The 54,447-nt window shown below is 36.3% G+C and overlaps 3 protein-coding genes and 1 non-coding gene across 9 annotated transcripts; 2 read left to right on the top strand and 2 right to left on the bottom strand.

The window, feature by feature from the left end:
• Nucleotides 1-17,940: 17,940 nt before the first annotated feature.
• On the bottom strand, nt 17,941-18,047 carry LOC125589407. The gene has a single exon (XR_007325600.1). It is a non-coding gene; the product is annotated as a small nucleolar RNA R71 (small nucleolar RNA).
• A 15,624-nt stretch (nt 18,048-33,671) lies between these two features.
• Nucleotides 33,672-37,375, bottom strand: LOC106405843. The gene is made up of 15 exons (XM_013846393.3): nt 37,229-37,375; nt 37,024-37,093; nt 36,838-36,919; nt 35,767-36,705; nt 35,594-35,694; nt 35,376-35,490; nt 35,224-35,301; nt 35,040-35,132; nt 34,840-34,923; nt 34,659-34,757; nt 34,533-34,595; nt 34,424-34,454; nt 34,298-34,344; nt 34,160-34,218; nt 33,672-34,068 (listed from the first exon to the last, which is right to left on the bottom strand). Exons 3-15 carry the CDS (start codon nt 36,880-36,882, stop codon nt 33,825-33,827), a joined length of 1,998 nt encoding a protein of 665 aa, XP_013701847.2. The 5' UTR covers nt 36,883-36,919; nt 37,024-37,093; nt 37,229-37,375; the 3' UTR covers nt 33,672-33,824.
• A 141-nt stretch (nt 37,376-37,516) lies between these two features.
• LOC106405940 (probable phosphoinositide phosphatase SAC9) lies at nt 37,517-44,749 on the top strand. 5 transcript variants are annotated; one of them, XM_048760972.1, is made up of 14 exons: nt 37,517-37,638; nt 37,940-37,998; nt 38,084-38,670; nt 38,792-38,924; nt 39,106-40,325; nt 40,408-40,515; nt 40,604-40,774; nt 40,896-41,138; nt 41,285-41,725; nt 41,922-42,725; nt 43,108-43,305; nt 43,424-43,879; nt 43,965-44,198; nt 44,286-44,749. In XM_048760972.1, exons 2-14 carry the CDS (start codon nt 37,980-37,982, stop codon nt 44,565-44,567), a joined length of 4,896 nt encoding a protein of 1,631 aa, XP_048616929.1. In that variant the 5' UTR covers nt 37,517-37,638; nt 37,940-37,979; the 3' UTR covers nt 44,568-44,749. The 5 variants fall into 5 exon arrangements, with proteins under 5 accessions (XP_048616929.1, XP_048616932.1, XP_048616931.1 ...); XM_048760975.1 differs by having other exon boundaries at nt 37,565-37,638; nt 38,087-38,670; XM_048760974.1 differs by having other exon boundaries at nt 37,628-37,642.
• Nucleotides 44,750-47,772: 3,023 nt separating this feature from the next.
• On the top strand, nt 47,773-49,517 carry LOC106402350 (U5 small nuclear ribonucleoprotein 40 kDa protein-like). 2 transcript variants are annotated; one of them, XM_048760970.1, is made up of 2 exons: nt 47,773-47,937; nt 48,297-49,517. In XM_048760970.1, the coding sequence occupies exon 2, from the start codon at nt 48,302-48,304 to the stop codon at nt 49,310-49,312; it is 1,011 nt and encodes a 336-aa protein (XP_048616927.1). In that variant the 5' UTR covers nt 47,773-47,937; nt 48,297-48,301; the 3' UTR covers nt 49,313-49,517. The 2 variants fall into 2 exon arrangements, with proteins under 2 accessions (XP_048616927.1, XP_048616928.1); XM_048760971.1 differs by having other exon boundaries at nt 47,808-47,906.
• The last annotated feature ends 4,930 nt before the right edge of the window (nt 49,518-54,447 follow it).

Genomic DNA, 54,447 nt, shown 5'->3' with positions numbered 1-54,447 from the left:
AATATATATAAACAGTTATTTGCTAACAATAGCTATGTTTACCGGCTATTGGGACACTTGAAGAATATTTTATTTTATAAAAATATATAATTTAATATAGTCCATGAACGATCGGTGAATGGTTAAACTTTTTGAGAACCTCAATCATAAGTTAGCAAGGTTATCCTCCGAGATAACCGGACACGCAATGTTTTTAGCTTTTTTTTTAAATGTTTTTGTTATATGGCTATTTGAACAATTGACTGTCTTTAGTTTGAAATGGCAAAACTCATGTTCCAAAAGATGCATGTTTTACTTCCGAAGATCTTCACATATATCACAGGAAGCCAAACATCCTTGGCAACAAAAAAACATGAAACCACCTCTTGGTGGCCTAGTGGTAGGCGGATACCGGCGAGTTAAGCGACCCGGATTCGAAGGCACCCCACTACGGCTAAATCACTAGGTGGCCACGCGGATATGGGCTTGCTTTAGGGCCCATTTGAAAACCCGGAGAGAGGGTCCATCTGTGGGCTGCACCTCCCTTTGGGGATTAGTCTGGGCCTCGGCCTGGGATACCCCAGGTTAATCAAAAAAAAAAAAAAAAAAAAACATGATAAGAAGAAGCTCGTTGAAACTCCTCTGCTCCAAAATTGAAAAGCAATGAAACCCTTCAGAGATAGAACCATCACATGCTCAATATTTTGATATGGACAAGAAAAGAAAGAATCTTAATCACAAAAGTTATTAAAGCGATGTTGAAGAGCACAGTGAGAAGGGAAGGTTAATAGTTACCTTGTTATGTTATCATTACAAGGTGTAGTAGAACCTTGATACTTAAAAAGCATACGCGGACATAAAAAATTATTATGTTCATGTATCTTTGAATTTTTTTGTCACAGATGGAACATAATTCAATACTCCAAAAGAGTATGTCAAGAATTAATGCCAAGACATACTAACAATGTTATATGTTACTAGATAAGTTGACATGTTAACAATGTCACAAAACATGCTAACAAATGCCACAATATTATTCAAAGATACATGAACATAATAAATTTTTATATGCTATTAAAATTGTTAGCAGTCTAATGAATTGTTAGGATATTAAATATATTAACCGTCTAGCAGTTAAGTATATCTATTGGGTTTGCTCGTAAGCAATCACCAAGAACAAGCATTATTTTTGCGGCACAGCTCTTGCCCACTGTCCGGAGAAGTCCACACACGATGTTCCTCGGATTCTCGAAGAGATTGTGAGAAAAAGGAAACGACGCTACGGAGAAACCAAATGGATTGATAGAGATGAGATAAATATTTCTGCCATTAGAGTTTATCGATTGTAGTGATGAAGCATCGTGTCTCTCATCACGCACAATCATTAAAGAGAATATAAGGTTTTCGCAAATGTTATTACATATTAGGCTTTGATATAGTATGATAGGGGTAGTAAGGCCATTAAAAAAGAGTGATTTGCAAGAAAAATATACAATAAGTACAAAATTTGCAAGAATGGAAAAACACAAAAAAATATGGTTGTCAGTAGTCTCTCTCTGGAGTATTTTACCATTTGCCCCTTATTATAACTAGCTAGTCTAAATTAATATAAGAACCAATTATATTGTAAAGTATATATATATATATATATATATATATATATACATGTAATGATCGATCCAACGCAAGCTTGAAAATCAGGGATGTAAGGTTCACCTTAGCGTAAAACAACTTCTTTGCAACCAAAGTCACGAAAAAAAGAATCTGCTCGGAACCAATGTATCGAAGAAATGTCTGAACCCTAGACAACCGGATTCAGCAAGAACGAACAAGCATAAACACAACAAAATCTTGATCAAAATCTAAAGAGAGGAGATTAGAGCCCGGGAAAAAAGACAGAGGAGCTATTGCCCCAGCCCCGATGAACGCAAATGGGTATTGGATCCGATGACCTCACAGCTTCTCGGCAGCCGGTGTGTTTGAAACCGTACATCGATCCATCCAGGATTAGTCTTCACCGAAAGAGCCATCCCTAGAGTTGCCTCGCGCCCCGACCGCCGTAATCTACAAGAGACCCAACTCTCAAACTTCCTCCGCCAAGTTCAGATGCTGCCTTGCCGTCACACGCATCCTACAGCACCGCGCACAAGCTCGTCGACACAAGAATCTTCACAGGGATGGCGCAACAAGAAGACCTTAGTCCCCATAGAGACCGTTTCATCGAACAAAGATAATATAATAATTAGCCAGCTAACATGAATTATTAATCCCAAGAATACGTGGAGTGCCGTGGGCCTCGTGGGAATAGTCGGTTGACCTCGGTCGCCGGAAACCCACGGTTTATCAAAAAAAAAAAAAAAAAAAAATGTTTTTAGCTGGTTTTAAATGTTTTTGTTATATGGCTATTTGAACAATTGACTGTCTTTAGTTTGAAATGGCAAAACTCATGTTCCAAAAGATGCATGTTTTACTTCCGAAGATCTTCACATATATCACAGGAAGCCAAACATCCTTGGCAACAAAAAAACATGATAAGAAGAAGCTCGTTGAAACTCCTCTGCTCCAAAATTGAAAAGCAATGAAACCCTTCAGAGATAGAACCATCACATGCTCAATATTTTGATATGGACAAGAAAAGAAAGAATCTTGATCACAAAAGTTATTAAAGGGATGTTGAAGAGCACAGTGAGAAGGGAAGGTTAATCGTTACCTTGTTATGTTATCATTACAAGGTGTAGTAGAACCTTGATACTTAAAGCGCATACGCAGACATAAAAAATTATTATGTTCATGTATCTTTGAATTTTTTTGTCACAGATGGAACATAATTCAATACTCCAAAAGAGTATGTCAAGAATCAATGCCAAGACATACTAACAATGTTATATGTTACTAGATAAGTTGACATGTTAACAATGTCACAAAACACGCTAACAAATGCCACAATATTATTCAAAGATACATGAACATAATAAATTTTTATATGCTATTAAAATTGTTAGCAGTCTAATGAATTGTTAGGATATTAAATATATTAACCGTCTAGCAGTTAAGTATATCTATTGGGTTTGCTCGTAAGCAATCACCAAGAACAAGCATTATTTTTGCGGCACAGCTCTTGCCCACTGTCCGGAGAAGTCCACACACGATGTTCCTCGGATTCTCGAAGAGATTGTGAGAAAAAGGAAACGACGCTACGGAGAAACCAAATGATTGTCTTGCTACCTATCATTTTTGGCATTTAAGAGGATGCAGTAGACTGAAAAATAATTCCCTTATTATTATGTATTTTGATATATCAAACGTTTGAGAGAAAACATTATGTATTGGAAAGACTGAAGTAATATATAAACATGTAACTGCTAATATATACCTTTGTTGATTTTATCTCCCACCATTCCGTGGCAGCATTGATTTTGCAATCTTCGAGTCTTCACGTTCATCTTCAACGCTAAAAAGTTTAACCCTTTACAGTTTAAGGATACGCCTTAAGGATTTCTGTGCGGGTGCCCTTCGGGGTGGGGCCAGTCACTATAAAAATTTTAATCTTCTACAGTTTTTGAGAACTCTTTGGTGGCCTAGTGGCAGTACAAGAATGTTTCTCACACATGACTACCCGAGGTCACATGTTCGATACTCGGGGACAGCAGGGTGGTATTCTGCCTTACAAAAATTTTGTACTCGCAGATGGTCTAGGCCTAAGGCCTACTAAGATTTCTCGGGTACGCCTTAAGGATTTTTGTGCGGGTGCCCTTCGGGGTGAGGCCAGTCACTATAAAAAGTTTAACCCTCTACAGTTTTTACACTAAACAGTCCTCGCGACTCTTTCTCTCCCAAAACAAAAGAGCGCCGTCTTTAATAAAAAAATTTGATATCTCTCCGGCGTCCGGCCGAGCGTGCGAGCGCGTTCTGGCGCCGGAGGAGTCATCCCTCTCCCTTTTCTTTTGTTTTCTCTTTGCTTCACCACCACCTCCATCTTGCTTGAGTTCTCTATCTCTATCTCTGGAGAGTTCATCGGCTTAGACTTCGCTCGCGGGGAGGTTCGAATCCGGTTCGTTTTCTGATGGTTTTGGAGGCTCTGCACGGAGGTGGAGTGGTTCGCGGTTGGTGGAGTCAGCGTTTAGGGTTTGCTAGGGGGTGTTTTGTCTTTGACCCGTTAGAAGAGACCAGACTCTTGGTTCAGATCCGGGCAGTGGATTCACAAATCTACGTCGTCGGTGTACCGTGGAGTGGAGTAGAGTGGTGGTTGGTGGGTTTTTCTTGGTGTCTCGGCGAATAGCCTCCTCCTTCTCGAAATCAGGAGAGTCTCGGAATTATTTGCTTGCTCGAGTTCGTTCTTAGCCGTCGACGCCAGCGTGTGTTGGGTCTTTCGGTGGTGGCGCGTGGAGGCTTGTGATGTTGCGGATCGAAGCTGTCGTCTATGGCAGCTCGTGCAATGTCATGGGTTCCCTTTCGTCTGGTTTTAGCTTCCTAGTATCTGTTCGGACATCGCTTCCGGAGCTTTTTCGACAAGCTTCAGGGGTTTCGAGCTCGTGTTTATTGGTGTAGCTGTCTCCGGTACCACAAGTCTCAGCTTTTGAACAGTCTTCGATTACCCTTCTTCGGTTCTCGCAGAGGGCGCGCGGCATTGGAGGTTTCGGGTTCGTGTGGTCTGTGAACTTGGCGCCTTCGTGGTGGTACTGTGCGGAAGGTTAGCATTTCCCAGGAGCCGTGTCTGTCCCTTGACAGCGGCGGCTGTGCTGCCTCTCTTATCGCTTTTGTAGGTCCTTTGAGCTCAGTCCGAGTTGGTTTTTGCGGTTTTCTCTGGCCCGATTTCTTGTTGCTGGTTTATAGAGTAAGCTTGGATAGTTCTTCTTTGGATGCGTTTGGTCCAAGCCGGTTAGGTCCGCTGCGGGTTCTCCGTTGTGGGTGTGCGAGAGAAGGTTAGGAGTTGGTCTTGTCAACCACGCCTCTCCTTCTTGGTGGCGTCGCGTGCTGAGCTGGTTGGTTTAAGAGGCGAGTTCTTGGGCTACCTCATCCCTGCCTATGCTAGATGGTGCCTTCTATCTCTGTCTTCTTGGTGTAGGTCCTTCGCGTGTGGCGATCCAGGGAGGCTATCGGGTCTGAATAACGCTCGTCTTGTTGATGCGGGTGTGCTAGTCCTCTGGCGTGATTGTCTGTTCTTGTGGGTGGATGCTTAATATGTCATCAACGAGCTGTTCTTGGTTGAGTTAATTCTTAAAGAGTGGATTATCGGGGAAGTTAATATTTCCCGGTTCCAGCTCTCGTTATAACTTTAACTCTTTCTTTTGCGGCAAGCGATTTGCGGATTGGTAGAAGCCTCTTGATAGCGTTTATTGCTTGTTGTGTATGTCCCTGCTTAGATTAGATTGAGTTGCTGTCTAGTTTTTTTTTTTTTTTTTGCTTCTTGTTCTTATTGTATTTCTGTCAAAAATCTAAAACTGGTAATAATATCTTTACAAAAAAAAAAACTCTACATTTTTTATATGAATATTTAAAACGTTAAAACTTTAAAGAAAAAGTATCAAATTGCTTATTATAGTATATTGGGTAATGTTTTTAATCTATTTTTTGATGTAAAACCTATCGTACAATAGAAAAACAGTTCAACAGTGTAATCATTTCATAGTGAAATAGTGAAAAAACGTTTAGCTTTTATCAAAAACTCTGTTTTTCTAGGAAGGAAATGCTTTTCTTCCATGTCTTTATTTTCTTTTGATTTAACTCACAGTGCTGCTACCCATGTATTAAAGAGAAAACTAACAGTTTCAGACGTGAGATGATGATAGGCATAGTGAGAGAAATATTAGGGTTTTTGTATCACTACTATTAAATTAGGAACACGACTAGTTGATAAAAGTTATGTCCAACTGATTTTTTTTATTATAATTGTATATACTTTAATTAAATCAATAACACATTCTCTTTGTATAATAAACAGTTACGTTTTCTTCCAACACAAAAAGACAACACAAAGGAGTTTTTGTCGGTTTATGATTTTAAAATTGGGCCATGGGCCTCGATTTTGTGTTTAAAATCAACTGATTTGTTACATTTGGTCTGATTGCAATGGGCCATATAAATTTATATTGCTTTATTTACCACATTTAGGTTTATGGCTAATTGAATTTTAATAGAAGAAGACTAATAGTATTGATTATTAAACAAAATTGCAACTATACTCGATTATTTTCTACTCTATTAAAACAGACCGATTGATAAAAAAAAGTTATGTCCAACTGAAAAAACTAATTTTTATATAACTGCCCAAGTTATATAAATGCATCTAAATAAATATATTTTAAAGTCCTATTTTAAAAGAATAACCACTTTAAGTCATTAAGGAACTATGCATATAGCAACAAAAAATTATAAAAATATATTGTTGTTATTTTTGTTATTGGGTGTTTAAATAAAAATATAAACCCTTATATGTGGCAACAAATGTGTAATACGAAAAAACCCTTATACAATTGGTCATGTAACATAAAAATATAACCCTTATAAAGGTTAAAACTAATGCTCGACATTAAAAATACATTTTTTTATTTTTGTATTTTTTTTGTTATTGGATGTTTAAATAAAAATTATATTTAGAATTTTAACCTTGGGGTTTTTGCCAAAACTAACCCACAACTTGATTTTAACCCCAAACCTATACCCAAACTTGAATCAAATGCAAAACTAACGTAAAAGCCTAGTGAAATTACAGCTCAGCCCCTTGTGACCAAACAAAAAAACAGAAGCCATTTTTACGAATATAGCCCTAGTAAATCGTCTGAGTCGTCTGAGATGTTGGAAGTCGTCTGGACGACTGAAGTGTAAGTCGTCTGGTACCGGTTTATTTTAAAAATAATTTATAAATCTTGTAAAAAAATATTTTGATGCGTGAAAAATAAAAATCAAGTAATTATAAACAGTTTTAAGTGATATAAATTAAGATATGATAAAATTGATTAGTTTTGAAGATAGATGAGTGGAAGTAGTGAATCATGAAATACTTTGGTTTAGGAGTTTGGCAAACATATGTTGTAGTATTGTATGTATTGTTAGGGTTAGATTTTGGAAAACTAAAATGTTTTTTTTCAAAAATTAGTTTTCACCTATATGTGTTTATTTATGTGTATAGTAAACACTTTTCAAGTTTGATTTGATTTTATGAAGTTTTTAATTAGATAATTAAGTTTAGGGGTTATGTTTAGGGTGTGGACGACTTATATTTCAGTCGTCTGTTGAATAATTTACTCGGACGACGTATATTTCAGTCGTCCACATCGTACCGAACCTTTAATTTTACCAATGTACGTTTTAACCTAACCGGATCATTTTACTCGACGACTTATATTTCAGTCGTCTGGTGAAGAAATTAAAACAGACAACTTACATGTAAGTCGTCCAAATATTCCCGCCTAAAATTTTTTTAAAAAATTATTTTTCCGCTTAAATATTTTAAACCAGACGACTTACTTGTAAGTCGTCTGGAAAGTCTTCTATTTTAGTTTCCCGCTAAAAATATTTAATTCCCGCTAAAAATATTAAACTCTTCTGGACGACTTACATGTAAGTCGTCTGTTTTAATTTCTTCACCAGACGACTGAAATGTAAGTCGTCTAGGAAGTCGTCTGAGTCAAAAATATTTAACCTAATTGGATTTTTTGTCTCCCTATATAAAGAAAAATTTACACATTCTCTCTCCTTCTCTCAAATTGCTGCAACAAAAATGTAATGTTCATCATTCTAAAACTCTCCAACCTCTCTCTAATCTTCTTGACTTGAAAACACCAAACTTTATATGAATTTTTCAGTTTTGTCTCATGTATTTCTTACTAATCTATCTCTTTTGCAGGTTTTTAATCAAATGGTACTCATCTTCCACTAATTTAAAGGTAAATCTATTAATTTTAGATATGTATTTTTGTGTGTTCTATAAATGTATATTTATCTAATTTTCCACTCATTTTCTCTATTTTTAAGTCATTTGAACGTTTTTGGATATGCAGGTTTTTCAGATCTGGATTTGATATGCAGGTTTTTCAGATCTGGAAGACTTCTTGGACGACTTACCTGTTAGTCGTCTGGACTTCTTGGAAGTCTTCTGACAAAGTCGTCTGGACTTCCAGGAAGTTGTCTGGACTTCCAGGAAGTCGTCTGGACTTCCAGGAAGTCGTCTGGACTTCCAGGAAGTCGTCTGGACTTCCAGGAAGTCGTCTGGACTTCATGGAAGTCTTCTGACGAAGTCTCCCTTTCATAATAGATCTGAGCGTTTTGGTAAGTTCTTATGTCTGATTTTTCTTCATTTGGTAACTTCTTGTTGTATAAAGTTCTTACTTTTTTCCCAAACTAAAACTCTCCAAACCCACTCTAATCTCTTTGACTTGAAAACACCAAACTTTATATGAATTTTCCAGTTTTGTCTCATGTCTTTTTTACTAATCTATTTTTTTTTGTGGGTTTTTAATTAGATGGTACTCATCTTCCACTAATTTAAAGGTAGATATATTATTTTTAGATATGTATTTTTGTGTGTTCTGTAAAAGTAGATTTATCTAATCTTTCACTCATTTTTTCTGTTTTTAAGCCATTTGAACGTTTTTGGATATGCAGGTTTTTCAGATCTGGATTTAATATGCAGGTTTTTCAGATCTGGAAGACTTCTGGGATGACTTACCTGTTAGTCGTCTGGAAGTCGTCTGGAAGTCATATGGACTTCTTGGAAGTCTTCTGGACTTCTTGGAAGTCTTCTGGACTTCTTGGAAGTCTTCTGACAAAGTCATCTGGACTTCCTGTAAAGTCGTCTGGACTTCCTGTAAAGTCGTCTGGAAGTCGTCTGGACTTCCTAAAAGTCTTCTGAAAAAGTCGTCTGAACTTTCTGGAAGTCGTATGGACTTCTTAGAAGTCGTCTGGACTTCTTAAAAGTCGTGTGGTCTTGTCTACTCAAGTGGAATCCAAGCTTGTCTTTGTAGAGGAATGATCTATAATAGTTTTGTTTGTGGTCTGTTTTGTGAATTGCATGTCTACTCTTTTAGTTGTGAATTTTTTGTAAAATCAGTAATAATATTTTCCAAGATGTATTAAATGTGCTAACAATGTGTTTACACATTTACAAATCAATGAAATAATAGATTTCAGTAGCCTTTTTCTTATCTTTGGATCTCTCATATGCAATAATAAACTCCAATGGCCTTTTTCTCATCTTAATAAACAAGAATGTTGGTAGCTTTATATTGATACAACATTTTAAGAAGCATTTTAACCCTTCTTCCAACTCATAACAATAGTCACCATTATTGTCTATAACAATAATACTTAAGAGATGGAAACAAAAAATAGTAACTAGTCAAAACATATCATATTTTATTGTAAGTTTGCGTTGAAAAACTTAGTCAAATTTAGTAAAACTAAGGGAGAAAACATATTTTGTAAATATGAGTTTTACATATCTTGAAGTTACTTATCACTCTTAAAAATACAAGTTATTCAAAAACTAACGTAGAAGACTTAAAAACTAGCGGAGAAGACGCGGACGACTTCAATCTAAGTTGTCCAGACGACTAAACTATACGTCGTTTGGTCAACGCAGAGGTTATTTTTGCAATTGACTTTGAAATCTGTAATTTCGTACGACTGAAAAATAAGTCGTCTACTATTGTTTGGCTAAAAAAAACTCCAAAAAGCTAGACGACTTACATTTCAGTCGTCATAGGTTAGTTTTGCATTTGACTGGATTATTTCAGAAGTTTGACTTTTCTGGACGACTTACATTTCAGTCGTCTAGTGAAAATTAAAATAATAATATTTTTTTAAAAGTAGACGACTTACAGTTAAGTCGTCATAGGTTAGTTTTGCAGTTGAAAAAAAAACTTCAAGATTTAATTATACAGACGACTTATAATTCAGTCGTCCACGAGACGACTGAAATGTAAGTCGTCCAGGATTTACGAGGTTTGACCAGAATCTCGGAAAAAAATCCTGGACGACTTACAAGTAAGCCGTCTCGTGGACGACTGAATTATAAGTCGTCTGTGTATAATTAAATTTTGAAGTTTTTTTTTTCAATTGCAAAACTAACCTATGACGACTTAACTGTTAGTCGTCTACTTTTAAAAAAATATTATTATTTTAATTTTCGCCAGACGACTGAAATGTAAGTCGTCTGGGGAAGTCAAACTTCTGAAATTATCCAGTCAAATGCAAAACTAACCTATGACGACTGGAATGTAAGTCGTCTAGGTTAACCAAACAAAAACAGACGACTTAACTTTCAGTCGTCTCAGGTTACAGATTTCAAAGTCAATTGCAAAAATAACCTCTGCGTTGACCAGACGACTTCCAGGTAAGTTGCCTACAGCCAGACGACTTCCCAAGTAAGTCGTCTGACGAACAGATCTGGAAAAAAACTCGATGTCATACCTTAAATTGGTGAGATAAGTTCCTTAGCATACATAAGGCTTCTCCAAGCACACATAATCACAAACGAAAGTAACCCACCCAGAATCGTTAGCTTATATGACTCTATGAACCATAAAAAATTTAGAATCAAAATCTTGGGTTTTTTTAGCTCATTGTGGAGAGAAAGTGAGAGATATGTTGTGTTTAGTTCACAAGAATAGAAAAAGAAGAAGGGTAAATCGATTTTGGGAGCATTAAGAGCTTCAAATTGGTTGTTCATGGTGGTTGTGGTATTGATGACAATGGCAATCTTGTAATTACTTGAAGATGATGAGGGTGTGAGAGTAAAAATGTCATTTTTGAAAAAAAAGAAAAAAAAATTGATGGCATTTTCGTAAATTATATGAACTTGTGGGGTGAATAAGGCAAAACCAATTTTCAAAAAAAAAAGAGGTTAGTTTTGTGTTTGACTTTAAGTTATAGGTCAATTCTGCAAAAAACCCTTTAACCTTTTATTAGATTAATATAACACATTATTTTATATAATTATGTATACAGTTACGTTATTGACATATCTTTCTATAATGATATGATAATTATTCCTCATAATTATAATAAACTTTGATATATTTTTTTCAAAAATTATTATCACACTACAACAACATAGCTTACATCCCAGCCAAAAAAATTAGGATTTATTCAACTAGACATTAATTTTTTTTCAAATTTTAAATATTTTACGCAGACATTAAGTTTATCAATAATTAACAAAGCATATGATGTTAAAAATAGGGTTTAATAGGGTTTAAGCGAAATTTTAATAGAAATAAATATTCATATAAACTCATTTAGTATAACGGGTTTTAAATAGGTTATTCGATTAAAAAATATTTATTAAATGTGATTTTACTTAAAGTTAGCAACCATATTAACTCATTTACATATATATATATATATATATATATATATACATATTTAACATAATATAATAAAAATTAAAATTTTCAAACATTTTTCAAAAACTTTGTTCGGCTAACGATGCGGGTTGGGTCTGATATTGGTTTTTGGATATAACATTTTAAGAACTATTCAAATATATAAGTCATGGCTAATAGAGTATGAAATTTTGATTTTTGAGTCGATTTCGAATCGTTTTTTTTTTATACAAATATTCTTGAGTAATTATGTTAGATAACTACTAAACAAAATATGTTGTAATATTTATGAATAAAGTTTAAAATAATTTCTGAAATGCATATATTATAAGTTTATAGTTATGCAACTTGACATACTTAATATAATTACCAAAAATTTTAGTATAGTAAATTAATATTAAACACAAATATGATTACAAAAAAAACATAAAACTAAAATTAAAATTTTCAAAAATAATTAAAATAAAAAATATACCCGCCCGGAGGTTAAAAATCTAGTTAAACATATAAAAAATCATAGAAATCAGTTCACAAACGAAGCTGTTTTTATTTTTACAGATTTTTGCATTTGTGATTTTTCTTTATATTGTAAAATACATATGCTATGTGTTAGAATTTTATTCGCCAATGACCTGTGATTTAGTATACACTGAAACCTCTATAAATTAATAATGTTGGGAATACACCAAAACTATAATTTTTTATTAATTTATAGAGATATTAATTTATCGATATACTAATTGAACCAAAAAATCAATTTGAGACTATAAAATTATATTATTTTATAGAGATTTTTAGTGTATATTAATTTATAGAGTATTAATTTAAAGAGGTTATACTGTATAAAGGATATCAAAAGGAATTTATTGGGTGAATCTAGCATAAAATTTTTAGTATATGAAAAAAAATCTTAGGAGAGATTCTTCAGTCTACGGCCAAACCGAAGGAAATGAAAAAGAAGTAAACTGAAAAATAAAAGACAAAAGAAAGAGATGAGAAGACAAGATGATGACTGTTTCATGAATCATGATGAGTTCTTCCTAGGCAAAGTCACTGTTCCTCTCAAATGTTCCCGGTTAAGGGTTGAAAGCTAATGCTTCCTGGTAGATTAACTCCTTAATCTGCTGAACTGGGAGTATATATTTGTTCCTCTAAATCGACCTCAAAGGGCTTCATGCACACTGGTTCATTGGTAATGTCGTGCAAGTTTGTAAGATATGGATGAGCAAGCGCATCCTCAACTGCAAAAGAGAGTAGAAAAATAAAAGGAGATGAGAGTCCAAATAAAACTGCAAAAAAGACTTAAAGGGAGACAGAACCTGTGATTCGCCGTCTAGGGTCAAACTTTAACATCTTCTCCATCAAGTCAATAGCTAAATGAGGCACATTTAGGAATTTAACTAAGAAAGATTGGGGATCAAGACAAGGAAGCTGCCGTAAGTATTGTTTAGCACTTTCATTCAACGATCCAATGTCTTCTTCTGTTGGAGAGCCTATATCTCAACTGCAAAAACAAAATGAAAAAATCAAATGTCTCACTAAAAGGGTGGGTATGTTGCTTGAATTGTGACTTCAAAACATTATTACCTCCATAATCAGACGAAGCTGATGAACATGATCTTTTCCAGGGAAGAGCAGTGTGCCAGTCATCAGTTCCAAGAAAATACAGCCCACAGACCACATATCTATAGCGGAGGTATAAGTAGGAGAGTTCAACAGAAGCTCAGGTGCATGGTACCATCTTGTGGCTGCAACGTACTCAGTCACTGCATGAGTTTCTAAAGGCGCACGTGCAAGCCCGAAACCACAGATCTTTAGGTCACACTTCATACTCATGAGAAGATTGCTCGGTTTTAAATCTCAATGTAACACACTGGCTGAATGAATGTACTTTAGTCCACGCAAGATTTGACACAAGAGATACTGCCAAAACACTGAACACGTTCAATCTCTGATCTCAACAATCTGTGGAAAATGGTACTACTTAAATATTAGCTTTGAATGATTCTTTTTGAGTAAGAGAAGAGTGATGAAATCAAACGGACATATTCATGCTCTAAGTGACGAAGAAGCTTGATTTCACGGAGAGTTCTCCTTGCGCAGATTGGGTTTTCACATGCATGCATGATTTTCTTTATTGCTACCGTCTCGTTGGTCTCGGTAGTTCACCAGCCAAATTGTTAAAAACAGTAAAAAATAAATACATTAATGTGTTAATACTAATATTAAGATCAACCAGAATGAAGTGATTTTATTTTCAGTAAGTTTCTCTATGATTTTAGATGAATTGAAAATTTACTATAATTTTAATTAAACCATCCTAAAATCTCATACAAAACTATGCGATTAAATATATTTTTGTTTTTTAAACAAATGAGTATCATCTTTATCCTGCTATTGAGTCTCTTGTAGCTTTGATCAAACGATCTGGACAGGAAGAGGCATAATGACCCATTTTATCGCAACGGAAACAGATTATTCTCGACGTGTCTCTACCTCCATAGTAACGTCCTCGACCTCTAGCTCCGTAGAACCGTCCGCCTCGTCCTCTGTTTCCTATATTGATGTGTGTCTGTATTGCTATACATGAGTTTAATTTCCTTGATCTTCGAGAACTTCATCTTCGTTGGTTACCCGTTCTTTATAAGCTTTTAACCGACCAACAATGTCCTCAAAGCTAGTGGTTTTAAGGTCTAGCACCTGTTCAAGTGATGCTACAATATGAGTATTTCTTTCGAGGGAGACTGTTAAGAATTTTTTTAACTAGCTTCGATTCTTCAATCTCTTTTCCTAGGGCAACAAATTTGGATGAAATCTCGAATTACTTGTTGACGAAATCATCTATTTTCTTTGTGTCTTTCATCGTCAAGCGATCGAATTCTGACATTAACGTCTGTAGTCCGGCTTCTTTAACGCGTTCTGCACCAACATGTCTTGTTTTAATGGCATCCCACACCTTCTTTGCCGTATCTAGCTCTCCAACTTGTAACACCAAAGTTTCGGGTATCGCTTGGAACAACAAAGCAATTGCCACATCGTTTTTGTCGTCTTCATCGCTTGCTGTTTCAATGATACTCAAAACTTTGTGTACCTTAAGTAGATTTCTTCATTCTAATGGCCCACATGGTGTAATTTGTTGAGGTTAACATTGGACACTTCACTGAAGAAGGTTTTCCTTTTTTTTGCTTTCGATGCTGTCACAATTGAAAGGTCTCCTATTGATTGCAAACATTGAGCTTCGAAAAGATTTGTTCTTTTGTAGGATCTGATACCAAATATAGAATTCAAAGATCAAATAAGAATAGCTCTCTTATTATTAAATTAAGAAAATAACTCAAAACTTAAGTTCTCGGATCTTTAAACTCTTGTATGCTATGTCACATCTTGACATCTTCTTATATAGAGCTTATTAACTTCTAATCCTATTAGGTAAAATATCTAGATAACTCTTAGGATATTATGATTCATATTTCCATAATTCCGTAGGATTATTAGGTCTATAAGTTATATATCAAGTTTCTTTTTTCTCCGAGCTTAATCCAATAGGAAACATTAAAGAATGTGTAGCAGAAATTGGTAAACTATTGTTTCTGACCCTCCAAAACCATGGTTCGTTCACTGCAAACACATGCTTTTCTATTAAACACTATTTTATCCTGAGACGTCAGGGTCCTCTAGCGATGATGATGATGCATTGTGGAGACCTTCCAAAGTTTTATCAGGCAGCTGAGATTCATGTTTAGAAACCCTGCTTCGAACATCTTTGGAAGAAGGTGAACTTGGGAGGCCAGTCGTCTCAAGTTTTTCTGCAGTCCATGAGAAAGTCTGAGCTCCAAATTTTACTGAGATTTTGTTTGGAACAACTAAGACGTCTTGCTTGTAGTCTCCATAACATTGGAGACTTAAGAAACAAAACCAAAAAAGAAAGAAAAAAGTTTAGGTTGATTCTTGGTTTAAGAGCACTTTCAATGGGAGATTCTCGAAGCTTATTACATCATTAGAAAAAAAAATGAAAAATAGGAAAGAGACTGAAGAAGAGTTCTCAAAAGAGAACTTATTAGATACTCAGGAGATACTATATAAACACTTGTCATATTTTAAACTAGGGTATGCCGGCGCTACGCGCCGGTTTTGTACGTTGGGTTGTCTAATAAGCTGAAAAAGCCATCTCTGATTGAATTTGTAATTCATGTTAAGTTGATGTATGTATAAGTTGCTTGGAAACGCAATAGATGATTGTTTTTGGAGGTTGCTGGTTTTTTTGGATGAGAAAGGGTGAGGAATTGAAATATATATAAGAGGACAAATAGTTTATCAGATTTTAAATTAAAAACAAAAAAAGATTACAAAGTAAAGAAGATTACTTTATATTTTTATTTTTAAGGCATGAGAGCATCATAGATTACTTTCTCTACAGACTGGACAACTTATTTTTGTACGAAGTCACTGATCAATACAATCAAAATGAAAATTATGGCCGCAAGTAAGAGAGAAAATTTTGTTTTAATCGCCGTAATATCCGAAGCATACAATGCATACATCGTTTCTCTCTTCTATAGTTGGAAGCCTGATATTCCGTATTTTTAACGGTTTTAAACTCGTTTTGGAGCAATTAAATGGTCGGTTTTAATTAATGTTTTGGTCTATTTGATGCGTTTTGGTGTTCTTAAGTGTAATATGCAGGTTACTAGATAGCTTGAAAGAAAAGAACGCATTCGGGATTTATTCAGAAGCAAGATGGACCGAACGAGAAGTATTGATCGCACAGAGCCACAGATCGACCGATCCGGACAACGTGGATCGACCGATCCCACGCTTTCATGCACTAGATCGACCGATCCGGTCCATGTGGATCGACCGATCTCAGGCGCTACGGGCTCCACACGCACAAACGAGCTTTTCAACTCCTTTTTACCCACTCCCCTCAATAATTCACAGAAGATCTCGATCTTGGAGACTCAGAAAAGACCAGGGGCGACCAAGGAAGAGATTTACAAGTTCTAGAGAGAAGATTTGAGTGTTTTGTACTTGTTTTGGTGTGATTTGTGAAGATTTGTAAAGGAGTTCATCTCAAAACCATTTGGAGAAGATCTTCTGAACCTTTACTCTGTTTTAATACAATCTTATCATGTTTTCTTCATCAAAATCGTTTTGTTCTTGCTTAGTTATGTGTGAGTAGTCATCTAGTTGGGTTTAGGGGTTCTCATAGGGGATTTCTTGATGTTTTGATCCATAAAACGTGTGTAGACTAAGGGATTACGTTTTGGTTCTTCATCTAATGGTTTTCTTACTGCTTGAACTGAATTAATCACTTAGTTCATGATTTCAGATTGTTTGATGCACCGAAAGTGATTGTTTGAACTTCCGAAAATACTTTAGATGAGCAAAGTGTCCTTAACCCTCGGAAGTTGATGTTATTGCGCTTTGTGAACATATTGAACCTGTTCTTAATGCTTGTTTAGAAATTGAAACTCAGCGGAAGTTAGTGTGGAGATTTCTATAACATAGAGAATTAGCGCTACGGAAGTAGGTTAATTCTAATATCGTGTTTGAGTTCTAGACGGTTCTTAATATATCCCTGTGTCTTCCATTAATTGTATCTTGATTAAAAAGAAATCCCTGAGAATTCCCAATGCCCAACGTTTGTTTTAAAATAGTTTTCAAATCGTTTAAATCATCTTTTTACAGCTTGTTTATGTTTTGTGACACTAAGAAAATTAAATAAAAACCATCAAAAATATATCTTGATTCGCTGTAGCTATTAACTTGTCTGCAACTCTACGTGTGATCATCGGTCCCTGTGGATTCGATCCCGCATTACTACTGCGTACTTTACTGTGCACTTGCAGTTAGATAATCGGGTTAAAACTCGAGACATCAAGTTTTTGGCGCCGTTGCCGGGGACCATTTGGTCACCCTAGAGTTAATGATCAGTTTAAGACTATAGCATTTTCTTTATTTTGTCTAATGTTTCTGTCTTTCTCTTTTTGTTTGTGTTTTCAGGTGAATGAGCGGATTTCATACTAGAAGCAAAGGATCATCGAATTTAATACCTTTGGAGTTAGAGCTCGGCCGCCTAGAGAGACAAGTGAAAAAGAAAAGACTTGAGTCCGCTGAAGAGGTTGAAATGGCTGAACACCAAGAAGACCAATTTCAGGACAACCCGCAAAATCCAATTCCTGTAAATGAACGAGAAGGCAACAATGCTGGTGATAATCAGCAGGCTGGTGTAGCTGCAAGACAACAGGCTGGAGACTATGGCATGCCTAGGATGACGCTTGCACATTATGATACACCAGATGCATTCTATGCCGATCGTTCTGGGATTCGCCCACCTCCCATTGAGAGAAGAGACTTTGAGATCAAGACTGGTCTCATTAATTTGGTGGAGAAAAATCCGTTTCATGGAAACCCGTCTGAGGACCCGATGTATCACTTGGAGCATTTTGAGCGAGTCTGTGACACCAGCAGACATAATGGAGTTCCTCAAGGCGCTTTGAAATGCAGGTTGTTCCCGTTTTCCTTAGCTGATAAAGCTATCAGATGGTTAAAGTCCATCCCTCCAGGATCTCTTACTACATGGGAAGAGACAAGAGCTGCTTTTCTACAGCATTTCTTCACCAAGTCAAGGTCCACATATCTGAGAAGCAGAATTGGAAGCTTTCAGCAACTTGATTCAGAAAGCTTTCATGAGGCTTGGGAGCGTTTCAAGGAGTACACACAGGACTGCCCTCACCATGGCTACACTGATGTGAGTTTGCTGAACATTTTCTATAATGGAGTTCATGAAGAGAGTCAAGATGCCATGGACACAGCAAGTAATGGTGATTTCATGACCAAGACTGTTGAAGAAGCTTACACCTTGTTGAACAACCTGTCATCCAGCAAAGCAAACCGCAAGTCAAGGTTTGATACCAGCCAGAAGGGTGTTGGTTATGAATCCAAGAAGATAGATGAGTTGAATGCCAAGATTGAGATGCTTCTCAAGAGAGATCAGAAATCTGTGAAATTTGTGGAGGAGCAAGGCTATCGTTCCTCACAAGAAGCTGTTGGTGATGATTCAAGTGATATGCAGGCTGATGTGAACTACATTGGTGGTCAAGGAAACTACAACAGAGGCTACAATCAGAACCTTGGGTGGAATCAAAATCAGCAAAATAATCTGTCTTACCGGAGCAACAATGTGGAGAATCCACAACATCAGTCCTACCCTCAGGCAGGAAACAGGCAGAACCAGAATCAGAACCAGAGTGTGTTCAACCAAGGATTTCAGAACAGAAATCAATATCAGGGGAACAACTCGGGCAACTCAGGATTTCAGCAAAGGCAGCAGTACAACAACTATCAGAATCAAGGAAATGCCTCTTCGTCACAGCCTTCTCAGGATAACGAAATTAAGAAGATGCTGCAAATGGTGCTAGAAGGTCAGAAGAATAGCACTGCAGAGATAAACACCAAGGTGGATAACATGTATGGAGAGCTTAATGGGAAGTTCGAAGCTTTGAACACCCATTTGAAAGTTTTGGAAAAGCAAGTTGCTCAAACCGCCTCCAGCAGCAGAACAGCACCTGGATTTCTACCAGGGAAGTCAGAGACGAATCCCAAGGAGTTTGTGAATGCTATAACACTTAGGAGTGGAAAAACGATTGAGGAATCGAAAGAGAAAGAGATCGACCGATCTCAAGAACAGATCGACCGATCCAAGGGGAAGGAGATCGACCGATCCGGTCCATCTGGATCGACCGATCCCGTGTCGACGAAGCCAAATTCCTCTGAACCTGAAGAGGTGTATGTGGCGCCTCCTGCTTATGTTCCTAAGGCTCCATACCCATCCAGACCAAGGCAGAAGATCAAAGAACGTGAGTACGAGAAGCTAAAGAACCTTGTTGGGGAGTTACATGTGAGATTGCCATTTGTTGAAGCGGTGAAGATGGTACCTTCTCTTAAAAGGTACATGAAGGAGATTCTTACCGATAAGATGAGCCTAGAGCGGGGTGTGTTGATGCTCAATGAGGAGTGTAGCGCAGTTCTACAAAATGTCATGCCTAAAAAGCGTGAAGATCCCGGAGCATTTGTTCTACCATGCCGCATTGGATCACTTACTTTTGAGAAGAGTCTCTGCGATCTGGGTTCAGGAGTGAGCCTAATGCCTTTCTCTGTCTCTGAGAGGCTAGGCATGACGAACTACAAACCTACAAGGATCTCCTTGGTCCTTGCTGACCGATCAGTGCGAAGACCAGTCGGTGTACTAGAAAACATCCCTGTTGGTGTTGGAAAGGGATATGTGCTTACCGATTTTGTAGTTCTGGAGCTGGAAGAGGAACCTAAAGATCCTCTCATTTTGGGCAGACCATTTTTAGCTACTGCTGGAGCCATGATTGATGTACAGAATGGGCATATAGACTTACGTCTAGGAGACATGGCGATGAGATACAATGTGGAGAAGGTGCTGAAAAATCCGACTATTGATGGACAGACTTTCTGGGTTGATACATTGACTGAACTGGTGGAGGAAATGGATGAAGAGTTGCACACTGATGATCCTCTACAAGTCGCATTGACCCAAAGGGAGAGTGAGTTCGGGTTCATGAACCAAGAAGTGGTTGGATTTTCTGAGATTTTGGATTCAGCCCCACCGATTGAGAAGCATGTCGCCTATGTCAGCCTTGAAGACTCAGGCACCGATAAAACCGTCAAACCGTCATCCTCCCAACCAGATTGGAGTGAGGAGAATGCTCCAAAGGTGGAACTTAAAGCCCTCCCAGCTGGGCTGAGGTATGCATTCTTGGGACCGAATTCCACATATCCTGTTATTATTTGTGCTAACCTGAATAATGTGGAGACCGCTTTGCTTCTTTCAAAATTGCGAAAGTATAGAAAAGCATTGGGGTACTCTTTGGATGATATTACAGGTATTTCTCCAGATCTTTGCATGCACAAGATTCACTTGGAGGATGAGTCAAAGACGTCCATAGAGCACCAGCGAAGACTGAATCCCAAACTGATGGAAGTTGTGAAAAAGGAGATTCTAAAGCTGTTGAGTGCAGGGGTGATCTACCCAATTTCAGACAGCACTTGGGTGAGCCCGGTTCATGTGGTTCCTAAGAAGGGTGGCATCACTGTCATCACAAATGAGAAGGATGAGCTGATTCCTACCAGAACAGTCACAGGGCATAGGATGTGCATTGACTACAGGAAGCTAAACTCAGCCACAAGGAAGGACCACTTCCCACTTCCTTTCATTGACCAGATGCTGGAAAGACTAGCCAACCACCCCTACTACTGTTTTCTCGATGGCTACTCCGGGTTCTTTCAGATACCCATTCATCCAGACGACCAAGAGAAGACAACATTCACCTGCCCATACGGTACTTTTGCCTACAGGAGAATGCCTTTCGGATTGTGCAATGCTCCTGCCACTTTCCAGAGATGCATGATGTCGATCTTTACTGATCTTATTGAGGACATTATGGAGGTTTTTATGGACGATTTCTCAGTCTACGGTTCTTCATTTAGCGACTGCCTTGCTAATCTGTGCAAGGTGCTGGAAAGATGTGAGGAGAAGAACTTGGTGTTAAATTGGGAGAAGTGTCATTTCATGGTGAAAGATGGCATTGTTTTGGGTCACAGGATATCAGAGCAGGGTATCGAGGTTGACAAAGCAAAGATTGAAGTTATGACCAGCCTACAGCCTCCCAGGACAGTGAGGGATATTCGGAGTTTTCTGGGACATGCCGGTTTCTACAGGAGGTTTATCAAAGACTTCTCTATGATAGCGAGGCCACTCACCCGTCTGCTGTGCAAAGAAGCGAAGTTTGTTTTTGATGCTGACTGCCTCGCTGCGTTTCAGATTCTCAAGAAGTCTCTAGTCAGTGCTCCCATTGTGCAGCCACCAGATTGGGACTTGCCATTTGAAATAATGTGTGACGCAAGTGATTACGCGATTGGAGCTGTTTTGGGGCAGAGAAAAGACAAGAAACTCCATGTGATCTATTATGCCAGCCGAACGCTTGATGATGCTCAAATCAAGTATGCTACCACTGAGAAGGAGTTGCTGGCAGTAGTTTATGCTTTCGAGAAGTTCAGGTCCTATTTGGTGGGCTCGAAAGTAATTGTGCACACAGATCATGCAGCCTTGAAGTACCTGATGACGAAAAAAGATGCTAAACCGAGACTCTTAAGGTGGATCTTACTCCTACAGGAGTTTGATATTGAGATCAGAGACAAGAGAGGAGCAGAAAATGGAGTGGCAGATCATCTTTCCCGAATGAGAGTGGAAGCTGAAACACCACTGGATGATACATTACCCGAGGAGAATGTCTATGTGATCACCTTGCTGGAGGATGAGTATTTGGATCAGGCTGATTGCTGTGCCATGAGACAAATTCAGGATGATCTCCCATGGTTTGCAGACTTTGCAAACTACCTATGTGCTGGAATTGAACCACCGAACCTGAAGGGATATGAGAGGAAGAAGTTCATGAGAGATGTGAACCACTATTACTGGGATGATCCCTTCCTCTACAAGAGATGCTCAGATGGTTTATTCAGGAGATGCGTTCTGGAGAATGAGATGCAAGGGATTCTTTTCCACTGCCACAGCTCAGAATACGCAGGCCATTTTGCAACATTCAAGACGGTTTCTAAGGTCCTGCAGGCTGGTTACTGGTGGCCTACACTTTTCAGAGACGCCCATGAGTTTGTCTCAAAGTGTGATGCATGTCAGCGGAAGGGTAACATCAGTAAGAGAAATGAGATGCCCCAAAATTTCATCCTTGAAGTTGAAGTTTTTGATGTATGGGGAATTGATTTTATGGGCCCTTTCCCATCTTCTTATGGAAATGAGTACATCTTGGTTGCGGTTGATTATGTCTCCAAGTGGGTGGAAGCAGTAGCCAGCAAGACAAATGACTCTAGTGTTGTCAAGAAAATGTTCAAGACAGTCATTTTTCCAAGATTCGGGATCCCGAGAGTGGTTATTAGTGATGGAGGCTCTCACTTCATCAACAAGACGTTCGATAAACTGCTGAAGAAACATGGAGTAAAGCATAAGGTAGCTACACCTTATCATCCTCAGACAAGTGGGCAGGTTGAAATATCGAACCGAGAAATCAAAGGGATTTTGGAGAAGGCTGTAGGCAAAACAAGGAAAGACTGGGCTGTGAAGCTTGATGACGCCTTATGGGCGTATAGAACCGCCTACAAGACTCCCTTGGGCACCACTCCTTTTAATCTGGTCTATGGAAAGTCTTGTCACCTACCTGTGGAATTGGAGTACAGTGGTTTTTGGGCAACGAAGTTGATGAACTTCGACATTAAAACCGCAGCAGAAAGGAGGATGGTTCAGTTGAACGAGCTGGACGAGATTCGGTTGAACGCCTATGAGAACACCAAAATCTACAAGGAAAGAACTAAGGCATGGCATGACAGAAAGATAATCCCGAGAGACTTCGCTGCTGGAGACAAAGTCCTTCTGTTCAACTCTAGACTCAAGCTATTTCCTGGAAAGCTTAAGTCTCGTTGGTCCGGACCTTTCGCCATCACAGAGGTTAGACCTTATGGAGCTGTTGTCTTGGAAGACAATGGGAGGAAATTCACCGTCAATGGGCAGAGGCTAAAACCTTACTTCACAGATGCAAAACCCGAAGAAGGAACCAACATTCCTTTAACGGAACCCAATCTCGCCTAAGGACAACAAAATAGTCAGGCTCGCGACTTTAAACAAGCGCTGACTGGGAGGCAACCCACATGGTTTGATTTTCTTTCTCTTTTGTGATTATGTTTTCTTGTGTGAATTGATTTTTGGTTGTGTTTTTAGATGATTTTCAGGCATGTATCACGATCAGGCAGAGATCGATCGATCCTAAAGAAACAGAACGGGCGATCCCTGTAAGAGATCGGTCGATCCTACACGTATGGATCGGTCGATCTAAGGTGCTCACGACACATGACGACTCGGGCGCTCACGACACCGCTGCTGGACCTGAGGCAGCGGAGGACTCTGACGATGATGGAGCCTTGGAGAGGCGCTCCAAGAGGCGCACTGACCGCAACGCCTGATCGGTAATCTCTCTTGGAATTATTTTCACACCGAGACGGTGTGAAGTAAGTCTGGGGGAGGATGCTACTTATGTATCATATTGCTTTTATTTCTTTTATTTTCTTAGTTTATCGGATTTGATTGTGTTTTTAAAAAAAAAAAAAAAAAAAAAAAAAACTCTCTACGTATTTTTCTCAGACCCTGTGATGATTATTAGACTATTTCCTTGTGTGTTGTGCATTACATTTCATATTGACCATTTTTCAGGACTGTTAGTGCAGACAAACCGAGGAACCACTTGACCAAGCAACCTCTCCTTAAATCTTTTATCAAGTCTCGGTGAATTGTAATCGACTCAAATATTTTTGACCATTAATGAATTTAATTTCTTTTGACCAGGAATCAACATCAGGAAACGGTACACCATATACACATTCAGGATTTTCTTTACCACATTTTACCACTCTTTAATAATCCTGAATGGCCAGACTCATCAATAGTTTGGTACCACACCTACACCTTACCCTTTTATTTCATCTCCATGCATTCTTACACACTGATTATATGTGCATACATGTGCAAAAACAATGGAGAGATTAGGGTCGACATGGTTCATCCGACTGCTTAGGTAGGATCGGAACATTTAGGTGGTTAGACACGGACCTGTGTGTCTAGAGGTGTAAATGGAAAAATTGGGTGTTGTAAGTGTGTGATTGCATCGCAGTGTATATATTCAATTTCGGTTTGTATATGTTTTCTTCAAAAAAAAAAAAAAAAAATATGATTCGATCGATTACCACAAAACATTTGCAAGTAATCGGTCCCAAAAAAAAAAAAAAAAAAAAAAAAAAAAGAGTTCATGTTTATATCTCATTCAGTATATTTGATTTAGACATTTTATTTTTATTTTATGTACTAGAGATGATGCTTTGTTTTAATTTGGGGTTAGAGTTTGAGATTTGTTGGGTTTTGATCATTTGAGACTTGAGCAGTTCGAAAACATGGTTATCAATATACTCGGTCTCTCCAGCGATTTTGCATAATGTTTTGCATTTTTCTTTGTTATCGCTGATACCCACAAACACTTGAGCCTCACCTAATTAAACACTAAAACAGCCTCCCATACACCGAGCCCGTTATACCTGATGGAGATATCTTTGGTGGAAAGGTCACGCCCTTTTTAATGAATGTAAAGAGTTGATTACTTGAAACTGAGACTTGCAGGTCTGAAATATGGAAAGGTTTGCGCGGTCTTGGTGGGGATTTGGAATGAATGCCTTGACAGTCTCTGATTTAAGTGGTTAGCGAAATCACAAGGTAAGGTCTACTGAGGGTTAGTGAGCTCCCAAATTTTAATCCTCTTTACTTGAGGACAAGCAAAGATTCAAGTCTGGGGGAGTTGATATTCCGTATTTTTAACGGTTTTAAACTCGTTTTGGAGCAATTAAATGGTCGGTTTTAATTAATGTTTTGGTCTATTTGATGCGTTTTGGTGTTCTTAAGTGTAATATGCAGGTTACTAGATAGCTTGAAAGAAAAGAACGCATTCGGGATTTATTCAGAAGCAAGATGGACCGAACGAGAAGTATTGATCGCACAGAGCCACAGATCGACCGATCCGGACAACGTGGATCGACCGATCCCACGCTTTCATGCACTAGATCGACCGATCCGGTCCATGTGGATCGACCGATCTCAGGCGCTACGGGCTCCACACGCACAAACGAGCTTTTCAACTCCTTTTTACCCACTCCCCTCAATAATTCACAGAAGATCTCGATCTTGGAGACTCAGAAAAGACCAGGGGCGACCAAGGAAGAGATTTACAAGTTCTAGAGAGAAGATTTGAGTGTTTTGTACTTGTTTTGGTGTGATTTGTGAAGATTTGTAAAGGAGTTCATCTCAAAACCATTTGGAGAAGATCTTCTAAACCTTTACTCTGTTTTAATACAATCTTATCATGTTTTCTTCATCAAAATCGTTTTGTTCTTGCTTAGTTATGTGTGAGTAGTCATCTAGTTGGGTTTAGGGGTTCTCATAGGGGATTTCTTGATGTTTTGATCCATAAAACGTGTGTAGACTAAGGGATTACGTTTTGGTTCTTCATCTAATGGATTTCTTACTGCTTGAACTGAATTGATCACTTAGTTCATGATTTCAGATTGTTTGATGCACCGAAAGTGATTGTTTGAACTTCCGAAAATACTTTAGATGAGCAAAGTGTCCTTAACCCTCGGAAGTTGATGTTATTGCGCTTTGTGAACATATTGAACCTGTTCTTAATGCTTGTTTAGAAATTGAAACTCAGCGGAAGTTAGTGTGGAGATTTCTATAACATAGAGAATTAGCGCTACGGAAGTAGGTTAATTCTAATATCGTGTTTGAGTTCTAGACGGTTCTTAATATATCCCTGTGTCTTTCATTAATTGTATTTTGATTAAAAAGAAATCCCTGAGAATTCTCAATGCCCAACGTTTGTTTTAAAATAGTTTTCAAATCGTTTAAATCATCTTTTTACAGCTTGTTTATGTTTTGTGACACCTAAGAAAACTAGATAAAAATCATCAAAAATATATCTTGATTCGCTGTAGCTATTAACTTGTCTGCAACTCTACGTGTGATCATCGGTCCCTGTGGATTCGATCCCGCATTACTACTGCGTACTTTACTGTGCACTTGCAGTTAGATAATCGGGTTAAAACTCGAGACATCAAAGCCTATTAGTACTCTCTAGGTCAGTGATGATGAAATCAACGTCGAGTCTTGATGTTGCGTTTTGGTTGTAGTCTTTGATAGTAAGAGTAACTTGAAGATCATTCGCTAAGATATTATGGTCGTCTCTTATAAAAAAGAAATAGTCATATAGTGATAGTTCCAGGTTCTATTATATGTAGTTAATAAAAAGATAGTAAAATACAGTGCTTTCTATAGCATACAAATAAGTCCACGGAAAATAATTTATGTTTTTTAATAATTGATTACTAATCTTACCAAGTTTTAACAGATTTGACAGATCCAGTTGCATCTCATCTATAATTCAGTTCTAAATTTCATAGTGTATATGTAATTATACTACAATATGATTGAATTCTATTTTATTACTTTAGTAAAACTGTATCTGAGTTTTGAATTTAAAAATATTTTCGCCATTAATAGTTTTTTTTTCTCATTAATATGGTTTTAATAGAACCATCTAATAATACTCCCCAAATTCTCCAAGCTCTTTAGATTTTTTTAACAGTTTAGAAAACATTTATTTGTTTTAGAAAAAAAAAACAATTATCAAGCTTACCAATGTTAGGTTTTTTATTTAATGGCAGTTTTGTAGTAAGATTTCTGGGGCATGATTTGAGTCACATAATTGATAAGTTTGGAGTTTTGATTACTCGGAGGATCTAGTCTTAGTTTGAAAGTTTTCTTCATCCTTTTGTAATCTTGATTTTAGAAAAGCTCCGATTGTATGTTAGAGATCTAGATTATACGTACGTAGGAGAGCTTAGAAGAAGGTTCTGATATTGTAGTTTGAGTCTTGATTTTGAAGATGGGAGAGATGAAGTTGGGTTTTTTATTTAATCGTATATGCCTCAATGATTCTCTGAGCAGTATCACAATAATGGAAAATGATTAAGCTTAGCGTATATGAAGGAGAATTAGAAATTTATTGGCTTGTATATCAGAATATTTTGTTATGTTAGTGGAAGGAAACAACATTAACTTCCTCGGTTTGACTTGCCAAAACGGTGGCGTTGAAATCGACACGTGGCGAGAAAGCCCCCCCTCTCCAGAGAGTGACGTGGACGCCTGAGAAGGCAGATACTTCAACTTTATATATATAGATAGTTCAATTCTTTTATCAACATTAAAATTAAATCGTATAATTAATTAAGTTATATTAAAATACTATTATATATTTGCTAGAATCCCATTTTGAGATACTATCCCAATAAAGTTACTCTAGCTCTAATAGCACCATCATAATTTTTTTTTAACAAAATACCATCATCAATAGTATTTCATGAGGTGCTACAAAAACAATAACCAAACTATAATAAAAAAAATCATAGATATAAATACAATGATAATCTATGTGTATCCGAAAATTGAGATATTCATAGATTAATTTATTAATTTTTATTGTTCAATATCTAAGAACCATTATCCAGAAAATTGAAAGAAATACAAAAAATTTCCAAGAAAAACTGAAAAAGGACAAATGATAGAGTTGAGAAGACAATGATGACTGGCTTAATTATGAGTTGCTTACAAGGCAAAGTCACTCTTCCTCTTCAACTGTTGCTGTACAGCGTTGAAAGCTAGGGATTCCTGGTAGATTAACTCCTTAATCTGCTCCACTGCGAGTGGATGTTCCTCTAAATCAACGTCGAAGGGCTTCGTGCACACTGGTTCATCGGTAATGTCGTGCAAAGTCTCGAGAAATGGATGAGCTAGTGCATCCTCAACTGCAAAAAGGGCAGAAAAATAAAGGCGATGAGAGTCTAAATAAAACTACAAGGAGACTAAAGAGAGACAGAAAATGTACCAACCTGAGATTCTCTGTCTAGGGTCAAACTTTAGCATCTTCTCCACCAAATCAATAGCTGAATAAGGCACATTTGGGAATTTAAGATAGAATGATTGGCGATCAAACCAAGGAAGCTGCCTTAAGTATTGCTTAGCACTATCATTCAACGATCCAATGTCATATTCGGTTGGAGAGCCTATCAACTGCAAAACAAAGTGCCAAACATTTTCTTCTAAGTTAAGAGATCACACTAAAAAGGTATGTTCCTCGCATACAAAATAGCCCCAAAATCTCATGATTGTCCTTCTTCGGACACAAAATAGTTTATTACCTCAAGAATCAAACAAAACTGATGAACATGATCTCTTCCGGGGAAGAGCGGTCTGCCAGTCATCAGCTCCAAGAATATACAGCCCACAGACCACATATCTATAGCTGTGGTATAAGTAGAAGAGTTCAATAGAAGCTCTGGTGCACGGTACCATCTTGTGGTAACGTACTCAGTCATTGCATAAGTCTCTGAAGCCGCACGTGCAAGCCCAAAATCACAGATCTTTAACTCACATTTCACACTCACAAGGAGATTGCTCGGTTTTAAATCTCTATGTAACACATTGGCCGAATGAATGTACTTTAGTCCGCGCAGGATTTGATACAAGAAATACTGCAAAAAAGGGGGAAAACAAACATGTTCAAGCTCTCAAACAAATGACTAATTAGCTTACAAAAAAGGAATTCAAAGTCAAACCTGGTAATGATCTTTGGTTAGTTTTTCATAGGATGTTATGACTTTATAAAGGTCACTGTCCATCATTTCAAAAGCAATGTAAACATCTTCAAAAAAAAATCTCTGAGGAGGCACTATTATATCTTTGATTCCAACAATCTGTGGTAAATGGTACTACGAAAATATTAGCTTTGAATGGTTTTTTTTAACATATATATATATATATATATATATATAAGTAAAAAGTAAGAGAAGAGTGATGAAATCAAACGGACGTTTTCATGCTCTAAGTGACGAAGAAGCTTGATTTCACGGAGAGTTCTCTTTGCCTGGATTGGGTTTTCACATGCATGCATGATTTTCTTTATTGCTACTGTCTCATTGGACTCTGAGTTCACAGCCGAACTGTTAAAATAGTAAAAATAAACAAATTAATGTGTCAATGATATTCAGAGCAAGCAAAAAAAAACAAAAGTATCACTAGTGATTTTAAAAAAAAATATGAATCAAATTTTCAGATTTTACAATTTTAAGAAATACTTAGCTACTAGAAAATTTACAGACAATTAATTTGTTTAACAAAAAAAAAACAAATATTGAAAGGTAATTACCAAACGAGGCCATAGCCACCACTGCCGAGAGTCATGATCGGTGGCTTATACTTTGCGGGGACTTCGAAGATATTGCCAGATATGTTGTATCGTACATACTTAGCATCGTTAGGTATTGGTTCCATGACTCCTCAAATTCTTACTCGTAAGCTTTTGTTTCTCTTGCAAAAACTATTGAGTTAAAAGAATGGTATTTGTTTTTGTTTTGGTTGGATTAATAGCCTGAGAGAAAGAGGTATATATAGTGACTATAACAGTTTTAAGTAAGTTTTTTTGTCATTTGTGGAAATGAAGCTGCAAATTCACTTTTGTTTATAAAGTGTTTATTTTACTTTAGTTTGTATTTAGAGAGGATTTTACAGTAGTTTAAGTATTGATATAATTACTTGACTGATAAATAAATTAAATTTACTAAAATATCTATAGATGTGAGTTGTAGAACATTTATATAATTTTAGGTAAGCTAGCTGTTCATTCGCAGAAATGAAATTATCAAAACAATTAACCATAACTGTTACAGTAACTTACATACTGATATAATCACGTGAATGATATGAAATTGATAAATAAATTTACTATAATATTTTAGATTATTAATAACGATTGGCTATTGCTACAATAATAACCTCACAATAATATGTTTGTGGAATGAGAAATCGACCAAATTAAAAATATGATTTTCGTAATATTGATATATTCAGATAAGTTTACATATATAGACACATATAATAATGTGTGGAACGATAAATAAACTTTAAAATAACATTTTTACAAATACTTTAACATATTTTACAAAAGTTCAAAAAATAATCATAGATTATATCAATGTTTAGTTTAGTATTTAGTTTCGTAAGTATAAGTTTAATTGTTTATGATTTAGTTACAAATCATGCTTACTGTTTTTTAATAACTTAGTTATCAAAAATATTTCAGAAACAATAAAGTAGTTCTTGATATCATCAGCTGAAAAAGATTTCTTTTGGGTTGTTAGTATTTTGTAATACATACAAATTACAAAATCAATTATAATAATATATCTTGTTATAATTAAATTGAAATTACAGAATGAATTTAATATAAACATGGTAACAAAAATTGGGATACATCCTTTTTATTTCATTCCCAGTTTTATTTATTATATGCAACTTATTAAAAAATTCATTTCCTTTTGTTATATTTTCAGAATTGATTTAAAATATAGTTCATATACTTTAAAAGAAATTTCATCTTCCTTTTGTAAACATAGAAATATATAGTATTATTTTATGTACAGTAGGAATAATCTATATATAATACTCTAGAGAATGCATTTGTATTATGAATATATAGAATCTAAATCAACTCTGCAAGTCTATTGGATGCTAAATCTAGTAGTTTAAATATGTATATACTCATTTTTCATTTACAGAAAAGAATATTCTGTTAAGGTATGATGACAGCTGTTTTATAAAAAAAAAAAACCAAAATGAAACAAAATAAAATAAATTAAACTAATTTAGAAAAAAAAACAAAGATCACAGCTACAAAATATTCGGTATTCTGAAATAGTTATCTTTGTTGGATATCTTAACTTATAAGAATATACATTAAGAATTAATAACAAAAAAGCAGTCCACCTATCCAGTGATGAATGCAACTCCCCTCACCAAGTATGCCTTATTTGTCTATCAAGATTTATCATTGTTTTTCTACCTATTTACTACTTCTGGTTGACAACTGGTGCATGCATTTGTGAAATAAAGACATTTACAATATGTCAATTCATATAATTAGTTACCGCGATTCTTTACTATCCTTAGGCCGCAAGTCGGGTACTTCGTGTTTTTGCTTTATCCGCTAGTTGATTTGTCTTGTACAATAACTATAAACTAGAGCTAAATGTGCAGGTTTGGTTTTTACTTTTTATAAATGGTTTAGTGATATTCTTAAAACATATAGATTATTTAGATATTTAATATTTTTAGGTTCCTACAAACTTACCCGGATCCGGAAGAATCCAACTTGAACCTTGTTCAAAAATTTATAATACCCGAACATAGTTTAACTTTAAATCCAAAAACTTGATATCCATAAAAACCGATATGTATCTGAACGAATACATGAATGACCATGTCTAAATAATTTAGTAAACAAATAAAAATAATTTTGTTAACCTGTTTGACTTCTTGTAACTAATAGAGTAATTTCATTTAGACACATGAAATTATTATGGTTAATGCGTAAAATAAATGACATCGAATTATAATGGTAAATAAAATTAATGAAGTAATTTGGAAAAGTAAAAAAAAATGTAAAAAATGTTATAAGATATTGTGCTTGTTCCGCAAGTGTAGGCGTAAATGTTTATTTAAGATTTTATGCTTGTTCATTTATTATAAGAGTAAAATCAAAGATTTTGTGATCGTTTTAATATTATGGATTCTAAATTGATGTAGTTCTTTTATTATAGTCGTGGAAATCACATTTAGGAAAACAATATAGTTCGTTTGAGTTATTAATAATTTGTTTCATTCTTTGTAGTTCGTTTGAGTTAATTTTAGGAAAACGATGAATATGTAGAAAAGAAAATCCTTTTTAATGTGAGACTAATTTAATTCTTAATAACATTTGGCTGTAAATATTGTGTAACTTTTAGGGTTATTCTATAAGTGTACTTCTGTTTTAATAAAGTAGATTAATAATCGATAAATTAATAAACACTATAAATAAATAAATAAAATTTGGTCTTGAATTAGACCAGTTCAAAATATTAAAATTAATAAAATAATAAGATAATAATTTTTTAGAAAGTTCTATGTAAATATATGATCTTATTAAAATTATAAATTAATAATCTATATATATATCATTTTATATAAGTACAAACTAAACATTATATTGTTGATTTTATATTCACAATAAAATTATCTATATTTTTCTGAAAATTTTAATATATTTTGATAATATTTAATATAACTATATCTAAAACCATATTTGAATTCTATGAAACATAAAAACAAACACCAGATAATATAATAAAACAATATAAAAGTCTAATTTCTAAAATTTAACTATTGTATATACGGTAAAATCAACTATTTTCTTATTTTATAAACAAAAATATTCAGAAATAGAAAAAATCTAAATATTTTTGGTTGTTTTGGCTTGAATTTGTACTTGATTCGATCAAGTACTGTTATTCGAATGCTTGCCTAAATTTTAAATACTTGCAAATTACTTCTTAATACTTGCTATTTATTTAGTTATGTTCAAAATTATAAAACCTTTTGTACCAAAACTTTTAAATAGAGCTAGAGAAAGAATAAAATACTTTTAATTTTTGGAGTAAGTTTTTAATAAAGTTTGGTTTGATGTCAAAAAAAAAAATACTTGCTAATATGTACTACGTGTATGTGACTCATTTGAAACAAGTATTTATTACATCAAATACTTGAAAATTAATATTCTTTAAATTATTATTACAATACAAGAAATAAAACACGTAATTTAACAGATAACAATTACGTGTCGGGTGATACTTTATACGAGTATCAGCAGTAGCAGTATGCTATAGAAACAGTATGCTGCAAGAGATGTATGCTTTTGTTAAACTGTTTAATAGGATGATTGGTAGAGCAGTATGAATATGCTATTTAAAATTATTATAAATATTAGTATATAATATATAATATATTTATTTTTAATGAATATATTTCTAATATATATATTAACATATAAAATTAAAAGATAAATAATTTATTTATTTTATTAATAATTTAAAAATTATGTTTATATCGAAAAAATATTATTTAAAATAACCTTTATAATTAAAATACCTATTTTTAAAAATAATTTTTCACATTTAAAATAAATTAAATTATAATTTAAATGTGAAATACGATTTAAAAAAAAATATTTTTATTGTAAATTAATCTTAGAAATCAAAATTTTATTTTTTGGATATAAAAATAATTTTATGATATTATTAAATAAAATAAATGAATTAATTATATATTATTTTTAATTTTATAAATGCAAATGCTCTTCTAAAAACTTTATATGAGAGCATTTGCCAGATAGCATTCCGAGAGTATTAGCATTTAGTAAATGATTCTCTAAATGATTTTCTAACAATTGTTGATTGGATAATGTAGAGCATAATGCTAATGGTAATGCTCTACCAAGTCTAACTAGTGGAACAATTAACTAGAAACAAGTAACGAGTCAAGCAAAAGAAAAAACAATTAAGTAGTAGAACAACTAACCAGATGTTAACGAGTCAAGTAGAAGAAAAAACAATGATACTTATCAATTGTTATTTGACTTGACAATGTCAAATGCTTAATTATTTAAACTAAGCACGAGTCAGATTGACGAGTATAAACCGAGTACCAAGTAGCGACGCCAACCCCTAGCTATCTAGTGAAAGTTAAAAATATATTGTATTTATTTCGTCCAATAGGTTACTTGACTTGATGTCGACGGAAACTCCATAAAAGTATATATATATATATATATATGGATAACATAAGAATGCTCCTTTAGAGATTTCTTTTGCGACCAGCAAAGTAATTCTTGGCAGTTGCAGTGAACAATAACATAGCAGTTACGTACAATGAACCATAAATAAAAGTTGGAGCCGTTAGGCTTCTGAGACATCAGCGTTGTTCAAAGCTTCTCCTGAGGATGATGATGATGATGCATCTTGGAGACCTTCAGAAGTTTCATCAGACGGCTGAGACTCATGCTTAGCAGCAGCCTGCAAAACTCGGCTTCGAACATCTGAGGAAGAAGGTGAAGTTGGGAGGCCAACACCATTTGTCTCAAGTTTCCCTGCAGCCCATGAGAAAGCCTGAGCTCCAAGTTTCACCGGTGTAAACAATTGCCTTGAAGAATAAGAAGAAACAACTTTTGTCAAGACTATACATAGTTTTTTTCTGAGGTTTTGTTTATGAAAAATGATGAGTTTTTTAATACCTGACATCTTGCTTGAAGTCTTCCGCGTCATCATAGGAAGCAAGACGTTGGTATATAGTCTGTATAATGGCGAAGACTTGAGAAACAAAGCCAAGAAACGTAAAGCTTACAAGTCAGTAAATGGGAGTAAGAAGTTACCAAACCAAGGCCAATGACAGCTATGAGTTGCAGTGTTTTCTCCCACTCTGCGAGAGATATAACAGTTCATGTTATTGCAATGTTGAAAGCAACAAGAAGAGATTCTACAAGAGAACTAAAACGCACCAAACAAAGCATACGATCCTGCCAAAGCCCCCTGCATAGCTCGCATTGTGTTAGTAAGTTAGGGGTTAGTATTATTACAGAAACAGTAACATTAGAACTAGAAACATACCACACCAACTCCAGCTACTTGCAATGGAGAAGGATTTATTTCCTCAAGGATCGCCTCAGCTTCCTGAAAACCAATGAGGAATCATGATGTGCTTCACTTTTTTCCAATGAATAAGATTAGAGATACCTCGTTGAGGATGGTAAGTGTTGTCTCAGGTTTGGGCTCTTTCACACGAAGACCTTCTTTAACCCATGCTCTAAACCCACCTTGCACCAAGTATGGCCTCTGTCACATTACAAACAAACAAAGAAGAGCTTATTCAGAATATCTTAAGTACTAAAACGTGAGTTAGATAAGAATTACTTGCCTTAATCCCAAGTTTTCTCAAGGCTCTTGCAATGCCCTTAGAGCGAGTTCCATCAGCATCCATAACAATGACCTTTGACCTGTCCTATAAGTAGCATAGTAAATAAAGTTTATGAGGTGTCAGCATAATTTTTAGAACCAGAAACTCCACCAATAAGTTGTTTGAGCATGCACCAAAGAGTCATGAATGTAGTGGCATACCTGAACTGCTTTCAAATTCTTGATGATAACTGCCGCCAAGGCATCTTCAACTTCTCTTCCACCTCTCATTAGCCGTTTAACATCACCCTCAACCTTAAACATGAATCAAGAACAAGAACTATTAAACTGTGAAGAAAGGAAAGTCTTTCATTGAGTTTTTGTAGCAGTGATTGCTGAAACTAACCTCAGGCAGTGTCACACTAGAATATCGGAAACGAGCTGCTCTCCGCAGATCAGGGATTCCATCTTTCTCTCTCAAGGCCTTCAAAACGACAGTAGCCAAGATGAGTTTAGTTATTTCAAAAATACGTTGGAAGCTTAAGAGCGTCGTCTTACCTCAGGCCTGACATCTACAAGCACTGGCTTTTCTCTTGATGACAAAAGCTCAAGTGTTGACTTTGGAGACAAATCTCCAGCATATCCACCATATGTCCAAACCCGGTATAGAACCCTGCAAGTATCTGGTGAAGAATATAAAATTTTCTATACTACACTCTTCTTCTCTTAATAAAGGCAAACTACAATATCCATTTAGGGTGAGAAAAGCCGTGTACCAAAAGGTTCCTGTGGAGCCTACAATGAGGACAAGGTGAATGATTGGATCATCTGGATTCAAACCAATGTTTCTCTCCAAACCTCCAATGGCAGCATATACCTGTTCATCATGATGTTGTTAGAAACATGACAGCCCATCAAAGATTAAGTTTGTTTTAAGAAGACAAAGCACCTGCTCCAAGACAGCTCCGAGGGGCTTCAACACTTTTAGAGCAACATCTTCGGATGAGTTAATGGCACTCTTAACATCTGGAGGAAGTAACTCTTTTGCTGATCCATAAGAGTAGGCAGCAAAGGAAACTCCATTTACTACAGACCGCTCTGCAGTACTAATTGATTGCCTCAATAAATCAATGGCTACAGAAGCTGCTCCGTTTGAAGCTTCCTTCAAGCCACCGGAGAAGCTAGAGAGCTTGTCTCCAGCTGCATCTCCTGTTTGGTCTAGCGTAGAGAACGCAGTTTTGAATGCATTATCTACAGCTTCGGAAGCATTCTTTGTAATGGATGTCACGGAAGAGGAGAAGGAATCCAAAGTGTTCTTCACAGCGTTTTCTCCTTGGTTCAGTGAAGAGCTGAAGGAGTCCTTCACCCCGGAAGAGAAGTCATCAACGCTAGCTTTCACGTCGGGAAGTGACTCTTGATTGAGATCTGTAGGATCGGGCAGAGATACAGAAGTATCCGGAGATATATCAACAGATGCTCCTGTTCCCGGTTCAGCCGAGACTATAAGGCTGCTGGTGCTTTCGGTTAAATTCTCAGCAGAAAGGTTTTCAACGGGAGGAACATCCGATACAACAGCTTCAACAGGTGAAACATCTGCTGTACTTTCTACATATGTTAGTCCCCCATTTCTTACATCTCTCATGTCATAACGCATGTAGTTTATTCTTTCCAACTCATTCTCACACAAGTTTCTGAATGTAGATGCTGTTTTCTCCGTGTTTTCGATAGTAGCGGTGAAGAATCTCCCAGTGGCTTGAGTTAAGCAACTCTTGTGCAAGTTTTGTGTTCCATTAGAAAGGCCAAAGAAGGCATTATCACCAGAGCTGCATCTGTGAATGGACTCTCTCCTTAAGGAAGAACAGGCTCGCCAGTTTCCATGATACAAAGGCTGCACGAACAATATAAACAAAGCATATGTCACTACGGTCCTAGTAAACCACATAATCCAAAGAGTTCAAATTACGCAACTTTATTACAATTAGATTATGGTGTTTCATTTCTATGAAGTAAAAAATCTCACCTGAGAATGGTAATGGCAGCTTGCAGCCGAGCAGAGGGGAAACATTTTTGGTCAGTTCTGGATTCTTATAATAATCTCATAGCTTTCACACCGTACCGGAAAAGTAATAACAAATAGAATTTCAGGGGGCAGTATATTTGATCCAGACCAGAGAACGTGCCAAGGAGACAGAAACAGAGCACATACCAAGAACAAGAGACAGGCAAAAAGGACTTCAACAACAGCAGAGTTACAATAACGGGTTTGGTCTGGAAACCTGCAATAAATAATACCCATTATCCAATTATACAGTCTGATCATGTTGGAAACCTCAACGAAGTAAGAAGAACTCCAGATTAAAATAACAGAGGAAGTCTAAAAGAGAGATCATTTCAAATGCAGTATCTTTTACCTATCTGGGGTCAAGAATGAAGATGAATTTTCATGAGAAATTGAGAAGAGAGTTAGAGTGAGGTTGATGAAGGCGCGTGGATTCGAAAGAGATCTCTATCGCAATTTGGATTGGGTGGAGGAAGATAAGTGAAAGACAATCGTGTGGCTTTTGTCAAAGACTCTTGATCACTTGGAAGTTTCTTTGTCTTTTTGTTTATGAGAATGGGTCCCCCAATTCATGACATTTCAAAACTAAATTTGTATTAACTGATACTCTTTTCCATAAAAAATTACACATATTACACGTGTCACGCCATAATTGTTTTTGTTCCGTGGGGTGAGTTATAGCGGATCCGTGCCTCTCTTCTCTTGTTCGTCTCGGTGAATTTGCATCTGATCATCTCTGCAACTTCATGCTTCTTTGCCAAGGTGAGTAAGTTCCTCTTCTTATGTATAATCAATCATTCGATTCTATTTCTCGAGATATGAATCTTCGATTTCCGTCACTATTTTTAAACTCTCAGATCTCTGTCACTCAGATTTTCTTATAATAGTAATAAAAACCACGACTTTGTGGGAAAAACTTGAACCTTTCTTTCTCAGTGATCTTGTAGAAGTTTTCTAGGAATATGATCTATCACTGTTGAATTCTATTTAGCGTCAAGTATATAGAAACTAACTATGCTGCATTTTGGGTTTCTCTATATTGTTAACATCTTGATCCGTGAAGCTGTCAAGAGGGCACCATCTCAGCTTGTTCCTGAGCTCAGATGGATCTGCATCCGCCAGGTGAGTCATGTTTCTGTGTGTTTATCATCGAAAGATGGAATCTTTTTTTGTTTTTCTCGCTAATAATACCTTGCCTTCATTGCAGTAGGTGGTCAAAAGACATCTATAGTTGTTGTCACCTTAGACTCTGGTGAAGTCTATGTCATCTCCAGTAGGTCCGACACTCACGTTATCTACATCGATCCCACCACTGGTGTCCTGCTGTACAATGGGAAGCCTGGTCTTGACATTTTCAAGTCCGAGCGTGAAGCTGTAGATTACATCACCAATGGATCAAGAGGAGGTTATAGAAGCTTGGTTTACGCCAGGGCGATTCTCGGTTACGCCGCGTTGGGGAGCTTTGGGATGCTTCTTGTTGCCACCAAGCTGAATCCGAGTGTTCCTGATCTGCCTGGTGGAGGATGTGTGTACACGGTGGTTGAGAGCCAATGGGTTAAAATACCGCTTTACAATCCACAGGCTCAAGGGAAAGGTGAGATCAAGAATGTTCAGGAGTTGACAGAGCTTGACATCGACGGGAAGCACTTCTTCTGTGAGACTAGGGACGTCACTAGGCCCTTCCCAAGCCGTATGCCAGTGGATAACCCTGATGATGAATTCGTTTGGAATAGATGGTTGTCTGTGCCTTTTAAGAATATTGGGCTGTCTGAACACTGCGTCATTCTTCTGCAGGTTCGTCCTTAATTATTAATGAGGGTTGATCAACCTATCAGATTTTGAATTCTCAAAAGCATTTGAATTCGTATTCTTAAGATGATGTGACATCGCATCATGTCTTCTTATTCAATTATAGGGGTTTGCAGAATATAGAACTTTTGGGAGCTCAGGACAGTTAGAAGGTATTGTTGCTCTAATGGCCCGTCGTAGCAGGCTTCATCCAGGGACTCGTTACTTAGCTAGAGGCATAAATTCATGTTATGGCACTGGTGAGATGCTCCCAAAAATCCTCTATTATTTTTTTGTCTGTCGCTAACACTTCCATTAGTTAGCAAACCCTGGGTATTTCTATGCCTTCTTACTTATGGCACTCTCAAAAGCAATGGCTGTCTGGAAGAATGGCTCTGGATTTGACTAGGGCCTAATTTTTTCAGCAAATGTGTAGTGCAGGTAACGAAGTTGAGTGTGAGCAGCTTGTATGGACACCTAAAAAGCATGGTCAGAGCATTGCTTTTAGCTCATACATATGGCGACGTGGCACCATACCAATATGGTGGGGTGCAGAGCTGAAGATGACCGCAGCAGAAGCAGAGATTTATGTGGCAGATAGGGATCCGTATAAAGGAAGCACAGAGTATTACCAACGGTTAAGCAACCGCTATGATACTAGGAACCTAGATGCATCAGTTGGGGAAAGCCAGAAGAAAAAGGCTTTTGTTCCTATTGTATGCATTAACTTGCTAAGAAATGGAGAAGGGAAGTCAGAATCTATCTTAGTTCAGCATTTTGAAGAATCGATGAACTTCATCAAATCCAGTGGAAAGCTTCCTTATACTCGTGTTCACTTGATAAATTATGATTGGCATGCAAGTGTGAAATTAAAAGGGGAACAGCAAACAATTGAAGGATTGTGGATGTATCTAAAGTCTCCAACTATGGCTATAGGAATCTCTGAAGGTGACTATTTGCCTTCACGGCAGAGACTGAAAGATTGCAGAGGTGAGGTGATCTGTGTTGATGACGTTGAAGGTGCCTTCTGTTTGAGATCGCATCAAAATGGGGTGATACGTTTCAACTGCGCTGATTCTTTGGATCGAACAAATGCTGCTAGTTTCTTCGGTGGTCTTCAAGTTTTTGTAGAGCAATGTAGAAGGCTGGGAATATCTCTTGATACTGATCTTGGGTATGGTTATAATTCTGCTAATAGCCAAGGCGGATATAATGCTCCTCTTCCACCGGGATGGGAAAAAAGAGCTGATGCAGTCACTGGAAAATCGTATTATATAGACCACAATACTAAGACAACAACATGGAGTCATCCGTGTCCTGATAAACCATGGAAGAGATTTGACATGAGGTTTGAGGAGTTTAAGAGATCAACTATCTTATCTCCTGTCTCTGAGCTAGCAGATCTTTTTCTGCAACAAGGTGATATCCATGCAACCCTCTATACTGGCTCAAAGGCTATGCACAGCCAAGTTCTCAATATCTTCAGTGAAGAATCAGGAGCGTTTAAACAGTTTTCTGCAGCACAGAAAAACATGAAAATTACCCTACAGAGAAGATATAAAAATGCAATGGTTGATAGTTCACGGCAAAAGCAGCTGGAGATGTTTCTGGGAATGAGGCTTTTCAAGCACCTTCCATCAATTCCTGTACAGCCTTTACATGTAAGCAAACTGGCTCACTGAAGAGTTTTTGTTACTTTTTGGAGTCTCAGTCTATTGCTCACTGAAGCTATTTTCATGTCAGGTACTTTCTCGACCAGGTGGTTTCTTTCTCAAACCTGTACCTAACATGTCCGAAAGTTCCAGTGACGGGTCCAGTCTACTGAGTATCAAGAAGAAGGATATAACTTGGGTACCTCCTCTTGGATATAACATTACCTCTTAGTTCTCACTAGTGGAGAACTTGAGCTAAAACATATGCCTGCTTTTATACTCTGCAGGTATGCCCACAAGCTGCAGATGTTATGGAATTATTTATCTATCTTAGTGAGCCTTGCCACGTATGTCAACTTCTACTGACAATATCCCATGGTGCGGATGATTTGACAAGTCCATCCACTGTGGACGTGAGAACTGGACGCCACATAGAGGATCTTAAATTAGTTGTTGAGGTTGGCTCTCTTTTAGCCTAGGTCTTGTCCCTTCTCTTTTATTGTTTGGAGGAGATCATGCAGACTTACATGCAAATAGTTCAGCTGGATAACCAATTACCTGTAATTATGTTGTGGACAGGGTGCTTCAATACCTCGGTGTGCAAATGGCACAAATCTTGTGATACCCTTACCAGGGCCAATTAGTTCTGAGGACATGGCTATTACCGGAGCTGGTGCGCGTCTTTATGAAAAAGATACGTCAAGTCTGTCACTGCTGTATGATTTTGAAGAATTAGAAGGACAATTGGATTTCTTGACCCGTGTAGTTTCTGTTACATTTTATCCAGCTGGTTCTGTTAGAATCCCTATGACTCTGGGTCAGGTACTAACGACCTTCCAGGCTGAAATTGATGATTTATCTATTAGCTTGATCATGCTCTGAACTAGTTTGGGTTTATGATTAGCCATCATCAAAAGAAAAAAACAGTTTAAAACAAACACTTTCTCTGCATTGTGGTTGTGTTGCAGATAGAAGTCCTTGGAATCTCTCTTCCATGGAAAGGAATGTTTACTTCCGATCGTACTGGAGGAAGATTGGCTGAAATTGCAAGGAAAACAAAAGAAGATGAACTTCCTTTTTCATCTTGTGCTGACATGAATCCCTTTGCTGCAAAATCTTTACAGACTGAAACTGTGTCTACACCAGTACAACAGAAAGATCCTTTTCCCAGTAATCTGCTTGACCTTTTGACAGGAGAGGTTTCTTCATCTGACCCCTTCCCACAACCAGCGGTGGAATCTATTGCAAGTGGTGTCAACGACATGCTTGATTTCTTAGACCAAGCAGTTGTTGAATATAGTGGCTCTGAAACTGCTCCTGGCGTGTCTTTTCCACAAGATAAAAGTCCTCGAGAAAGTGCTTCTCATCTGTACTTAAATTGTCTGAAGTCCGTTGTGGGTCCAAATATGGTATGCTACTTCATCCTTACTAATTTAACTTGGAGAGGGAAAATGGTTCTTGGAGATGCAAGTACCTCTTGCCACAAACTATTTCTGATCATATGATTCTTTTCTTGATTTAGTCTTTTTTCTCAAATGTTATTTTTCATCTTAAAGTACCATTTAAGAGTGTAAACTTAATTCATGCATTTCTGATGCCATACAGGGAAAGAAACTCGAGTTTGTAGAAGCTATGAAGCTTGAAATTGAGCGTCTACGTCTAAATATCTCTGCAGCAGAAAGAGATAGGGCACTGTTATCAATTGGAATTGATCCTGCTACCATTAACCCAAACTCTTCTCAGGACGAGTTATATATTGCAAGATTGTGCAGAATAGCAAATGCACTTGCAGTTCTGGGCCAGGCTTCTCTTGAAGATAAAATTATAGCTTCTATTGGTCTAGGGAAGCTGGAAAATAATGTGATAGATTTCTGGAACATTACCGGGATTGGTGAGGGTTGTGATGGTGGAATGTGTCAAGTCCGAGCCGAGGTCAAGAAAAGTTCAGTTGTATCTTCTACCAAGAGCCTGGGAGGAGAGTCTGGGTCAGTGTTCTTGTGTTTCCAGTGTATGAAAAAAGCTTGCAAGACTTGTTGTGCTGGAAAAGGAGCTCTTCTGCTTTCAAAATCATACTCCAGGGACACTGCGAGTGGAGGTGGAAGTCTTGCAGATGTCTCTGCTACTTCAATAGGTTCAGATCATTATATGTGTAAAAAATGCTGCAGCCAGATAGTACTTGAAGCCTTGATTGTAGATTATGTTAGGGTCTTGGTCAGCTTGCGGAGAAGTGGTCGTGTTGATAAAGCTGGTCGGGAAGCTCTGAATGAAGTATTTGTATCTAACATTACAAATCATCTTGCTGTTAGAGGTCAACCTTCTCCTAATCAAGAAGACTTTAATTTCCTTAGTCAAATTCTGGGTCAAGAGGAATCACTTGCTGAGTTCCCATATGCAAGCTTCTTACATAAGGTGATCTATTTCTTTCTTACACAAGACCTGTGGCTGAACTTCGTTCCTTTGTTAAGGTTTTAAGTAGTTAGATGTTTCAATGTATCATCTAGTCCCTCTGTTTTGGTTTTGATTTGAGTTGTCTAACTCTTTATCTCCAAAATTTCTATACCTATATCATTTTATTGCATTGGATGTTTTGCTTTGTGATGGAACTTTATCCTCAAAATGCTGTTCTATGACATCCAAGATTTGATATATTCCTGATGGTGTTTCAAAAGCTGCTCATTTTCTTTTGCCCTAAATGGAACTAGCTTGTTGGTCAATTCCTGAATCTCTTCATGGATCATATGTGACCTAATCCTCCTTTCTCTGTTTTGCATATTTGCATAACGCAATGCAGGTCGAAACTGGGACTGATTCAGCACCATTTTTGTCACTGCTCACCCCTCTGAATCTTGCTTCAAGTAATTCATATTGGAAGGCTCCTCCGTCTTCAAACTCTGTCGAAGCTGTCATCATTCTCAACAGCCTTTCAGATGTCAACAGTGTGATTCTGCTCGTTAGTCCATGTGGTTACTCTGATGCCGATGCTCCTACCGTAAGTTGACTCTTCTATCTTCAGTTGAATTCTTGTTATCTTCTACTTAAGTGACAATGTTGCCATAGTAATGGCATGATATCACTCAATTCCAACCTTTTATGTGTCTTCCCTGCAGGTCCAAATTTGGGCGAGCAACGACATAAATAGGGAAGCACGGACATTGATGGGAAAGTGGGATGTACAGTCCTTTGTTAGATCTTCCCCTGAGCTTTACGGTCCAGAAAAGCCTGGTAGAGAGGGTAGAGCACCTAGGCATATAAAATTTGCTTTCAAGAAGCCTATTCGTTGCCGGATTATATGGGTAACATTGCGTCTTCCTGGGGTTGGATCTAGCTCTGTTAGTTTAGACAGAAACATCAATCTCTTGTCTTTGGATGAGAACCCTTTTGCGGCAATCCCTCGGCGTGCCTCTTTCGGAGCAACCATCGAGAGTGAACCTTGTCTTCATGCGAAACGCATCTTGGTCAGCGGAAACACCGTGAATAACAAAACGGTTGCATCATTACAAAGCGTTGAAAGTATGAGCGTGAGAAACTGGCTGGACAGAGCCCCACGTTTGAATAGATTTCTGGTTAGTGCTGATTCTTTTCGCCTTTTTATATGGCATTTCCACTATTGTCTCTAATCTTTGTTTTTTTTTTTCTTTTGTCTTTCAGATACCACTAGAGGCTGAGAGACCGATGAACAATGATTTAGTCCTGGAACTTTATCTGCAACCTGGTTCACCTTCAGCTGCTGGATTTCGTTTAGATGCTTTTAACGCCATAAAGCCTCGTGTAACCCACTCGCCTTCTTCAGATGTAGTTGACATTTGGGACCCGATGAGTATCATAATGGAAGATAGACACGTCTCTCCAGCCGTCTTGTACATACAAGTATCTGTTCTTCAGGTATCTATCTCACACACACACACTCTCCAGCCGTTTGTTAAGTACTCAAATAACTTTTATCATTTGGACATGAAAATGTATCTGCAGGACCAGTACAAAATGGTGACACTCGCGGAATACAGATTGCCTGAGGCGAGAGTTGGAACACAGATGTATTTTGACTTCCCTAAGCAAGTTCAAGCACGCAGAGTATCGTTTAAGCTGCTTGGAGATGTTGCAGCTTTCGTAGATGATCCAACAGAGACTGATGACTTGAGTGGTAAGGCTTCTCCTTTTGCTGCAGGGCTGTCTTTAGCAAACAGGATCAAGCTATATTACTATGCTGATCCTTATGAAGTAGGCAAATGGGCTAGCCTTTCTTCTGTCTGATTTTTACTCTCTTCATTGGATGTAACTTGGCTCGATCCATACTTTTTGGTCTGAGATTTTGTTTTCTTATTATTGCTTTTTTATAAAAGTTAGCTTGTTGTGTTTTGTATGTTCTTGTTTGGTGTTGCAAGTATTAAACTAGTTGCAGCAGGTCTATAAAATTGTGGTTTGTTGGATGATCATTAATGTTTTATAATACAAGGTAGGCACGGGCGTTTTTATTCCAACCCGAAGTACCTACCTAAATCCGAACCGGAAAAATCGAGACTGGATTCGAACCGTTATACAAAAATATCCGAAGAGGACTTATGAGCTTAGTATTACAAAGTCAGAGTTTTTAATCCAATAAAAAACAGTTTATTAACCATTGTCCAAACTAATAGAAATAAATAAGTTAAATGTTAGACATAATTTCTAAAAAATGTTTTTTCATAATAATTACCATAATTTATAATAGAATAATAAATCATGTTCTCTTCAAAATATGATTAACCAAAGTAATTTCCTCAGGCAGTTTATATTTTGTTGATATATTTATCCCCTAATCTATATTATAATATTAAAAAGTGTGAAAAAGTGTCAAGTCCATGGTTCGGACCCATGTTATTGAGATATAAACACCAACATTTATACCACTAAGCTGAATGATACTTTGTACATTGATGGCCGAACCAAATATATATTTATGAAGGTCGAAAGCTCTTACTTCTTTGGCTTCCTTTGAGGGTCGGACTTACAAGTGTGTTATGGGTTTCTTTTTTAAATGAGATTCATCACATTATATGAAAAAAGCTTAAGTTTGCAATAATTATAGTTTTCCCATATTATAAATTGTTGTTTTTTAACATGAGTTTGAGTTCTTTTCATCATTGTCCCAAACAAGTCTGAGTTATAGAGTTGCGCCGTGTGTCTGTTCGTAATCTATTTTTTCACCGGTGAACTCTTCATGTCCACATCTTAAATCGCTTGATCATAAATGTTCCTGATTTGTAGCCCCTCTGTAAACCCTATATATATGATTCTCATCTTTGATGAACTCGATCTGCATCTTCACAAAACTCATTGATTCCTCTTAGATTTAACCATCTTCTAAAAAAAAGTTTTTCTCTGCCTCTCCTGTTCCTCAACCGGCATCCTGGCGTCTGTCACTCAACCTTCGAGTCTCTCCGTCTTGGTCGTAGTAGTCAGAGCATAGCTTCTGGCTTCCTCGCTTCTGGGATTCCTTGAACTTCAAGAAAGACAGGGAGTGTGGGAATCACGGTTCTCTTCCTTGATGAAAAGGTAAGTTAATATTCGATCTATCACACTTATTTAACATAATTGCTTTAACTGATTTTCTGATTCTTTGTTATGAAAGTCGATCATTTTGAGGTTGCTAGGTGCTCAAGCATGTACACGATAACTGATCATCCATTCCTCATTTGTTTCATCTCACTAACCATTATTGCTGAAGTCATCACGGGTACTCCTGAGATCAATCTCCAGTCAAGATTAGACTGTTCGAAATCTCCAAGTGATTGCGAACACAAACCTAGAAATCCCAGGTATATTATCATATTGCATTTCGGGACTCGGTTTATATTATGTTTCGATATCATAACTGATATTTAACCTCGCAGATGTGGTTGGGCAAATCCGTTCTGTGCAGCGCTCTGGCCTCACCAAAGAAACAACTCGAGTCGTTATCCGTCTCCTCATTGATCCGTAAGAAACAATCAACACATAATTCCCTTTATATTATTGTATATATTGTACTAACATCAATAATCAGAAATATTTTCTACCCAAGATTTATGGTCATCTATTTATCTCCCTTACTTATCAATCTAATTTTACACAAATCTTTATTTTACAGCTTAAAAAAAAACCACAATAACCCAAACAATCAAAACACCAAAAACTAGAATCCCAAAAAAATGAATCATTAATGATCACATCTCTTTCTGTCTAATCTTACAAATAAACTTCAAAACAAATATATCAAATCAATCAACTCAACTAAAACTCAACGCCACATACATTGAGCCAACTAAACAAATACAAACTACAGGACCAGCTATTTAACAATTTACAAGCTTACTTTCGCACATGCTTACGAAGAAGCCGAAGACGACAACCCAGATCAGTGAAATTACCTAAACAAAAAAGCAAAGTAAGTTACAAACTCTGATAAATACAACTAACAATGATTTTTGTTTACATATTACTCTTAAAATAAAAGAGAAACAAACACAACCACACCAGCAGATACAAGAGACAATTCCAACAGATACAAAGGCAGCAACAACATCTCCACCTGCTCATTCCTCTTGTCTTATGAAAATAGTTTACATGCTCAATGTCAACAGAACAATGCTATTGTCTTCTTATGATAAATACATATATTTGTTTTAAGGTCCAAATACTAATTATCACTTATTTTATAGTTATTTCTACAAGTCTTCATATATTTGTTTTAAATGTTCGGTAAAACCAACAAGTTTAAAAATAAAAAAACATATAACCAACATAATAAGAATAAAAAAAATTATCACTTAATACACACAAGTTACACAACTAAGCTGGAGAAAAAATATCCAGAAACAAAAGGTACTCTCAACAACTTTAATATAATTTATGTAATCTCAACAGTACAAGTAACAAATTAAAAAGATAAACAAACAATAAGTCTCAGTGGCACAACAAGCAACACCACGAACTATATTAATCACATTACTAACACAATTTAGTCCTTCATGAGTGGAGAACAGTAGTGCATACACAGTTCATCATCACAACTCTAACCTTATAACAATAAAAATCTTGAAAAACAATGATCAACCCAAAACGCAAAATTCACAGCTACAATAACCCTAACAAATATTGAGATGAAACAAGAACTCTGTGCACAACTCCGTGCTTGTGCGAGGGCAATGCCCCTAGTTCACCTAGTTATATACTTTAGCCTATGTTTTAGATAAAAGCATACATATTTTAAAATTACTTTTTTATTTTAAAAATATCATTAAGACTTTAAATTAAAAACTACTCAGCTAATTACAAAATAAAATATAACATATAATTGGCTACATAATTTTTGATAAATTTAAAATTTTCCTAAAAATATAAAAACTTACGTATTGAATTATAAAAAAAATCTCTTAAACATCTTACATCATTGAAAATAATTTCATTTATTTGCTGAAACAAGGAAAACTCGATATTAAAGCCCATCCGGCCCATTAATAAAGGTGTCGTTTCATAAATTACAAAATTTCCGGTGAAGTTCTCTCCGGAAAGCTGCTTAAAACTTTTTTCTTCACCCTTCGCTCTCTCTGGAGATTGCAAACGGCAGAGCTCGTCAGTCTCTACTCTCCCTCTCATCTCGAAGGTTCGTAATCTCGAATCGACTTAAGATTATCTATTATCACTTTCTACGTATCACATGTCTGTTCTTTCCCCGAAATTGGATACAGCTCAAATCTACTCGTCTTGCTTGTCTTAACGATTATCTGTTTTTTTTTTCATGTGATTATGATACTATTTCGATGAACGCATGATCTAAGATTTCTCAATCTGTATAAAAAAAAAACGATTCTTGCTACTATGTTGAAGTTTCTAGGGTTACGTTGATTTCTATAAAGCTAATGGGTTTCATCTCTTGAGATCTGCAAATCTATAAAGCTCACAGCTTTACATATACTGATTATCAGTTATGCGTTTTGCTTTTTCTTCTTCTTGTGGTTTCAGCTAAGATGGATATTGTCAAAAGAGATAATGAGCCAATGGAATGGTCCACTGTCCCTTACAACGCTCCTCAAGGACCTGTCTCCAACGGCAAGCAACGGACTTCGAGCTTGGAAGCGCCTATTATGCTTCTCAGTGGACACCAAAGTGCTATCTACACCATGAAGTTCAACCCTGCTGGAACCGTGATCGCCTCTGGTTCCCACGACAGAGAGATCTTCCTCTGGAGAGTTCACGGAGACTGCAAAAACTTCATGGTTCTGAAAGGTCACAAGAACGCTATCCTCGATCTTCACTGGACCGGCGACGGCTCGCAGATTGTGTCAGCCAGTCCTGACAAAACCGTTAGAGCTTGGGATGTTGAGACGGGGAAACAAGTCAAGAAGATGGCTGAGCATTCCTCGTTTGTGAATTCTTGCTGTCCTTCGCGCCGTGGGTTGCCTCTTATAGTAAGTGGGTCTGATGATGGCACCGCGAAGCTCTGGGACATGCGTCAGAGAGGAGCTGTACAGACTTTTCCTGATAAGTACCAGATCACAGCAGTGAGTTTCTCTGATCCTGCTGATAAGATATTCACTGGGGGTGTGGATAACGATGTTAAAGTGTGGGACTTGAGGAAAGGCGAAGCGATCATGACACTTGAAGGTCATCAAGATACGATAACTGGTATGAGCCTTAGTCCAGATGGGTCTTACCTTCTCACTAATGCTATGGACTGTAAGCTCTGTGTTTGGGATATGCGTCCTTACGCTCCTCAGGACCGGTGTGTGAAGATCTTTGAAGGGCATCAACACAACTTTGAGAAGAACTTGTTGAAATGTGCGTGGTCACCTGATGGTAGTAAAGTCACAGCGGGTAGTGCGGATAGAATGGTTCATATATGGGACACGACGTCTAGGAGGATTCTGTATAAGCTCCCTGGTCATAATGGTTCTGTTAATGAGTGTGTCTTCCATCCTCATGAACCAATCATTGGATCTTGCAGTAGTGATAATCTGATTTATCTAGGTGAGATCTGAGAAGGTGCGTATAAGAGTGTAGAAAGCTTGTTGTCTGGAGTATTTTGTGGCTTGGATTAAAGTAAGACGATCAATCTTTGTATGCGTTGAAATCATCTGTGAATTCAGTGATTACATTGATGTTCACAAATTTTTTCATCTCACATGAGCGCTGAAACCTGAAAAGAAATTGGCTTTGATGATATTTGAATATAATATTTCATTACCTCTGCTTTGTAGATTATAGCAACAAAAAATCCTCAATTATACCCATTGTATTGTCAAGGTAGGTATAATAAAGAGAACACAACCTCCTTGAAAATTTATTCTATATAACAGCTTAATTTTGTTATATAAAATAAACCATTGTGCTTTATTTGTTTGGAAAATATATCAAATAATACAAAAACTCTCTTTCTTGAAATCCATGGGCAAATCACTACATGAGATTTAAAGTTAAAAAAAAAAACAATACATGAGCGTATATATCCTCATGGTTTTTGTCTCCCAAGGCATGTATTGAGAGAATTATGTTGGTTGGGTTTAGTGTCTGCCAGAAAGATTCCATTTTTCTATATATGATAATAATACCCCTCACCAACTCTAATCTCTACCTAAACCTCTGACCACCGACTGTAAATCATCAAAGGTGTTCTTGACTCCCGAGTTCTTTATCTAAACATGTAAGAGCACGTCCAACCATTTAAGTTTCTCAAAGTGGATATTTACACAAATAAATAATATATTTTAATTTGCTGTTTAAATTTTAATACTCAAAATGAAAAATAAAATGATAAGAAAGTGACACACAGGGAAAGAAGTTTCTCATAGGTTTCTCATACATCCTCAAATCGATACTTTTTTTTTCTTTCATCTTTTTTTTTAATAATTTATTTTTTTACAAGAACTCTTACGAGAACCTGTTATTGGAGGTGCTATAACACACTGTGATCATGAACCTTGCTGTATGTTTATAGATCCAATAGTTTATTGATCATGCCACTTTAAGGCTTTCATTAGACTGACTTGGACGATTCCCTGATGAACTCACTCCCTTGGCTCACCAAACCCTTGAAGCTTTGACCACTTCTGTTAATAGAAGTTTGGTTATAAGATCATCATTGAAGGCATCATCTATTACGTCCAACCGGAGAATAAGGGAAATAGTGAAAGTGTTTTGAGTTATATTTTAGGACATCCATCACTAGTATATATGTATACTAGGGGAGGGCGGGTTATGATCGTTTGTTCATATTATTTGTGAGGTTGGGTGTTAGTTGTCTGTGCAGATTCCATGTTTGATTGTCGCATGATCTTCGTATCTGTATGCTGCAGTTGTAGGATTTACAATGCAGAGGTCTCATATTTGTGGAACTAAATGAAGAATTTTTAATGTATTTTGTTGGTTTACAATTCTTTTCATTGCCATAAACTAACTATGATTTACGTTTTGTTAGCTAGTTTGAATACATGCCTTCGTAATTGCAGTAGAAGAGGGATTGGTTGTATTAATTATGTTACTTGAAATAGAAAATGACACCACTACAATACACCTTGAAGATTAAAAGGTTAGATGATTTTGATGGCAAAAGATGAAGATCATCTTGATAGAGAAAAAGAACAGAACTTGGGGAAGAAGAAAAAGTTGTATGTTTTATTTTCCCTTTATAGAGATTTCCATAAATGACAAAACTGTTTCACAAAAAACAAACCAATTAAACCAAGATTCACAGTAGCCAAACCACATTAGATAAACTCATCATGTTTCTTGTTGATTCAGGTCGATGAGTTATAATTATTCCCAGCTGGACAACTTAGGTGATAAAAATAAAAGAATAGATACAAAGGAGAACTTTAGATTTGATTTATGTTAAATGGTAGTCTCTCTAATCCAACCCAATATAAATGTTGTCAAGTTAATTTTTATATTCGTTTTTATATATAACCAATACCTCTTGGAAATTCTACAATTCATATTGCCAGTTTCTAAAACACAAACCACAAATGATAATACTTTTTTTTTTAACTCTTGCGTAACATTAATGGAGAAAGTGTGTGAACAAATAACCACCAAGAACAAAAAAAAAAAAAAAACCGCAAAACAAACAAGCTATCCTCATAACAGGTATCGAGCATGGAGCTCCACCCTCACGACAAACCACAAATGATAACACTATTTGGTTTTTTTAATACCACTATTACATTTTTTGCGTTTATATTTATGGTTGATTAATTTATGCCGCATGGATTATATTTTATGAGGTTATGTGACATACCAGCTGTGTTGATTTATTTGAAATGTATTTATTTTAATTGATGTTTAAAATTAAATTAAATAAATATAGTTGAAACTGGTGTTTTGAAACCCGACCCGGACCCGCGGTTGAACCGGTAAATCCGGTGACCCAGAAAAATCCGGTTTGGGTTTTGTGAAAAACCAGTATTTATAAACCCGCAAAAACCCAGAACCCGATACCGGTTGAACCACCGGTTGAACCAATAAATAACTTTTACTTTTTTTTTAGTTTTTAGATTATGTTTTGTATTCTAAGTGTCCAATTAAGAAGTTAGGTGCTGGCGAAAAAAGTTAGGTTTTCCATTTTCAGTTTTATATTTTTAATTTTTAGATTTTGATGAAGATTTCATTATGCCACCAGAAGAAAATGAAATGAACGATGGTTGAGAGAACCAAAATTAGTTGAAGTGATTTGGTGTTAGTTTCTTTCTGTTATTGACAATTTATTACAATGATCTTTTATTTTTGGTTTATTTTGAATTGGAAGTTTTATTTATTATTCACATTAGACATTAAGATTTTCAATCTCAAGTTCCAACTTTTTAAGATCTTCATCTCTATTTTGATTTTCTTCATTCAAAATATATTTCTTTTAAAAGTTTAAAGACTGAATGATTATATTCACTTATTTAAATATTTATGAATATTATATCTTGATTTTTTAGATGTCATAACTCTTACTTTGTTACACAAATTTTTAAATAGTCTAAACAATTTTTTGATATTTTGTATGTCAAATGAAAATAAAAATATAAAAACTAAAATTAAGTATTTTTAAATACTTTTTAAACATAAAATATATACATATCCAAACTATTATTTTATGTTTTAAAAACATTTAGAAAATATAAAACTTTAGTTTTTATATATTTATAGCTAATATATTATTATATAATAAAATTAATTTATTTATTAACCCGCGGTTCACCCGCGGTTCACCCGCGGTTCACCCGCGGTCGACCCAGTGACCCAATAAGTCGTCCGGTTTAGTATCCGGGTAGGGTTTAAAAACATTGGTTGAAACTAATTGTTTGACTTCTGTGTTTGTTGTAATATGTTGTTTTTTCATCCGAACCGGAAAGTAGAATTGTACGATAAAACATAGACGTCTCGTGCACAAAAAGACATAGACGTCTCCTGACGGAAATTTAAGAAAGCATAGTTTTGAAAACATTCGTCAATTTACGACACTTGCTACACTAATTTTAGTTCCTCGAAAGCTCCTTCTACACTAATTTTTTTCACTTGCTACACCCAATTTTTTATACTTCTAATCATTTCCTAATTGATGGTTTAGGCTTTTTTTTTTGTTTCCAAAATACCTGTAAAACTGAATGGAAACAAATATTACTTTCATAACTATATTCTTCGTATTATTCCATGATGTATCTACCGATTATTTTGATTATACAAAATGACTTTAACGATGTCCGCTTCTTAACAATGGGCTTTAAATTACTTTCATTGTATGGGTTTCACTTGATCTTCAGCCCATTTTGTATTACCAAAAAAAAAGCCTACAAAACACGTGACGTTTTATATTCTTATTTAGGGTTTCATCTTCAATCACCGTTACGTTTTATCCTCGACGAAAGATGAAGATGATCTTGACATCTGAGACGATGGACATCCCCGACGGCATCGCCATGAAGGTTCACGCCAAGGTGATCAAAGTCGAAGGTTCACGCGGCAAAACTCACTCGTGATTGCAAGTATATAAACTGTGATTTCCAGCTCATCAAGACACCGTCACCGGGAAGAGACAGCTCAAGATCGACTCGTGGCTCGGCTGATTGGCTCTCACAAAGCCAGTTCTTCAATCTGAACTGCTTTGAGCAATGTTGACAAATCTCATCGCTGGTGACACTCAAGGTTTCCTTTACATAAGATGAGGTATGTGTACGCTCATTTCCCGATCGACAATTCGATCTCCAATGATTTTCTTTTTTAAGTTCAGAACCAGTTATAATGAAGTCTCCTAGAATTAATGAAGATTAAAATTGAAATTGTTAAGGGTTTTGAGTGATGCCACGTGTAGCTCTGAGAAAAAAAAACTTATTTAGGTGTCCGTTTACGTGGCTTCACCAGAGGAAACTCTATTTTATAATAATATATAGATACCTTTTATATATATAATATATTTATGTATATACTTAAAAGTTTCATATTTTGAATTTTAATTGTTGGAACTAATATTTTTATTGGATGTATTTCTAAATAGAAAATGAAACTCCAAAAACAACTAGATCGAGAGGCTAAATTTGATAGTCTTTTGATAGACGAAAATCCTAATTATAATAACGATTTATTTTTAACAATACCATGTATTAGTGTACGCAGCTATATCACGTACTGTGTTCCAATAATTAGACAGTCAGAGACCATCAAAAGTGGCGGCAAAGCTGACAACATATTATATTTGATAAACAGAAACTTTATGAATTAGCAAAGCCAGTAATTAATGAAGCAAGCACATGGCAAGTGGTAGTGATTATTTTTCAAACCAAGTAATTAATTATCAATTTATATAGTTTTATAAATTATATCTTAGTCTAAACTCATTAGTGGGTTTCTTAATTGAAGCATGGAACGTATTAAACAATAAATTAGAAATTCTTTTGGTCAACAAATAAATATATTAAATATGTTTTCATTTTTTGTCATCCATTATATATATTTTTTAATTTATACAGAAATATCATGAATCCACATAAATAGTCCAGATTAGTCACGTGTTGCCACATGTTAGTCTATTGTCTCTGTAGATGCCAAAATGTTAATTCTCCAGTAGTCGGAATTCAAATCTGATAATTTAACCGTATTGAATTTTTGCCCTCGAATTAATCACCACGAGTTCATC

Source organism: Brassica napus, chromosome C6, assembly GCF_020379485.1.
Source record: "Brassica napus cultivar Da-Ae chromosome C6, Da-Ae, whole genome shotgun sequence".
NCBI lineage: Eukaryota > Viridiplantae > Streptophyta > Magnoliopsida > Brassicales > Brassicaceae > Brassica > Brassica napus.
This window is presented reverse-complemented; position numbering and strand designations above follow the sequence as displayed.

Excerpts from the sequence above, each read along its gene's own strand:
- LOC106402350 (XM_048760970.1), top strand. The coding sequence starts at position 48,302 with ATGGATATTGTCAAAAGAGATAATGAGCCAATGGAATGGTCCACTGTC.
- LOC106405940 (XM_048760972.1), top strand. Across the intron at positions 43,306-43,423 it reads CTGATGCCGATGCTCCTACC|GTCCAAATTTGGGCGAGCAA; the intron begins GTAAGTTGACTC and ends TCTTCCCTGCAG. Across the intron at positions 43,880-43,964 it reads CACGTTTGAATAGATTTCTG|ATACCACTAGAGGCTGAGAG; the intron begins GTTAGTGCTGAT and ends TTTGTCTTTCAG.
- LOC106405843 (XM_013846393.3), bottom strand. The coding sequence starts at position 36,882 with ATGTTTCCCCTCTGCTCGGCTGCAAGCTGCCATTACCATTCTCAG. Across the intron at positions 34,758-34,839 it reads TGAGAAAACTTGGGATTAAG|AGGCCATACTTGGTGCAAGG; the intron begins GCAAGTAATTCT and ends GTAATGTGACAG. Across the intron at positions 34,596-34,658 it reads CACTTACCATCCTCAACGAG|GAAGCTGAGGCGATCCTTGA; the intron begins GTATCTCTAATC and ends ATTGGTTTTCAG.